At 38.5% G+C, this 72,089-nt stretch overlaps 1 protein-coding gene across 1 annotated transcript; it reads right to left on the reverse strand.

The window, feature by feature from the left end:
- Positions 1 to 2,067: 2,067 nt before the first annotated feature.
- On the reverse strand, positions 2,068 to 43,698 carry DYRK4 (dual specificity tyrosine phosphorylation regulated kinase 4). Its single transcript, XM_027856469.1, has 16 exons — positions 43,619 to 43,698; positions 43,291 to 43,384; positions 42,894 to 42,947; positions 40,615 to 40,698; positions 39,628 to 39,774; positions 36,355 to 36,481; positions 34,475 to 34,638; positions 31,480 to 31,616; positions 27,195 to 27,335; positions 23,536 to 23,674; positions 19,749 to 19,830; positions 13,813 to 13,985; positions 13,249 to 13,309; positions 8,311 to 8,440; positions 4,862 to 5,034; positions 2,068 to 2,336 (listed from the first exon to the last, which is right to left on the reverse strand). The coding sequence occupies exons 1-16, from the start codon at positions 43,696 to 43,698 to the stop codon at positions 2,068 to 2,070; spliced, it is 2,055 nt and encodes a 684-aa protein (XP_027712270.1).
- Between the last annotated feature and the right edge of the window lie 28,391 nt (positions 43,699 to 72,089).

A 72,089-nucleotide genomic window follows, 5' to 3' on the forward strand; every position in this document is an offset into this window, starting at 1 on the left:
GGGAATTTTTTATAATGAATGTCATGTAAAATAAAAAGTATCATATCAGTGGAATAAGTTAAGTATGCAAGACACAGTAGTCAATGACTATAGTAATCTATTATTTGATAAACTCAAAGACCCCAGCTTTTGGGATAAGAACTCACTCTTTGACAAAAACTGCTGGGAAAACTGGAAAAGAGTACGGCAGAAACTAGGCATAGACCAAAATCTCACACCATATACCAAAATAAAGTCAAGGAATAGTTTACCTGTCAGATTTATGGAGAACAGAAGAATTCATGACCAAACAGGAGATGGAGAACATTATGAAATGCAAAATGGATAACTTTGATTACATTAAATTGAAAAGTTTTTGCACAAACAAAGCCAATGCAACCAAAATTAGAAGGAAAGTAGAAAATTAGGAAAGAATTTTTACAACCAGTCTTTCTGATAATGGCCTCATTTCTAAAATATATAGAGAATTAAGTCAAATTTATAAGAATACAAATCATTCCCCAATTGATAAATGATCAAAGGATATGAACAGGCAGATCTCAGATGAAGAAATTAAAGCCATCTATAATCATATGAAAAAATGCTCTAAATCACTATTGGTTAGAGAAATGCAAATCAAAACAACTCTGAGGTACCACATCATACCTAGCAGATTGGTCAACATGACAAAACAGGAAAATGATAAATGCTGGAGAAGATGTGGGAAAATTGGAACACTAATGCATTGCTGGTGGAGTTGTGAATTGATTCAACCATTTTGGAGAGCAAGTTGGAACTATGTCCAAAGGGCTATAAAAATGTGCACACCCTTTGACCCAGCAATAGCACTTCTAGGGCTGTAACCCAAAGATTGCATACAAATGGGAAAAGGGCCCACATGTACAAAAATATTTATAGCAGTTCTTTTTGTGGTGGCAAAGAATTGGAAATTGAGAGACTGCCTATCAATTGGGGAATGGCTGAACAAGTTGTGGTATATGAATGTAATGGAATACTATTGTGCTATAAGAAATGACGAACAGGCAGACTTCGGAAAAACCTGGGAAGACTTGTATGGTCTGATGCTGAGTGAAGTGAGCAGAACCAGGAGACTGTTGTACACAGAATCAGCCATGTTGTACGATGACTAATATTGATAGAATTAACCCTTCTCAGCAATACAAGGATCTAGAAGGCCTCATGATGGAAAAGGCTATTCACATCCAAAGAAAGAACCATGGAGTTTGAACACAGATCAAAGAATACTATTTGCTATTTTTGTTTCTTCTGTTGTGTTTTGTTTCCTCTTTCTGGTGGTTCCTCCTATTGGTTCTAATTCTTTCTTACAACATCACTAATGTGAAAATATGCTTAATAGGAATGTAGATGTATAGCCTATATTAGACTGTGCACCGTCTTGGGGAGGGAGGTGGGGAGGGAGGGGGAGAAAAATTTTAAACTCAAAAGCTTGTGGAAGTGACTGTTGATAAATCAACATAAATTAATTTTTAAAAAATTTTAAAAAATAAAATAAAAAGTATCAATAAAAATGGAGTTAATTTTTTTTTTCAAAAAAGGCGTGGAGGATATGAACACAGGCATTATAATACAGTAAGGATAATACAGTAAGGATGAAAGACCAAAAGAATCTCAGTGATTGATCCCTAATGTTGAATATTATCAAACTGCATTTCTAGAACCAGATCTAAACACTTCAAAGTATTCCAAACACATAATGTTCTCTCTCCACTTTTAAGAAATAACTTTAGTTGTGCTAAAAATGATTGGGATAGAGTCTAGGAAAATAATCCTGACACAGGTTGAAAAATACCTAGGCACAAATCCTTCTCTGGTTGTGTGCGTGTGCATGTGTGTGTGTGTGTGTGTGTGTGTGTGTGTGTGTGTATTTATGGGGGAGGGGAATCACACCCCCAGCAAGAGGAATCATGCCAGCTGGCTGTGTGAATGGACATTTTTTTAATGAACCTATATAAATTAAAAACAACAATCTGAAATATCGTACAATATAAGAGTTGTCTCTAATATAAATCACTGGTGGAAAGGAACAGAATCCATCCCCAGTGAAGGTCATACAATGGGAGGTAAGAAAGACGCAGGGTTCTTGGGAGATATCTCTTTGTTATGTTCTCCCTTGGAGCCTATACATGCCTTTAATTCCTCATTGCCTCCTGTGGCTTCTGTTAAAGGTGGCAACCAGACACTGGTTACCCCTGCGACTTCCATTTTGCCTTCACCCAAAGGTTGGGTGGAGATCTGCTGGTCACCAGAATGTTGATTATTGTCAGCAGCTCCATCTTTGGTTGTGTCTGTGTTCTCTGTCCCAGAGGCCTTTTCTGCTAAGAGAAAGATAAAAGGCAAATGAATAAAAAGTGTTGATATATGAGTATGCCCTTACTCACATACCTGGTGGTATGTCCCTGGGAAAATCATGGTGGAGATGATAATAATAGCTAACAAGAGTATAATCATTCTGTTATTACAGTTCAGTTTCTAGCTCAGGGATGGGGAAACAACTTAAGAATCAAATTTCTTCTACTCCTTAGAACAAGCTTAGAAAAAGCTTAGCTATATCTGTGCTCTGTGCTTTCAAAAATGCAACAAAGAGGGGCAGCTAGGTGGTGCAGTGGATAGAGCACCAGCCCTGGAGTCAAGAGGACCTGAGTTCAAATTCAGTCTCAGACCAGACACTTGATACTTAACTCCAACTGCCTCGCAAAACAAACAAACAAAAAAACCCCACACAAACAAATAAAAAAAAACACAATGCTTTAAGCGTTCTTAGCAGTAATAGTCTAAAAGGTTATTTGATAAGGATATGTCTTCTTTGTATCTATGTTTCTCTGTGACTGAGTTCCCTTTTATTATGTGTATATCTCTCTTTTCCCCTCTATGTTCCTCACTTTGTCTACCTTTTTCTCTTCCTACACCTCTCCATTTCCCTTCTATATATCCCTCCTTCCTCTGTCTCTCTCTACTGGTTATATTTAAGACAGAAAATGTTTTAAAATAATTTGTTGTTTTAACTGAAAAGCTCCATGTTTTGCATGATATGCAAAACACTTTCTATTTCTCTCATTCTAAAAGAAAAAAATTTAAATAAAATGGCTGTATACTTGATGGATTTTTGACAGGGGCCCTCCATACAAAAAAAAACAAAAACAAAAAACAAAAACCAACACAACTTTCTCCACTCTCGTTCTAGACATTAATCATATCACTAAGAGATTTTGGCATCAATAAAAATCTAGTCAATACAGATTCATTTGAATTTTAAAATAAAATAAGATTAAATAGCAACTTATGTCTATTTTCATTATAATTTTTAATCTTTAAAAGTGACAGCAGCAACTCATTTTCATAAGGCTATAGTACTTTATAATTTACAAAGCAGTAGTACTTTATAATTTATAGTATTTTATAATTTACAAAGCAGTTTCTCCTCTCCCTCCATTGGTAGGAAGAGTTTCCTCATCCAATAGCTCCCTATACCAATGAAATCACAGGTCTAGTCAGTCCCTAAAGCTTTCCTTAAAATTATCCTGAGAGGCAGTTTTCTGGAGAAGAAATCAAAGCTATCAACAGTCATATTAAAAAAATGGTCTAAATCACTAATAATTAGATAAATGAAAATTAAAATAACTCAGAAGTACCACCTCACACCCATCAAGCTGCCTAACATGACAAAAAAAAAAGGAAAATGACAAATGCTGGAGGGGGATGTGGAAAAATAAGGACACTAATGAACTGTTGGTGGAGGTGAACTGATCCAACCATTCTGGAGAACAATTTGGAACTATGCCCAAAGGGCTGTAAAATTGTGTACCCTTTGACCTAGCAATACTACTACTAGGTCTGTATTCCAAAGAGATCAAAGAAAAAGGAAAAGGACCTATATGTATGAAAATATTAATAGCAGAGCAGTTCTTTTTGTAGTAGTAAAGAATGGGAAATTGAGAGGCATGCCCATCAACCAGGGAATGGCTGAATAAGATTGTGATGAAATACTAGTGTGCTGTAAGAAATGATGAAGGGAATGACTTCAGAAAAACCTGGGAAGATTTATATAAGCTGATGCAAACTGAAGTGAGCAGAAGTAAGAGAACATTGTGCACAGTAACAGCAACATTATAACAATAATCATGAAAGACTTAGCTACCCCACAACACTTCCAAAGGACTCATGATGAAAAATACTATCTATCTCTAGAGAGAGAACTCTTGAATGCAGATTGAAGCATATTTTTTCACTTTATTGCTTTTTTAAATAATATGGCTAATGTATAAATATGTTTTGTATGGCTTCATATGTATAATGGATATCATATTTCTTGCCTTTTCAATGGATGGGAGAGGGGATGGAGAGAGGGAGAGAATTTGGAACTAAAAATAAAAAATATTTAAGAAAAAAAATTTAATTACCCTATGAGGTAAATGATAAATGAAGGAATCTTAGGCCAAAAAGATTAACTGATTTGACAGAGCCACTACAAGTGACTGTCTGTGCTGGGAGTATAATGCAGATCTCTCAGATGATCTCAGGCTGTTTCCATTCAACAAGGATTCAAACAGTTGAATATGGGTGGATGGGTGTGGATCATACAAAAAAAAAGAAATTGCTGAAGGGCAAAGGGTACAGAAATAGAAAACATGGGAGCTGTTAGGTGTGGGTGGGTGACAGCAACAGAACAGGAATGACCAAGAGACTAAAGAGACAATAGCAAAGGGCTGGCACTACTGAAATGGAACTCAGTGAACTTATTAGCCAAAGACTTAGTCCAGAGAACTCTATATCCAAAGACCTCTATAGGTGCCTGACTCTCTGGGCTCCTAGACTAAAGAACTAGGAAGTTGTAGGATTATACCTGTCTTTCCCAAGCAGGCTTGCTGCTGGGCTTTCTCCTTCTTTTCTGCAAGGAAGCAGAGACTGGCTTTCCTCATATTCTGGTTTTTGGACCGTCCTTTAAGATTCCTTGACTCCTGAATCCAGATATGCTTGAGAGCCTGGTCAGGAGTCATTCGAAGTGCAGGGTCCCATCTAGAAGCCAGCATAATCCCAAAAAGAATTAATTATTTTTCATTGGATTTTTTTTCCACTAAAATGTTTTTTTAAAAATAGCCTACATAAAAATACTTTTAATATAAGACAAGTTCAAAATCAAAAGTATCATTATAAAATGGAGATTACCATATCTGTTAGACTATAAGGCCACTCCGAATATAAACCATTCTCATGAGTCAATGTGTAGACATGCATGTGTACTGAAAAACATCATAGAATTATGTAAAATTCAGGTTTTACATAAATCATATGTTTGTGGGGATGGAAGGAAAGTGGATTCTAGACTTTGACCAATATGACAATAACTTCTAGTTACATAAACCAAATATTTATGAAACCTTTTAAGAAAAAATGGATCCCAGTTGTATGGGTTTCTTAAAGGTTCCTCTATATGTTATTTAAAAGAAATAGTAAAGAATATCTCTACCCATGAGAGCCTATACAATCAATCTAAAATATTTCATCCATTAAGCATCAGAGAGGATTAGATTAGATTTTTAAATCATAGCTCTGTATCTTGAGAAATGACACATATTAGTAATAATATATAGAAATGATCAATCAGCTTTACTGTTTCTCCAAAAGTTGTATACACAAAGTCTAGCTCTTTTATGAACTGTCTAAAAGTGAAAAGTTTTGAGACAGTAAATGAATAAGCAATTTCTGGGGGAAGGGTGGGCCATAGGGAAGGGAGAATATTGGCATTAGGATTATATCCAATATTTGTTATTCAGTTGTTTCAGTTATGTCCAAATCTTTGTGACTCCATTTGTGGTCTTCTTGGCAAAGATACTTGAGTTGATTTGCCATTTTCTTCTCTAGCTCATTGTTATAGATGAGGAAAGTGAGGCAAACAGGGGTAAGTGACTTGCCTAGGGTCACACAATTGTCTGAGGCCATATCTGAACTCACATCTTCCTGACTGCAAGCCCAGTGCTCTATCCACTGTACCGCCTTTAGCTGCTGCCCCTGCATCCAATAACAAGGACCTAATTTCATTCAGACAATCACTTTTTTCATTTCTTTGTTGCAGTCTATAAAAATTAGTTATATTGCATCAACCAGGTAATTTCAATCAGATTGACTATTCTGAGTGTTCTAAAGGCTTTTAAAACTTAAAACTACACTAAAATTTTGGGAAACCCTGAAGTTATAAAAGTACAATTTGACCCAAGCTAAGAGTATGGAGTCAAATCACTGAGCTAAGCTCCAAACTCAATAATAACTGGTAAGATTTCTCAAGTGCTAATATCCCAGGACAGTAAGTTTTCTACACTAAGTTTAGCAATGAATTGTGTATAGTAATGCATCATTTATCTGGATTTGTAAGACAATGAGGTATTCTCCCAATGTGAATTTTCTAGATAACTGAAAATTTCCCCTTTTGTCAAAAATTTTCAACTTTACCAACTTAACCAAAGCAGAATATATTTCCCCCACCTCCTTTAAGAGATGATAGTGAGTGTCATTTAATCTTTGATTAATGGTTCAAACTCATCTCTATGAATCTTTATCAGTTATTTTAGTATGGCTATAATGCAGGAATGCATTAGTAGTCTGGGGTCAACTTCCACTTTGATATATCTGATAGGTTTGGTCTAGAAAACTAGGTTTAAAAGTTTATTTTTAAAATAAATTAAGAGGGGGACAGCTAGGTGGCATAGTGGATAGAGCACTGGCCCTGAAGTCAGGAGAACCTGAGTTCAAATCCAGCCTCAGACCAAACACTTGACATTTACTAGCTGTGTGACCCTGGGCAAGTCACTTAACCCCAATTGCCTAAAATAAACAAACAAACAAACAAATAAATAAATGAATGAATGAATGAATGAATAAAGAGCAAATAGGCTAAGACTAAAGGTTGAAGGGTCTCTGATATAAATAAGTTGCATGAACTTTAGTTAATGAATTTCATAACATTTTTGTGATTGTCTATTTCTAAATTCTCAGTTCTTTGATCTTAGAGTTCTTAGAAGACCTCGAGAGATCTTCTAGAGTTACCTTAGTAACTCTAGCTGTCATCTAATTGAGAAGGTCCTTGGAGCTCATCTAATCCAAACCCCTCCTGTTACAGATAAGGAAAATGAGGCTCCGAGGTGAAGGCATTTGCTTGTAGAAGTTGTCAGACCTCCAGTGAAGATTGTAGCAAGTTCAATATAGCTTCCCCAAGAGGAATGTAGGAAGCAGGGCTACCTCTTTATTCTATACTTAGGGAAGATAAACTACATAGATGGGCAAACCACATAATTTTTTGTCTAGTCCATGATTAAGCCAGTAAGAGATCCCAGACATTCAAGTCACAGTTCAATAAGTAGATGAACCTACTGGCAAGAGGGATGGCATGAAAATCACATGATAAAATAAAAAATTAAGAGAGGCAGAGTGGTATTGTGGATAGAGAGCTGGGTTTTGAGCCAGGAAGATCTGATAGGTTCTGACACACACTAGCTATGTGACCAAGCAACTCTAAGATTGTAATTGCCAGGTGAGCTGCTAATCTCTTTCAGCAAAGGGAGTTTCTTTACTGGGAGTTCATCCCAATGAAGTCAAAGGTCCAGAAGAAAAATAAAAAGTGCACTAGACTCTGAGCCAGGTGACCTGAAGTTTAAATACCATCTCTAACATGTACTAGTTGTATGACTGTAGGCTAGTCACTGAATTTTACTCAACCTCATGTAATGCTTTACCATCCTTCACAAGGATATTTTAAGGAAAGCACTTTGTAAAGTTCAAAGCATTAAAGAATGTGACCTGTGGCTACTGCAGCTGCTGCTGCTCTCTTCTGAGTCTGTTTTCATGTCTCAGTGAAAATAAGACAAGGGAATTCGTCATTTCACTACGCGTAGTGAACTAGGCAGATCCTCATTTCTGAGATTCAAAATAAGAGACTTGATCCCTGTCATGTACAAACAATCACCATGGCTTTTCCAATAGCCATGAAGCACCAAATCCATGAGTCAGTCCTTACCCTTGAAAACACAGAGGGTAAGGAAGAAGGAAGCAGTGCAACTAACAAAGTAACCTAAAACTCTGTTGCCCCTGGGGAGTAGGCTAATGTGTACTGACGAACCTTACTTTAAATTCCACGGTCACCTGATTGAAGCAGAAGGGCCTTGATTTGAACCCCACTGCCAGGCAACATCAGGATGGGATATATATTTCCTAGCCCTCATTTTGCCCAGCTACGAAGGAGGGCAATGATGACAAAAATAATGAGGAAGAGCTGAGGGAAAGATGCCCTGAGCAACTCACATCAAGCACTTTTTCAGAAAATCCAGAAAGCTGGTATCACAGGTTTTCAGCACCGTGGTGAGATCCTTGGAGTCCGGATATCTTTTTTTCCCCCTGTTGTTGGTTATATTTTTAGGAAAACCTTTGGAATCTTTAGAGATACAACATTCATTTTTAGTTTCAGGTGCAAATATGCCTCACAATTAAAACATTCTCCCAACTTTTCTCTCAACTGGGTACCTGATCCTCTGTAGCCAGTCAGACACTAGTCAATTAAGCTCCACCCATCAGAGCTGGTTACTCAATTCATTCTAGGAAATCCCACTTCTGCCTCCCTGCTACCCATGCCTGGTGCAGGTACCTGAATTTGTAGGCGAGTACATAAGTACGCTCAAGAGCGTGCTCGCGCACACACACACACACAAAGAGTTAAAAGTGAGTTGTCCTCTAGGTACTTCGAATTTTGAGTAACAACTTTTTAGTGATAGCCAGCAAACTTCCCAGCCTCCCTTGCACCAACACTACCCCCCCTCCCCCTAGCAGATGCTATGTGTTCAAGGAATGTACTCCAAGCTTAATACTTAAATAAAACATGATTTTGAAGATAACTTCATTATCCATGACACTGCTCCTGATTATCAACACAGATAATTGAGCTGATGATATATACAAATTATGAATGTAAACTAATGTGATTATAGAGGAATTAAAATAAAACATATGCCAGAATGCTTTTCACCTCCCAGTAATGCAGATCACAACTCAACCATGCCCCCCCATTCTGAGCAACTCTTTTCTTTGTCCTACAAAATGTTTGCCACTGGGGCTCCCTCAAAATTCTTTACTTTCCCCTGACAAAATGAGAGTACCGCTGAAATATTTTGGCTGCCTATCTATTACAATTCATTCTTGACATATGACTAGGACATTTGCTCTTTCATTCATATATGAGTATGTAAATAATATGTGTGTATGTATGAAATATACATGTATAGATGTGTGTGAATACACATATTTGGGAGGCTAGAGATTGATTTATTGATGTTGACATTGCTCAGAACAAGTCTGGAATCCTCTTTAAGGAAAGCCTTCAGAACCCACCCAAAGACTAGTACATGGCTCATAGTCAGGTACTGAAAGTACTTTAGACAATCCTGTGCCATCAACCTCAACTTCATTATTACTGCTGATGAACCCTCTAACAATTTGGCCAAAACCTGAAAAGGTATTCTTTGTCCTTCTCAACTCCTACAACTAGGGGTGTGCTGGTAAATGTTGTAACAACTAGAATGCGAAGGAAAAATTACACAGGACACACCTTTAAGATTAATCCTCATTATTAACATTTTCTCCATCACTTTCTTAAGCCTAGACAAACAACAAACCAATAAATCAAACCTTTATTTGTAATATTTACCAACTCCCAAGGTATAAATGCTCACACTTAAACATTTAACAATCAATTCATGAGAGCCCCATGTGAGCTGCCTCCAGCACTCCCCTGCCTTCAATCTCCTACTTCCTTCCACTTTAGTCATACACCAGCATGATCACACCTTTGACCTAACCACCTCTTAGAGTTGCAACATCTATAAGACAAGAAATTTTGAAATTGCATTCTCTGACCACAACTAGTTCTAAAAGAACCTAGGGCACCAATGCTCTCCGTCCCTTAATTTAACAGTCTCTTGATAGTTGGATATATGTCCTCCTGGCAGGAGAACCAATGAAGATCAAGGAAGTGATATACACTCACTGGCTTGTGCAAAAGAACATATACTGAACTACAGTTAACTCTGAGGTGAGGGGTGGCAGCTGACTGATTGCCCTTCATTTCAGAAACTGTAAAGAGAAGAGTTGGAAATTCCATAGCTAGTAGGGGCCCCTAAGGTAGGATAAAGACCAGTATAATCCCAATATTATGGTCTTCAGTTTTATCAAAATGATAACTGTGACCTCATTAGCTCTTAATTATCATCTTTATCTAGTGAACTACATATACATATATACATAAACTATATACCATCTTTATGTATAAATTGTCATTCAACATGACTCCCAACTTTGTATTCCCTATAATTGGATAATGAGGCGCTCAGATTTCCAGAACTCTCACCTCTTTCCTGGGCTCCAGACATGTATCATTAACTGCCTGCTAGACATCTTCAAGTAAACATCCCACAAGCATCCCGAACTCATCCTATCTAAAGCAAACCTCATTTTCTTCCCCCGTCATCTATTCCTTTCACAAATCCCTCTATTTCTAGTCCCACTACCTTTCCAGTCACCTCGGCTTATAATTTCAGTTATCCTTGTCTTTCCTCTCCTTTACTCCACATATCCAGCCAGATGTCAAAATTTTTTTCCTCTACTACATCTATAAGACCTGTCCCCATTTCTGTACTCACAAGTTGGGAGTAATATAAAAAGCATATTACATAAGGAAACTCAGACCCAAAGAATCACAGGTTCTGAGTTCGAAGTAGAATAGCCAGCATTCGAACCCACATACTCTAATTCCAAATCCAACACCCTTTCCACTGACCTTTGCTGCAGGCTTATCCCTCATGCTTGGAATAAAGAATAAGGGGAGTGCCCCTTTATCACCAACACCTCTTAGAATCCTTTACTTCAAAAATCACCTCATGTGCCATTTCTGATGGCAATCCTTTCCTGAGCCTCCCAGCCGTTATTATTCTCTCTTTCATCAAATTGTGTCTATACTGATCTTTTTACATGCTGTATCCCCAGTAAAGGGGCAGCCAGGTGGTGCAGTGGATAGAATGTCAGGCCTGGATTCAGCAAGATTCATTCATGAGTTCAAATCTGGCCTCAGACATTAACTAGCTGTGTGACCCTGGGCAAATCACTTAACCCTGTTTACCTCAGTTTCCTTATTTGTAAAATGAGCTGGAGAAGGAAATAGCAAACCATTCCAGTATCTTTGCCAAGAAAACTTCAAATAGGACATGAAGAGTTGGACACAACTGAAACGAATGAATAACAAAATCCCCAGAAGAATGCAAGTTCCTTGAGGTCAGACACTTCATTTGTTTTTTATCCCTGGAACCTAGCACAATGTCTTGGACATAGCAGATACCTATTAATGCCCATTTTATTGGATTGGAATTGCCAGTCTCTCCTCTATGGGCATCTCTTCCCCTCATATTTTGACAAATATTTGGCTAATCTCAGTCCCCTCTGTTTTTTTTTTAATATATGTTTGTTACTTAAGGGTTTTGTTTCTTGGATTTAATTTCTAAGCTGAATTTGTCTTTTTGGCATAGATTTACAGAATCCAGTGCTAGAAGGTGCCTTAAATTCCAACCTCATCATTTTATAGATGAGAAAACTGGGGCCCAAATTGGCTAAGGAAAATAACTAGTAAACCTCAAAGTGTTATATTTATATATAAAAAGAGTGATTTATACAGGGTCACACAGGGACTAAAACAGCAAAGATGGAATTAAAACTCTTATTACCTAACTTCATATCCAGTCATGTTTTCACTATACCATACAGGCTTCTCAATTTCACACTTGAATCAACATCTCTTGTTGACTTCTTATGTCTTCAGATAAGTAGCGTTGACCTCATGCCACTGCTACCACTGCCATGTCCCCAGGGTCATAGGATTTAGAAGCAGAACAGACCCGAGAAATTATCAAATCCAAACCTTTCATTTTACAGTGAAGAAATTGAGGCTTTGTGTGGTGAAATTATTCGCCTGAGGGTACCCAGTAAATAGCAGAGCACAACAGAATTGTGTCTAGAGGTAGCAGTATGGGGCCCAGGCTAAAGTTAGCTCTTGAATACTTGGACTGATGGCAAAGCAGGCTGACCCTTTCCAGCTTCCTTCCAGCATGAAACTACTTCTGAATGCTTCTGGCATTAAAAGATTTTTCTGTATGGGAGGGTATGGCTTCAATCCTTTAGGAGTCTTGTCCCATGGTATTCTACCTTTCTTAAATGAGAAACTACTTTGAATTTTCCCTTAACCCTTTGGATTGTTGAGTGTTAGGGAATAGAGAGCCAGGAAAATACTACTCAGGTAGTTCTATAAGAACAAATTGTTGACAGCTTATAATAGGTAGGGGATGGCTATTGGCTACCCTTCCATCCCGACTAATGTTCCCTGAAAATAGCACCACTTTAAAACATACTCTCTTCATTCACACCCTTTGTATCTCTCACAATGGCTCACATAGTGGTGTGGGTGCATGTGTGTGTATGTATGTATAAATATGTATACACACATATGTACATATATATGTATGTGTGTGTGTGTGTATATATATATATATATATATATCTCTTTACATGTTTGGTCCAGATCTGTGATTTCCTAAGACTCCCTTAATCAATAACAGTGCTCTGTACCTTATAATTTTAACATTGCCTCATACATAGCACTATCACAGAGAGGAGTGATTAACTTCAATATTCACTATGCAAAATCTCAAGCTCTGCTTTATCTTTATCTACCAATTATAGGGGCCCCATCAAGTTCATCCCCCAATATGTCCTAGATTTGCCACAGCTCCACCTACATGGTAACCATTAAGTAAACTGGTCCTACTTTCTTTCTGACTTGAATCATTTCCAGAGGAAAATAGTCAATCTGGGTTTGCTCTGTTAGCATAGGAATCTAAAGGATCAGCTAAGCGTTACTAGAACTAGAACATATTCTAATAAGATCGTGAGCTCAAAGGCAGAAACTATGACTTATTATCTTTGTATCACCCCCAATGACTCACACAGTGGATTACACATTTTCTTTAGTGCATACCTGTGATTTCCTAAGATTCCCTCAACCAATGAAGATTTTCTGCAATTTGTAGTCTTAATGTTGCCTTATACATAGCAGGCACCTAATAAGCTTCTTTTGAATGAACAGTCCTTCACATCTTAACATCCCCATTAGATACCCTGAAATGCAGGGTGAGCATAAGTACTTACCAAAGAATGTCTGCCTCCTGGAGGCGGTCTGAATTAAGTAGAGCGGTGGTAGACCCAGCACCTTCAACAGACAATACAAAGGAGTTAATTCACCCTTACTGGGGTTACCAAGAATAAAGTCAAGTACACAAGAATCAGCACATATTGTTCTGAAGAAATGCTAAGCCCCAGCTCAAGAAAGACACGTGGAGATGGAGCAGCTTAAAGGATCATTTACCTGCATGTTTTTGTATGACTTGGATATACTTGAGTTCCTCAACCTGACATTCTCCATTGCCAAAGATGTCAGGAGAGGCTCAATGATTCAAATACCCCCAAGGAGTGACGACTAGGCTCTCTTATTTCAGGATTTGGGGGCTGATGGGTCAGCTCCAGGGCCAACAAAGCTTTAAAATGAACTTGATTTCTTGGTCCAGGTCCCATCCTGACCCACCTCCTCAAGACCCTGAGCAGAAGCGAATGTCCCAGCCCTTGATGCTGGGACAGAAGGTGCGTATCTGCTCAGTATGGATTTGGCTTTGTGCTGGGGATGGTAAGCCCCACCCCCTGGTTCTCATGCCTCACCTCCATAATGCAGGCCAGCTGTTCTACTTCATTCTCCCCAGCAAAAAGTGGGTAGCCAGTGTACAGCTCTGCCAGAATGCAGCCCAAGCTCCACATGTCAATAGCAGTGTCATAGGGATGGCCCAGAATCACCTCCGGGGAACGATAGAAACGACTCTGGATGTAAGTGTACACTACAGAGGGAAAGATATGAGCCTACTTGTGTTTCTGTCCTTGACCTTTCCCCACACCCTCTTTCAAGAAATCTTTCCTAGTGCAGTTGGTAGATTATAAGACTAATCTTCATCTCCAAAGGTTCTGTTGGTCAATTACTTCTATTCTAGAGAGGACATTTGAAATTCATCAAGCTTAAAGGGAAACAGGAAGGGGAAAGAGGGAAGGAAAAGAGGAGAGAGGAGGAAAAGGAAATAGATAAGATGGAAGAAATGAAGGAGGAAGATGACCATAGAATCATAGATTTAGAACTAGAAAGGATTGGAGAGGTCATCTAGTCCAACCCCCTTACTTTACATTTGAGAACAATTTTAGGTGGGATAGAATAGAATAATGCAAAATAAGCAAGCTTGAATAGGTTGAAATCTATATTGCAGACATCTTTAAATTATCTTCTACCTCCCCTCCCCTACAAAAAACTCCCACCCCTCTTCTGACCTTTCCTATTATAGCCAAAGGCACCATCATCCTTCCAGTCAACCAGGTTGACAACCTCAATGTCACCTTCAACTCTTCACTCTTGCATATCCCACATATCAGTTGCTAAATACTGCTTCTATCTCCACAGCATCTCTCACATCTGTCCCCTGCTCTCTAGTCACACAGTCACCATCCTAATTGTGGCCTATCACCTTTCTATTGCAGTAGCCTCCTAATTGGTCTTCCTGCCTAAATCTTTCCCCACTCCAATCCATCTTTCACAAAGCTGATAAAGTGATTTTCCACTGTTCTACCAATAAAGTTCAATGGCTCCCTATTGATTCTAGTGTCACATATTATTTCCTATTTATTTCATCCTTTAAAAATACCTATTTCTTGCCCTAGTTCTACAATATGCCTAATTATTAGTATATTGTATGTATTGTGAATAGATATATACATATTGGAGCTAGATGCCTAAAATACTTCACTGGTGTAGTATACCAGAGGTATTAAACTCAAACAGAAATTATCTTAGTTAGAAAACTACAAATTAACATTATCTATGTTGCATTGTATTTTTTAAAATTTTGTTAAACATTTCCCAATTACATTTTAATCTGGTGCCAGTGGCACTCAAGAGCTTTTTGGACTGCTTGCCACCAAAGCCCTAAGTGTGACATGTCTGGAATACACAACCAAAAATGTTGGGAGACCTCTAGGTAAGAGCACAAAAACTTGAAGTCTTCTCACAATCAAGGAGCCACAGCTTGCCTTGAATAGGAACCACCTGGAGTCATACTCCAAAACACCTTGATTATAACACAAAGCCTACAAAAAATTCATTTTGCAAATTCTCTATTGATTTAGTTCTGCCAAAAAAAGTTTCCCACAGCAATCTCCCTTCCATTCTCTTGGGTCTCCAATACTAGCTATCCTGTTTTATAGCCTCATTTGTCTAAAATTCAAGTAGCATGCACATAATATCTGCTTCTAAACCCTCACCCTTACTTCTCCCAGTTCTGCTCCAAAACTTATTTCACCCATTGCATATAGGCCATCTTGCTATGTCCTATGATGCTGTCTTCACTCACCCCCACCATGCTTATTATCCTTAGATCAAGTCAGAGTATGTACCTCTCTAACTTCTATTCATCATTACTAGTTCCTCACACTGGAGCCCATAGATCATAAAAGGTCTAAACCTTGTCCTTTTAAATACTTGAAAATTGTTATTATGTCTCCCTCCAATCTTCTCTTCTCCATCCTAAACATCCCCAATTCCTTTAGCTGAATGTGATATGGTATGTTCTTGAAACTCTTCACCATGCTGGTCTCTTCTACACACTCTCCGGATTATCAATGCCCTTCCTAAAAGGAGGTGCTCAGATGGCTATAATACCATGAATTTGCTTTTGACAGGTTTGTTACCTTCCTAGTCTATCACCCAGGAGAGGGCAGCATAGCCTGGAGGGAGGCAAAATGGGTAGCAGACAGAGGGCTGGAGTTAGAGTGAGAAAGACTTGGGTTCAAATCCCACCTCAGATACTTAATAGCTGTGGGACTGTGGGTAGGTTGATATTACTGTTTTTAGCTTAGTTTGTAAAATGAGGATAATAATAACTGTAGTATTTATCTCACAGTTGGGAGGCTGAAATGAAATACTATATATAAAAACACTTTATATGTCTTAATGTTAATTTTTAGTAGTACCAAATATCATGACTTTTGAAAAGTACTCTAAGATTGGATTTGCTTTTTAGGTGTCATATTTTATTACTGTGATACTATCAACATGAAAGCCACTAAAACCCCCAGATATTTTTAGATGAATTACTATGTAGCCATATATCCCTTATCTTGTAGTTGCAAAATTCATTTTTTGAACCCAAGGATAAGACTTCGTATTTATCTCTATTAAATTTCATTTTTTCATTTCATTATTTCATTAGATTTGGTCCAACATTCTCACCTGTCAAGACTATTTTAGATCCTGATTGTCATTCAACATCCCTCCCAGCTTTGTATTACCTACAATTTCATAAACATGTATATGTGCTTTACTCAAGCCATTGATTTAAAAAAAAAATGTTAACAGCACAGCATTGAGCACAGATCCCTTGGACACTCCATCTGAGACTTCCTTTCAGATCAAAAGCTGACATTTATCCTAAGTGACTCTTCTATGGATTCAGCAATTCAATCATACCTAAACTCATCTAATTGTACTATTGTTTAGTCATACCTCTCCATCTTTTACATAGGAATAGCAAAAGAGTCTCTGTTCAAATGCTTTGCCAAAATCTAGGTAAACTATACCTTACAGTTGTCCTTTGATCTACCAGCCTAGTAGTCCTGTCAAAAAAGGAAATGCGATTAGTCTGGTATGACCTGGTATGACCATAATGAAACCACGTTGGCTCTTTATGATCAGTGCTTCCTTTTTTTTTTTTAAGATATACATTTTATCGATGCCATTTATTTTTACATCATTATCATTTCCTACATGTGCAGATAGAACTCTCCTTGTCTGTGACAATGAAAAGCATCTGATACAAAAACCTTGTTTAATAATGTATACAACACTCTTTCATAGTAGTTTCCCAGGTCTCTGTCAGGACCAGATGGTAGGCTTCTTTATCCATTCTCTAGGATTTTCATTTGTTTTTCCATTATTCAGAGTTCAAGCCATCTTTTCACTTATATCATTATAGTCATTGTGTTGGGGCAGGGAGCAATGGGGAGCGGGGAGGAAGAAGCTGGCCAATAAGAGACCAGTCTTTGGAGCATGAATAATGTTCTATTGGTAATCTACATGGAGGCTTGGGTGAGTCTGCTTCCGAAAATGTGCAATGGAAAGGCTCTTTCCTTTTCTGATTCAGAGCATATACAGGTATTCAATCACCATCTCTCGTTGGCTTCCCACCAGCTTTCAGTGCAGTATTGAAAAGCTTTTGAACTGACTTTGAGCTAGAACTGAGCATACAAATGACCTGAACACATGAACTACCTTTTCTTTGGTGGTTTTTCAGTGAGAAGGAAGAAGGAATGCTATGAGCCTCTGGATAGAGAGGAGAGGTAGAAATAGTAGCAGTGGTAGATTCTGTTGTAACTGTCTCCCCGTCCAGGTTGCCATATGGCCGTAAACTAATGATGCCACAATTTCTGTCTCTGTTGTATTTTATTCTTTCCTGATCTTAGGTGAATGAATATCAGAGATGGAATAGGCCAAGTTATAGACCTGTAAGATTTAAAAGGTTGGAAGATCCACCAGAGGTTCAGCAACTGGAGTCTATATCAGAGTCTACTGGTAGACCCAGCAACCTAGTCTGCTGAGAAGCCAGCCCCAAGGAGCAATCTGCTTAAACTAGTACAGAAGCAAATCGAACCAGCAACTACAATACCATTCATGTCCCTCAAGCAAGGGAGCAACTCATTCATCAACTATGTTACATGCAGAAATTAACTTGGTGGATGGAATGCTTGGTAGTCATCATTTTGAGTCTGCTTTCCCCAAAGACTAAGTCAGTATGTAGAAAGGAGAGTGTTCTCCTGGTTTGGAGGGCTATTTTTTTTAATTATGTCCTTGCTATACCTTCTTAGTAAATATCACTTAGTAAAAGCTAATCAGTGTTAACTGGTTAATTGACAATGATGATATATTGGGGGAATATTAGCTGGTTGAATGATATTACTGAGATTAACTGATACTGAGACTGAGATTAATGATATTAGAATGAAACTCCCCCCTCCTTCTAGGTTTGCCCCTAGAACCCTGAGAGGAGAAATCGAAGCCAACTTAGGGTTAGACTTATAATGTCATTGATCACTGGTTATTTTGGAAGGAACAGTTTCATTTGAATGATGAGGTTGTGAGCCAGACTGCAGAAGGTTGAGGAGTGAGAGGAAAGGAGGTAAAGATAGCAAGTCTAGAGAGCTTTTTCAAGGAATTTGAGAAAGGGAGGAAAGATATAGGATGATAGCTTAAGAAGATGGTAGGGTCTAGTAGAAGGGTTTTTTTTTTTAAGATAGCGGAGACTTAAGACATGTTTGAAAAGAAATCAGTTGTTTGGAGAGGTTGAAGATTCAGAAGAAAAAGAATGATTGAGGATGCAATCTGGTAGAGAAGATGGGAGAGGATGGGACCCAAGTGCAGGTGTAGGTTGGCCTTGGCAAGAAGAAGGGCCACCTCTTTTGTCATACCTTAGGGAAAAGAAGGTGATAGCACCTGCATCACACAGACCATGGCTGACCCCAGACCCAGGCCTGGATAACCAGCACCCTCTACTGGACAGCACCATTGGCCACTGTGGGATCCCCACCCCCCAAACATACATACCTCTCCCCTTTCCTGGCCTTCATCAGTTAACTCAGAGGAAGAAGAGCATCATCTGTGCCCAGCAGGTCCTGTCCTGGGTCCACTGTCCACCCACCCCCACACAAACAGAAAAACCCAGTTTAAATCCTAAGGCATTTACTAGCTCTGTGCCTTTCTTTTGAAATCAAAGATGGTGGTGATAATACATGCACTATGTATATCACTGCATTGTTATGAGGAAAGGCACTTTGTAAATCATAAAGCTCAGTATAAATAAGTGGAGATAGCAATTAATACTTATGTCTTAAACACCAGTTTGGTAGGCATGTACCGTTCGTCCTAGGTTCCTCAAGTTCCTGGAGAAAAGCTTTCGCATTTATATAGCATTTAAAGGGTTAAAAAGTGCTTCATTCATGTTATCTCATCTGATCCTCATAACAATCATGTGAGATTGGTACTATTATTACCCTCATTTTACTGATGGGGAAACTAAGGCTGAGAGATTAATTAATTTGCCCAGGATCACACAGCTAGTAAGTGTCAAGTGTTTGGTCTGAGGCCAGATTTGAACTCAGGTCCTCCTGACTTCAAGGCCAGTGCTCTATACACTGTGCCACCTACCTGTCCCCTGTCTTACTCTTAAGCACCTTAAAAAAAAGTTGTTCTGGTAGATAGGACAGTCATGAGAACATTGCTGGTATATCCTCCAGCCTGAGAAAAGCGCAGGTCATTCAAAAGTGAGAGAGCTATATCCTGCTAAATGTTTCTATTTCACTTGGCCATATAGAGTCCAGCATAGTGGGCAGGATACAGATGCCCTTTAGTAAATCTGCTAAGAGGTCTGCTGCCCAGAGCTTGCAAAGAAGTACTACAGAGCCAATGACTTACATAGATATGTGATAAGACACAGGTCAAGGAAAGAAACATTTCAGTGAGAGAAAGAAAATGAAGGAATCTCAATGAGGAAACTAGTAAAGAATCTCACCTCTCTGATGTTCATAGCAACTTGACCCAAAGTCAATCACTTTAACTGATACATGACCCCTTTGGTATAGAACAATGTTCTCCTAGAGAAGAAACAAAAGATACACGCAATGTTTCAGTAATATTCTCCTCACTAGGAAAACCTTCCGTCTTATTTTCTGCATAGTCAAATCCTATTCTTTCAGAATAGCTCTCACATTCATCTTTCCATGGCTACTATAGACCACAGTGAGCTCTTCATTCTCTGAACACCTATCGCCTTCACTGTGCAGACCATTTATTTGGTCCTTAGTACCCACCACCTTAGGACAGCTATGTGGCAGAGTGGATAGAGTACAGGGCCTGAAGTCAGGAAGACTCATCTTCTCAGATGGGTCACAGAGTCAGACACAACTAAAAAGACTGAACAACAGCCCAGCAACTTATATTGTTACTTAACCGTGTTTTGTGAGTGTGTGTCCTGTCTCTATAACTAGATTGTAAGTTCCTAGACATTTTTTTTATTTTCTTTGTTCCTAGATATTTTTACTTCTGAATGCACATAGAAACCGTGTGTATGTGTGTGTGTGTGTAAGAATTCATGCAACATAGTATAATAGAAGAATTAACAGAGCTGGAGTCATAAGACTGTATTAGAATTCTACCTTTGCAACCTATGTGACCTTGGACAAGTTCTTTATTCCTCCTATTACAAAATAAAGGGGATTTATAAAATAATCTCCCTGGGTCTCTCAGAATTTTCAAATTCTTATTTTTCTCCCACTTTGCCATTTTATGAATGTGACAGTAGAGGGAGACAAAGGGCAATAATTGGAATGAATGTTAGCCTTCCTTTACAATAGACTATAGGAAAACCAACAATAAGTTTTGGGAAAAGTAAATGTTATCTCTAAGCTGCTGAGGGAGGAAAAGATAAAGAGAATCCTGGGCAGGGAGACAGGACCCTTGGATTCTCTTCCTAGTGGATGTGAAGGGATTTATTGGTAAGAGCTGAGATATGGCAGAGAAATCCCAGTCTCTAAGCTGTACAAGTTGGTAACCCCTTGAAGTCATCCTTGACTCTTCTCTCTCCCTATCTCAAATCCAATCAGTTGTCAAATCCTATTATTCAATAGGGTCTCTGCCACACTAGTTCAAGCCCTCACCACATCTCGTCTGGACTATTATAATAAGTTCCTAATTGGTCTCCCTGCCTCCAGTCTTACACTTTTCAATACATTCTCTACCCAGTTGTCAAAAGAATCTTCCTAAGGCACATATTTTGCCATGTCACTTCCCTGCTCAAGAATTGTCAGTGTTTTCCTATTGCTTCTTGAATAATATAGACTCTTCAGTCTGACTCGATAACTAGCATTTATATAGGACTTTGAGATTTGCAAAGCACTTTAAAGAGGCTATCTCATTGGATACAACAACCCTGAAAATTAATGTTTCTATTATCACCATTTTATAGACAAGGAACCTGAGATGTTAAATGACTTGCCTAGAGGTCACACAGAAAATAAAGGTTTGAGGATGCATTTGAACTCAAGTCTTCCTGACTCCAAGTCCAAGACTTGATTGGGTTCCAAGCTATTCAAGCTATCTTCCTAACCTTGTTTCACATTAATCATTCTCATGTACTCTACATTCCATATAGACTGGACTATTATTTGTCATTTCCTGTATTTGTCATCTCCTGACTGAATGCGCAGTCCCATGCCTGGAATACATACCTTCCTCATCTCTTCCTTTCAGAATTTTTATTTTTCCTCAGGGATTGGCTCAGGAAGCACTTCCTTCATGAGGCTTTCCATTGGTTTATAAAATATTAATAATATTTTTAAACTTTATATTATCTACATTTCTCAATATAGCTTTCTCTTCCCTCCTCCCAGATAATCATCTCTTGTGACAAAAAATTTTAAAAAGAAAAAAAAAGGCTACATCTGACATTATGTGCAAAGTTCCTTAATTGTAGTCCTCCACATTTGCAAAGAAGGTAGGGAGATATATTCTCATATCTCTTCTTGAAAATCAAGTTTGGTCATTATCATTTTCTAGCATTCAATTATGATTATTTTGTTGTTGTTCTTTTTCTTTACATTGTGCTTTCACCCTCATCAAATTAACTTATGCTTTATTTATCTATGTATAGATATACATATGTGTATTCAAATTTGAATGTAAGCTCCTTGAGAACAGAGACTGTTGAATTTTTGTCTTGGCATCCCCAGAACCTAGAACAATACCTTACAAATACTTATTGCTTTATAATATATATTCAATTGAAAAGAATTATACTTCCATGGTAATACCACTTGATTACTAATTAGAGTTCATATTTTGTATAGTGCTCCAAGGTTTGCAAAATACTTTCCTTAAAGAATCATTCTTTTTTACTTTAAATTTTATTCATTTATTCTGGTATAGCCAGATCTCCTGGTAGCTCTTCCATAGGCTGCTCCTGTCCCATAGACAAAATAAAAAACAGCTAAGAGTCCCAACTCTTCTTTTTCTGAAACCATATTACATATATTAAGACACAGAGTAGTTTCCTAAGATTCTTGTTCTCCCAAAAAGCCCCTAGTTGGTCTCTGTCCCTATCTGTCATATTATCTGTTTAGTTGTTTTTCTGTCATGTCCAACTCTTCGTGACCCCATTTGGGGTTTACTTGGCAAGGATACTAGAGTAGTTTGACATTTCCTTCTCTAGCTAATTTTACAAATGAGGGAACTGAGGCAGATAGGGTTAAGTGACTTGCCAAGGGGCACAGAGCTAGTAAGTGTCTGAGGCCAGATTTGAACTCAGGAAGAGGAGTCTTCCTGACCCCAGGACCTGTGCTCTATCCACTGCAGTACTTAGCTGCCATCATATTACCCACTAGTCCATTTGACTTTTTTCCCTAATAACAGCTCTGAAAATCTTAGCAGAGATTAATTGGAACTATAGTTGGCCTGGGAATATAGTTGACACTCTGAAAGACAATTTGCAGTCATGCAAGAAAAGGTGCTAAATTTTTCATACCCTCTGACTCAGAGATCTAACGAATAGGTTTATATCCCAAGGAGATCAGTGATAGCAAGAAAAGACCCATGTGAACATAAAGTTCAGAACAGCATTGTTTGCATTAACAAATTCATGCTCAATAATTTGGGAGTAGCTAAAGGAATATCAATGTACTGGAATACTATTGTGCCATCAAGAATGATGAAGATGAAGATGATTTCAAGGAAACTTGGGAAAACTTGCATGCAGCAATTCAGAGTGAAGAGAACAAAGCTAAATATGTATATGTGTGTATGTATATGTGTATATATGTGTGTATATGTATATATATATTATATTACATACAGCAATGTATTTTAAGTCAACACTGACAAAAATCAACAATAGAACAAAGACAATGGGAAATGTTGGTCCTCAATTATTAAAGTTTAAGCATTTATCCCTTCTTTCTGTGATCAGTAAGCTAGAAAATGGAACTATTCTCCTTCACTGTTCACCCACATTCACATGTCCATCCATTAGTGGAAAATAACATTTTAGCACAGTTAAAAACACACTGTTTGGCAGTTTTACTTAACTCTTTTGGTGTAGTATATTTCACAGGCAGTTTGTTTGAGGGTTTGGGTAGTTTTGTCATGTAAAAATAAAATATGTTAAGAAAAATATTAAAAGAAAAGAAAAAGAGGTGTTGGGTTCCAGCCTTAATTGCCAGCACAGTTACAAAGTCAGGTATCTATTCACAATTGGAGAAGAATGGTCAGAAAAAGGAAGAAAGGGTATGTGCAGAAGAAATACTCACTGGTTTGAGATCACAGTGAATGATTTTCTCTACATACAGCATTTGCAAACACTTTAGAACTGAAAGTGTAAAGCGTCGAATCACAGACAAGCTGAAACCCTGAAAACTATTATTCTTCATCAACTCATACAAATTGATCCTGGTGAAGAAAGGGAAAAAAAACTAGTTTAAATGAGGAAAGTACAGGGTGGATCTATTGGATTTTTAAAATTTTAGTAATGTAATTTGTTTTCATCTTACCTTAATTTCTAATTATATCCAATTATATCCCCAAAGAGTTATTCCTTATAATTGTCTTTTTAAGAGTAAGAGAGTGGTCCTTTAAAGACCAGGATCTAATCACAAAAAAAGGGGGCAGACAAGGAGGTGGTAAAACAATTGTGAAGGAGACAGTTATGACAACTGATTTCTTCATAAGATGCAAATTAAGCCCTTGAAGATCAGATCATGGTAGGTCATGTCTCAGAATGATCTTTAAAAGTCAGTTCATGTATATGTAAAGCCTATATCAGATTGTACGCCATCTTGGGGAGAGGAAGAAAATTTAAAACTCAAAAGCGTATGGAAGAGAATGTTGAAAACTAAACATTAATTAATTAATTAAGAATAAAATAGGCTAGACACCTGTAAGAAAATAAAAATGAAAAAAAAAATCAGTTCACTAAGTCCAGGAGGGACAGTCAAGGAGGAGCCCAGCTCTTGATGGGACTAGAAGAAGCACAGAGATAAGAAAGGGGTGCTGTGGGAAGTACATGGAGCTAGGAAAAGTGGAAGAGAAGCCAGAAGAGTTGCCACAAAGAAAGGGGCATGTTTCTTGGGCAGACAATATGTCAGAACTAAAGCTATGTTGCTCCTTCAATAAAGAACTCAGGAGGGTAATCCTGTTTCTCTTTTTCCGTCTAGAGCGCCTTCATAATACCCTAAAGACTTTTCCTCTAGACATGGGAGTTGGGAGGGTGGGGGAAGGAAAGGAGCTTGTTTACCTTTCCCTGTTTCACTTTGTCATTATAAACAGTAGTAACCACTAGCCATCTGGTTTTACTTATTAGAAATATAGTTAGGAGGGAGCAACTGAGATGGGGAAACCTCCTCAGAGAGGTGATAAAGATAGATCTAACACTGAGAGGTTTAGCCAGAAGTGTTGTCTCTGACTGGAAGCTCAAGAAAATAAAGAGAATAAAATAGATATAAAGAGAGATGTTACGAGGAAATTAGAAGAACATGGAACATATTATTTATCATACATGGATAGGGGAACAATTTATGAATAAACAAGAGATACAGCAAAGTTAGGAGTAAAATGGATAATTTTGATTACGTTAAACTAAAAAGGTTTTGCACAAATAAAACAAATGTAGCTAAGATCAGAAGGAAAGCAGAAAATTGGGGGGAAGAAATTTTTAGACAGTTTATCAGATAGAACTGTGTTAAATCTATAAGAATATGAGTCATTCCTCAACTGTTAAATGGTCAAATGATATGAATAGTCAGTTTTCTGATGAAGGAATCAAGACAATTTACAAAATATGAAAAAAGGTTCTAAATCCTTATTGATTAAAAAAATGCAAATTAAGACAACTTTATACCTACCAAATTGGCTAAAATGATTGAAGGGGAAAGCAAAAAATGTTAGAAAGGATGTGGAAAAATTGGGACACTTTGGAGGGTAATCTGGAATTATACCTGCTGGTTTCGAAAGAGGAAAGTGTCATGGTATGGATTCACTCTCTTCAATAATTCCGTCAGAATTTTCCTAACTTCCTCTTTCTGAGCAACTTGAGAGCAGAGAGTCATAGATGCCAAGAGGTAAAGACACCTCAGAAATCATCTCAACTCACCACCACAATAGCCTGATTCCTATCTACAGCATGACGCTGGTCTCTAGACTCCGCCTGAGTATTTCCAGGTATTATATTATTTCCATCCAGTTATTATTATATCTTATATGATATTATTATTATATTTCTAGTTATTCTATTTCCACTGTTGGATAGCATGAAAAATTCTGCCTTATATTGAACTAAAATTGACTAGGTAAAAGTTCAACAGAAGATTCTCTTCTTTCTGATCTTACTATTTGGTGACCAAACACCATTACTACTCTAACAAAGATCTAAGAAAGGTACTAGGTCAAATAGAGTGATCAGGAAATCTAAGGAAAAATACAGTGGGTCATCTATGCAGCCTGAGATCACAATTTGCTCCTTAGGCAAGTGACTAGGACAAGAACTGTGGAATGGGGTGGATTAGAATCACAGATTCAGGCCCCAGGAGCAGAACAGGTCTGTAGCACCGTCACTCTGATCAGAGAGGGAATAGGTACCTCATACTAAGCCCCTGGGTACAAGGGCCATAGTGCTGTACCTCTAACCCAGAGAAAGTAGTTCTGAATTGAACATCTAGGTGAAGAAAAGGGCCACAGCATTGTCACTCTGACCTCTCAGAAAAGAACTCAGTTTCAGCTGCAGGAATTCAAAACTATCTCTCTGACCCAGAGAGGGGATTGCAAATTCAGCCCCAGGAGTAGAATAGGACTATAGCACTGTTGTTTTGACTTGGGAGAGGATATCTCAGACCCAGCCTGGGACCAGAACAGGGTCTCAACACTATCTATCTCTCTGACCCGGAGAGGGGTATCAAAGACTCAAGCCCCACGCCAAGAATAGGGGTAAGCAAGCGGTGCTTGTTGCCCTGAATCTATAGACCCTTCATGCTATCTGAGAGTATGAGGGGCCAGCAATTCTCTACTGGATCTCCACTCAAAAGCAAGTCTACAGTTGCATTATCAAGAACCAAATCAAGATCTGGAATCTGGAAATTGCAGGAGGGCTATCACCTTGCCAAATGATTGCTATCACATCATGCCCTTGATTAGACCACTCAGAGTCTGGTAAAAGTGTGCAGTTCTCTGGCTTGAGCTGCCTTTGTGATCCTTGAAAAATATAGCACATAATACCTGGAGGAAGACAGCAGAAGGACACTAGAGAAGATAGACCAGGACCAAACAAGGTCATGGCAGTCCTATTAGAAGTGTGCAGATCCTGGTCCTAGCACAAAATCCCAATCCAGAAAGGCTGGAAGAATGAGGAGACAAAAAAGATAAAGTGCCAAGGATACCCAAGGCACAAACACAGAAAAGAATAATTCCAAAACTCCGACAAGCAAAGCCTCAAAGAAAGATATAGTTCACCACAAGATCAATTAGAATTTCCATTAAGAAATGAAACAAGAATTTTTAAATTAGAAATAGTTTAGAGAGTAATATTTTCAATGAAATACAAGTGCTAGAGTAAATAATTGGAAAAGAAATCATAGCTACGGAGAAGAGACTTAAAAAGAAATTTAACAGCCTAACACCAGAGGTACAAAATCTTATCCAAGAAACAGACTCCCTGAAAAGTACAGTGAACCATACAGAAGTTAATGACTCCATGAGACAACAAGAAATATTTAAAGCACGTTAAAAGATTAAAAAAAATAGAAGGAAAGTTAAGGAAGTTGTGTATCAAAAAATTTACTTTGAAAAGGGATCAAAACAAGATAATTTAATATAACCCAGAGAGTCCAGAAGGCCTTATAGAACTCTAACTTAAATCCTTCCTACTACAGGTTAAGCCCATCTTCAACCATGAAAGAAGAAAACAGAAAAGACAGTTTACCCTAAAAGTTCAAAGGTGATGCAGAGGTGATTCCGGAAGTAGAAGAAGTCCTTCATGTGTACCACATTGTATGTATTATCTTTATCTTTCTTTCTCAGGACTTCTAGGATCTTCAGCTCCACAAGAGCTTGATGGTGAAATCTGAGGTATAGGGAAAAAGGAAGATGAGAAAAACGTGAGTTGTGAGTCATGTTAGAAAAGCAGGCTTCACAAAATCTACCTAACCTAACCTAAGAGTGCTCCTCAGTCCCTTCCCACCAATCACAACTCTAATCTCTTGGGATGTGAGAAAGTGGTGGCAGCCTACTCTTCAAAGTCTTTCATGAGAGTTCCTTCACCTGCCTCAACCCCCTACCTGCTTCTTTCTCCCAGACAACTCCCTATGCATCTCAGGTAACCCTGCCTAAATGACTGAACATCTGCTCATTTTCTTCCCAAACACATCTTCAAATGTGTTTTGAATGATTTTTTTATTGCCAGCCTGCCAGCTTCTCTCTCTCTCCCCACTTTCAAAGAGTTCCTGAAATCCTGTCTCCTTCTCATAGTCTTCCCAGTTTGAATGGAAGAGGGTCAATGCCATCTCTTTGCCCCTCACCTCACCTTAGAATGTGAGTTCTACTACTACTGGAAAGAACACTGGACTGAGAGTCAGATGTAATGAGTTCTAACCCTGGCTCTATGGTGAATTTGTTGTATAACCTTGGACAAGTCATTTGCCCTCTCTGGGCCTTGATTTCCTTATCTGTAAAAAAGAAAAATGAGAGGTTAGACTAGATAATTCTAAGGTCCCTCTTAACTCTAACACACCATAATCCTAATTTCTCCAGTTTCTACTCTCATTATAATGACTTTCTTATGAAAAAAAAAATCTAGTGAAACTTTTTTCAATTCTTATCCATTTTGGCCTCTCTAGAACATTTGGCATTTTTGACACCTTTCTTCTTGAAACTTTCTGTTCTTTTGGCTTCCATGACACTTTGGTCTCATTCTCTTTTCCTATTTCCCCGTTTATTCCTTTTTGTGTCTCCCTAACTGGATACTCATCTTCCTCTTGACCTTTAAATAAGTATGTTGATCCTTGAGAGAGACTCTCTCTCTCTCTCTCTCTCTCTCTCTCTCTGTCTATATATATATATATATGTATATATGTATGTGTGTGTGTATACATACACACAAACCGCCTCCCTCCACACACACACACACACACACACACACACACACACACACACACACACATCCCTAGTACTCCAAATGCAAATTTCCAACTGCATTTTAGACATCATCATCTGGAAATGCTACCAAGACCTCATACTTACTGCATCTAAAATTCACCTCCTCATATTATCTCCTAAATTTATCCCTGCCCCTTCTGTGTTTCTGTTAATATGACCACTAGGCTTGGTCATCTAGGCTAGGAGAACCTCAGGGTTTTTTCCCCTCCACATCCAGTCAATTTTATCAAGTCAATCTTACCTCTAAAATTTCTTTCACTTCCATCCACTTTTTACTTTACATTCTACCTGCTATCATCCTGAATTCATACTTTCATCACCTCTTGCCTGACATGTTTTAAACAGCTTCCTAACTCATCTCCCTGCCTACAGTCTCTCCTCTTTCTAATCCATTCTCCACACTGATGCCCAGGAAACTTTCCTAATATGCCATTCTGATCATGATTATTTCTTAAGATGCCATTCTAAGCTTGATTGTCAAAAATCTCCCTACTGCCATATAATCTCCCTATACACTCTGGCATTCAAAAACTTTCATAATCTGGGTCCAACTATTATTTCCACCCTTCTTACACTATCCTCTTTTACACGTACTATATTATTCCAGACAAAATAGGCTACCATCTTCCTTCTGGTACAGTGGAAAGAACTTTTGATTTAGAGTCATAGGACCTGGGTTCAAATTCTAGCTTTACCATTTGCTGCCTATGTGACTTCATACGTTATTGGGCCTTGTTTTCTTTTCTTTAAAATGAGGTTAGACCAGATGATCTCCAAGTTTTCTTCTGGCTCTCTATGATCCATCCCTACTACGCACATGCTGCTACTCACCCACCCAATCTCCAATCTCCATTCTTTGAAATTTTTTCCTTCAAAGAATATTTCAGGTGCCACCTCTTCCATGAAGCCTCTCCTGATCCTTTGGGTGAAAGTGATCTTTCCTGCTTCAGGTTTCTTATACCACTTTGCCTGGATTTCTCCTTTAATCTCAATCACTCTTGTTTCAAACTCAATTGTTTTTCATGTCTTTCTCACTAATTAGACTATAAATTTCTTGACAGTAGGTATTGAGTTATATCTTCAGTATCTTGAGAGTAATAGGCACTTAATAAATTATTGTAGAAATCACATGGGAAGCATTTATACTATTTGTTGGTTTAAGAATAAAAGTGTAATTCAATTTAATAAATATGTATTAAGTGCCTACCATACCATACACTAAATATTGGGAGGTAAGACAAACTGTGTGTATTGGTATCGCATTCTGAATCTACTGTCTTGAGTTCTCATACAAGTTAGTCTATATTCTAATATAAATTACTAAAAGAAAAGGTCTGTGTCTACATAGTTCTTTTTGTAGAGTTTTTAGCACAGTGGGAAAAGGTAATGGGGAGAAGGGAAAGAAGGAAAACAGAATGAGATATAGGAACTAGGGAATGAGTCAGAGGGAGAAAAAGAAGACAGAAAGAGAACTAGATAATGCCCCATAGAAACAATGGGAGAAAAAATTTAAAAGAATTGTTAAGGGAGTAGAGAAATGGGAGAAGGCTAGAGATGGGGAAGAAGAAATAAAGAAGGGAGGAAAGGAAAGGGTGAGGAAGAGAGTAATAAAAATGAATAATATAGAGTAATAATATTAATAATAAAGAGTAACAAAAAATAACTTCCAAGTCATATCACTAACATGATAGAGGACTAGGTATTTTCTCTAGTACCCACTAACTCTCAAAAAATACCCTCCAGAAAGGATATGACAAAGATGGAGCAACTATAGCTATTTCCAATGGACAAGAAAGCAAGAAGCTCAACAAAGTTAACAATCTTATGAATTAATAGTGGGAAATGCTAATTCTTAACTCATTAACTTAGTTCCTCCTTGTCCTCCTCCACCAACCTCCATATTTTCACAGGGCATAAAAACTGACCCACAGTTTTATGCTTTAGAATTTACCTAGAGATTTCCCTCCAGCTGCAACCCCTGCCAAGAATCCCATCCCTACTCTTCCCCCAGGGTCCTGTTGCAACAAACATCAGAACTCAACTCTGTTCAACCACCAGGCAAGTACAGAGGTTGGAGAGAAGGGGGAAGAATAATAGAAAGAGAGTAAGCTTTTTTCCTCTCCAATGATCCCCATCAAAAACTCTACCTGGAACACCCACTCAAAAAAGCAATAGACGTTGTACAAAAAGCAATAGACATTGATTCAGCACAGACAGAGAAGTAAATAAAAGATGAAAAAAGAAGAGAAGCAAAAAGCAATAACAGTAAAAAAAATGATCTCAATACAAGCAAAACACACTGCTTTCAAAGACAAGAAATGTAGAGACAACTCAAAGATCACAGATCTAGAAAAACATGACAAGTCAAAAAACCTGAACATCATGATATATGATAATGAAATAATGATGAATAAATAAATAAATAAACTGCCCAAAACTTCTGAATATAGAAAATAAAGCAATAATTATAAGGATCCACAGATTGCCTCCAGAAAAAAAGCCCAATATATTTCTAATTCTAAGATACATAGTGGCTAGAGTTAAGAATTTCGATCACAAAAAAATTCTGTAAGTGACCAGGAGAGAGAACTTCAAACATAAAGGGAAGAAAATTAGAATAACACAAGACTATTCTTCACCAACTAAAATCCATAGAAGAGAATGGAATATTATAGTCCCAAAAGCAAAGGAGTTCAAGATACAACCTGAAATGATATACTCTGCAAAACTGAATCTAATCACCAATTTTAAAAAATGGACATTCAATAAAATAAAATCATTTAAGCATTCTTTTGAGAGAGAGAGAGAGAGAGAGAGTATGTAAGATGAGGGAAAGGAGAAAGCAGGTAGTAGAAGGAGGAAGAGGAGAACTTGGGAGAAAGTGCAAGGGGACTGGTGGATAAAAGAAAGAAAAAGGAAAAGGATAGAGAAGAAAAAAGAAAAAAGAAAAAAGAAAAAAGAGGGCAGGAGAGAAAAAGAAGAAGATGATCAAGACAGGTGACCAAAATGAGAAAGTCATGTCTCTGTGGTTAGGATGGTCTAGAGGGCAATACCTCTTCTTGTTCCTGATGATTTTCAGTGCCACCAACTCATTCTTTTTATGATCCAAACACTTGGCCACCTGTCCAAAGGATCCTTTGCCAATCATCTCCAGGACCTCATAGCGATAGGCAATGTGATCATGCAGGACCTGTTGAAGCCATACCATGGTTAAGGGTAAAGGATCAAGACTGATAAGCTTCCCCAGAGAAAGTCTTGCTTTGCAGCTATTCTGTGGAACTAGTAACTAAAACACTAAGCTCTGCTGTAGGCACCTATCATATTCTTCTTCTCCAGGACCAGAGAGGCACCCAAAGAGATCATCCTGGTTCTTCGGGTAATGAACAAAGCTAAGTAGCCTTGTTACCTCAACCTCACTAGTGTCAGAAAAAGTGGGAATACTCCACAAAGGACACAAGGTGATATCTAGGATCCTGAACAGTTTCCTGGTGTTGACTACTACTGCTATCTCTTTGTAAAAGCCTAAAAGGTATGGATTCTCCCACAGGCTACAAATGTTCTATCCTATCATGGAATTATCAAGTTCTGAGTATGCATAGGCCAGGAAAAATCCTAATGTTCTGACTATAGGAGGTTTGTGCTCTAGTCCCAGTTCTGCCACTAACAACAACCTGTGTGAGTCATTTTATTTCTCTGGCTATGATTTTCTTTATCTGTAAAATGAATGGATAGATTAGAGGATGTCCCTTCTAGAACTAGAATTCTATGCTACAGTGTTGTCAAGGGGACCAGGTAGTCTACTGTGGAAAAAACTGGAGGAGCAATGAGGAGGTAGGGGTAGAAATAATAGTTACTGGCATGGGAGAAGTCTTGACTCCTTCTAAGGCTTCTCCACCAGTTAGACATGCCTATGCTCTGCCTCATCTTTACATTAAGAATCTCCCTCCACATCTCTGCCTTGATCAGGTTTAATCTGAAAATGGAACTGAACAAAGAGACATGGACCACTGTCATACATCAGGTCAGAGGGATCTTCCAAGACACAGAGACAAACATTTTATTTGGTATAAACTCCTAAATCAGTGGCCAGTGTTTGGTCAAAACCACTGTGGGGTGTGGAGTATAAAATCATCAGGTCTGTATTCAGTAAAGTAAGTCACTTGACTTACCTTCTCTGGGCTTGTTTCTTCATCTGTAAAAATGAGGATTAAAGGATTCCTAAGGTCTCCCTCAGCTCTAATATTTTATGATTCTGTGATCCCTTCTCCTATGAATGCAATTGTGTTTAAAAAGTTTGTGGAATGCTTGCATATGATTGTTATAGATCTTTGTACATTTAACGGAATATGTCTAGGAGTATACATGTAATATTACATGCAAGTAGGCTTGTATGAATGAAGGAACTATCTAATTATTTATGTTCCAGTGTGTTGGAAGATGTGTAGTGTAGAGACATATATGTGTAATAGGATATACATTTGATGCGTTTGAGTACATGTTATACATGTCTTGACATGGGGATATACATAGAAATACACATGTATGAGTACCTTAGGGAGTTGTTGCTATCTCCCCAAAAGTAAAGATCTGAAAAGGGTCAGTTACCAAAGAAAATATCAGCATGGCACTCCAGCTGCTCCACAATGAGACACTGATCTTGGAGCTGTAGTTCCTCTAGGAACTAAGGACATGTCCCCAGTGAAGAAGGCATGACCATCATTAGTCTAGTTGCTTAAGCAAGAAAACATAGGCCTGGATGAAAGAGGAATGATAAAGTCTAAAAGCAGTGATTCTTAACCTGGAGTCTATAAATTGTTTCATATCTATCTATATGTACTTGCATAGATATATGTTTATATGTGGGTATATCTATTTATATATGTGTGTGTCTATATAAATAAGCTTTAAATGTAATAAATAATATTATTTATGTATTGTATATATGCCATATAATGTATATAGCATGTATTGTGACATAATATATGATTATATTATGTAACATAATGGATATGTATATTTAAATTTAATTAACAATATTATGTCTAAACAAGTATCAATGTATCAAATTTAATTAACAATATTATATCAAAACAAGTATCAATGTATCAATGTTCAGGGTGTCCTAAAAGCCTTGAGGGAGCATTAAAAGCTTAAATGCACAAAGACTTTTGGGACATTCTGTATATTTATAATTATATTACAATATAATTAGTTTCCTTTGTAATCTGGCATATTTTTATATTTTATTTTATGCACTTAAAAACCTTTTTGAGAAAGAGTCTATAAGTTTCACCAAAATACCAAAGGGACTCATAACACACTCAGAATTTTAAGAACTCCTGGCCTAGAGGGAAGGTGTTTTGTCCTAGGCATTTAGAATTCTGGGCAAAGCTAGGATCAGGTTGTGAATCACTAAATCCATAACATAATATTTCCTTTCTTGCCTCTCTAGTGTACTTATTTGTGTATATTTTAGTCCATTAAATGTTCTGAGTGTCTCATCAGATCTTAAAAGTCACTCTAGGGTTTCAAAGGACATACTAAGTCTTAGTACCACTGACAGATTACATTACATTAGAAAGGCTTCTAGTATGGGCCTATTGACAAGACGGATGTCTGTCATCTGAGATTGACATCAGGTTGTTTCTAAGGTGATAAATGTTACAGCCACAGCAATTCTCAAAGATCAACTTCCAAGCTGTGGAGGGGCCAAGGTCCATGTCAGTGGACAGAGTAGCCAAACCATCAAAAAAGATAGATCCTTGAATTATAGTAATTTGTGTCTTATCCTGCTACTAGACTCAAAACTCTAAAAGAGCAAAGAATATGTCTTCGCTAAATCTTTTATCTCCCTCAGTACCTAGCACAATAGTCTGCATACCACATACCACAGATAAATATTTGTTGAACTGAGATGATTTTTTTGAATGGATTTACTGTGTTTCACAAGAAATTGACCCATATTCCTGAAGGAACTTCAGTGCTGTTACCCCAAATACTCAGCTATAAGAAATAAAATGCATTCAGCATAGTAATTTACATATTCACCTTTATATAGGAGCCATGTTCATCATCAAAGATTGTCTTGCTGTGTTTTTCAGGAGGCACCTCTAACTTCTGGGCCTCAAGCCCTAGAAACCAGAGTTCTGTATAACTCAGAACTTCATTTCGTTCATACACAGTCAGTTGGTTCTTAAAATATTTTAGGGCTTCTATGTAAGAAACAAGGGCAAGAATTAACTTTGTACTTGACTCCAAGGAATGTTCCCACCAAAGTGACCATCAACTGAGTCCTGGTTAAAGTAGAATAAATTCTTAATATGTTCCAAATATATCACAAAACCCCCAAGGCAAATCCTGCTTTTGAAAATTCTTCCTGTCTCATTATCATCTCATATCCGGCTCTCAATATCATCTCATATTCAGCTTTGTTCATATGAATCATGCTATTTTATCATTTTATTCATACCCATGTGGTGACAATCTCCTTGCTGTTTTTTTTCTTCCATTATACGCTTTCCATTTCATCCTATATACCAACATTGGATGAATCATGAAGAACCCAGTACCATGTAGAGTCATGGAACCAGGTAGTCAGAAGATCATTTACGAGCTAGGTCACTTAATAACAAACATAATAGTAAATGAGGCAGCATATTTTAATGGAAAGTGTTGGATTTGGAGTCAGAGAACCTGATTTTAAAAATCTGCCATTTAACAATAAAAGTGATTAATAATAATAATAATAAAAGCTAGCATTTATGTAGCACTTTAAGATACTGCCTTACATTCCCTACCTGGAATGGAAAGCTGGGAGCTAGTAAGCATGGTGCAAAGTGGAGAAAGTAACTGTCCAGATTTACTAGACTCAGGTCTTGGAAGTATAGTTTCATTTACTTACTTGGAACTGAGAGCCATTCATGTTCACATGTAATTTTGTTTTTTAAATTTTGGACTAGATTTGTGATTTCATCAGTATAGGAAATTCGTGAGGAGGAAAAAATTCTCTCGAGCAGTGCAGATCAGAAGGCGCCCAGCAAGTTAGTCTTAGAAAATTACCAGAGAGTAATTAGATGTTAAAATGACTTGTCTGGGGGTCATAAAAGTAGTATATGTCAGCAGGATTTGAACCCAGATCCTTCTGACTCGTAATTACATGTAATAATAGCTTAAATTTATACATGCCTTATTATAATAAAGAGTTGTTTGTTATTTATCTTTTTGACCCTTACAACCATCTGATAAGATGGGCAGTAGAGAAGGGACTTGTGATTTCATTAGCATTGGGAATTCATGGAACAGGAAATTCCCTCTACCAATGCAAATCAGAACACGTTCATCAATATGTAGTCTTAGAGAAATTACCTGGGGGTTAAGTAATTAGGATTATAATAATTAGCATTTATATGATGCTTTAAAGTATCCAAAGTACTTTATGTGGTAGGTGTTATTATTATCCTCATTTGATGATGAGGAAACTGAGGCCTAAAAAACATGCCATAAGTGACTTGCCCATGGACACATAGGTAGTTAATGTCTGAGAGAAGATTTGAACTCTGGTCATCCCAAGCCCAAGTCCAACACTCTAGCCACTGTGCCACCTATATGAGAGTCATATGTATAGCTAGTATATATAGCTATGTATGTATAGTGTAGTATAATAGGACACGAATCCGGGTCATTCTCTCTCATGTAATAATAGCTTACATTTACACAATGTCTTATGGTAATAAAGAGCTCCATGTTCTTTATCTCACTTCATCCTTACAACCACCCTATAAGACTAGGAACCTTTCCTTTCCTTCTCACCCCCACACACCACACACACACACCCACACACAGCCACAGCCACACCCACACCCACACTCACACACGTGCACACACACACACACACACACACACACACACATCCTCCTGAGAGGCTCTACCTGAGGCTGTCAGAGGCAACTTGTAGGGTGTCATGCAGTCCTCTGCCTTGAAGGTTTGACTTTGGATGCTGAGGCTGGATGAAGTCTTGAGCTCAGAGGGTGGCATCTGGCTATAGCATTGATTATCCTGACCAGAGAGAAAGATTTTCTTTATAGGACCACCCAACCTTCTCCTCAGGGCCCACATCTAGACAGACTCCCCTCTTTGCCCTTGCCAAGAACACATTCAACTAACATTCATGTCACCTAGAATCTTTTCCTTTCTCTTTTCTGTCTTTGGACTAATTTTACTGTTCACTGCCTTTTAAAAAATGATTGATAAAGGAGAAAAATACATTTAACTTTCATTAATATTGTTGTGGATGATTTAGAGTAAATTTTTAACCCCAGGGAAATTTTAGCTTATCTACAAGTAGAATGAATATAGATCAGCTCTCCTCCTCCTTCTCAGAGGAAAGCCAGCTAAATATTATATGAAAGGCAATATGATGGAGTGAAAAAATACCAAATTGAAGGACAGAAAACATATTTGAGCCTTCCACCTGCTACTTAACTATCCATGTGACCTTAGGCAAATCACTTACATTTTTCAGGCCTCAGTTTCTTTATATGAAAAAAAAATCTTTAAGATTAAACTAGATGGTTTCTAAATGTCTAAGGATGGTTTTCCTTCCTGCTCCAAATTCTGTAATAATCAAAATATCATTAAGGAAAATATACTACCCAAAAAAAGTATCTACTGATAGCACGAGGGCATGCACTTAAGGTATTTTGTGTATCTGACTATTTAAAGCCATCAGTAGCCCTCAACAATGTGTTTTCTTTTTCTTTAGTCAGAGTACACAAAAAGTTCAAAACAAAGGCATTTAACCATATTATGTATTGGGGAAAAAGGCACAATAAAAACATTCCCTGATGAATCTAGGGCACACTCTCCCATTAATACCCATACCATCAGTGGGATGACTAGCTTCTGCATAGGGCACTGCCCCATCAAGGCTTAGGGGAACCTGTAGGAGTTGTGCTCCTATATCCTTGCCTGACCCCATGAAAAGGGTGATTAGGGGATCCTGTAGGAGTTGGTGCTCCCATTATCAGGAATCCATTGAGAAGAGTAAATTTATTATACTACCCCTCCAAAGCTATCCTTCTGGCTGCCCAGATCAAGAGTGAACCTGTTAGTGGCTGGAGTCCAAAAACTCCAGTGGCTCCTGTGTTACAGGCATACAAAGAACAAGTATAGCCAAATATGGAGGGTATTTCATTCTTCAAAGCTGTAAGACCATTCACATCTTCTGGTGATGTTATTATAGGTCTGTTCTCCCCCGGTGTGGCATTCTTGCTGGACACATGGCTACTTTGTTCCCTCTAATGACTACTGGACAAATAGTCTCAGCTTGATAAATAGACCAACAGAAACAAACAAACAAAAAATAGTTCCACTGATCTCTTGGAGGAGAGCCTTGTTTCCTACAACCAGCTTCTGGACCTAATTCTTCAGATACACTGCTCAACTCTTCTCAAGGAAAAGCCTACAGCTCATTGCTGCCACGCCCAGCTAACAAAAGCTAGGCAGATTCTTCCTAGCCTAAGCAGAAATCTATTCCTTTAGTCTTTATCTGGGTGGAGACCCTAGGTTTGCAAAGAAAATTATATAGCTAAGGGATAGATGCTCCCTGAAGGAAAGCTAAGGTAAAAAAGAAAAATCATTCTTCCCCACTCACCTATTCCATACCCGTCTTTGCCATGCAAATCTATCAGCAGCAAGCCTCACCAATATATTTCTAGGCTTTTGATGAATCACGGAACTTTAAGGCTGGAAAGGACCTCAGAGATCATTAATCCCAATCTCCTCATTTTATAGATAAGGAAATGGAGCGAGTGGAAGTAATTTTTCCAAGCTCAAACTAGCTTTGGCAAAACCCAGGCCTCCTAACTCCCAGTCCAAGTGCCATCTATTCTCATAGTGACTGTACCAACCTAGACTTCTATAGCTTGCTCCCCATAACAAAGCACTCTTTCCCCTGACATGGATTTGTTGTTCAGTATTCACTGTTTTCTTATATATTGATGTACTATAGTCATCTTGTCATATGTTTATCAGTAATTTATCCACATCAAGTCCTAGAGGTTAGGGTCACTTAAATAATTAAATAAATGATGCCATAAATAAATATTTAATGAATACACTGACGAGGATGATAACTTTTGACTGAACTATTATAACAGACTTTTAATTAGATGCCCAATTTCAGGGCTCTCCCTCTTCAATCCACCAACCACAAAACTGCCAAAATAATCTTCCTAAAACACAAGTCTAAAACACTTCCTAAAATACATTACCACTCCCCTGCTTAGAAACTGTTAGTGGCTCCCCATTTCCTTTCATGGGCAGTGCCATAATGTGGCGCCATAATGCATAGAGCACCGGGCCTGGAGTCAGAAAAACTCATCTTCCTGAGTTCAAATCTGGCCTCAGCCACTTACTAGCTGTGTGACCCTCCACAAGTCACATAATTCCATTTGCCTTGGTTTCCTTATCTGTAAAAGTAAACTCCTCAACTTGGTATTTAAAGCACTTCATAGTTTAATTTCAGATTTCCTTTCCAGGGTGACTGCATACTACTCTGCTTCATGAACTCCACTTTCCAGCCAAAGCAGCCTAATAGCTTATCCCCCAACTCAGCAATCTATCCCCTACTTCTCCAATGCCCCAATACATTCCTCCTTTAGCTCTACCTTTGGCAATCCCTCCTTTCCTTCAGTTCAACTCACTGTCATTTCCTAAGTGAAGTCTTTCCTAATCTCCCTACTAATTAGTGACCTCTCCTTCTTCCTCAAGTTAGTTGCAACCCCTTAATAGTATGCAAGGTGCTTCAAGGCAGGGACTTTTGTTTTGTTTTGTTTTGTCTTTGTATCCCTAGCACCTAACATAGATTTTTGCACATAGTAGGTGCTTGCCAAATGCTTATCGGGTTGGATTAGACTAGATTAGAGCCTCTGCTTCCTGGGAAGAGAATTATATGACTAACCTTTGGATGTACTTAATGCCTTCCCTTTCAAATGCAAACTGTTTTTCAAAGATAATCTCTCTCTGGCCATCACATCATTTCTGTGAGGCTTCAATTACACATCACCATAATTTGCATTCTAAGGAAATACAAGCACAGATGGGATACTGAGGCCTGGAAAATCTAAGTGACTTTCCCAACCAGATCCCACTTGTGCTAACTAAGGATTCTTCCATCCAAAAGTTGCTTGAGACCCATCAACCTGTGACACTGACAGTACCTTCAACATGATTTTGCTGTTGATGAGTGGGAGGTTATTGTCCTGAGGAGGGATCTTTGCCACATTGGACACATTCTTCCTCCCGTGATTGTCCAGACGAGGAAGTGAGGTAACATTGGTGTTTGTTTTCTATAAAAAGAGAAATCCCTTGAACCTTAACCAAGAAGTCATCTCTAGCACTCTCCACCCCAAGGCTATGATTGATCCAGCCCAAAGCCTACTCTTAAAACTCTCCAGAGGAAGGACATTCTATAGCTTCCCTCAGTGATTATCTTCTAGTATTTCGTAATCCAAAAAGGGGGAAATCCTTCCCAATACTTAGTGCAAATCCCTCTGTTTGTAACAGAAGCTTCCATTTCCTCTATACACTTGGTTTAGATTTACCCAATTGAATCAATTTATCAGTTGGTCAATTAATACTACTTAAGTCTAAAATCAGTTTCAGTTGTAAGGATGAACAACTGTGAAATACTTTGCTACTCTGATCAAGATAATGATCTAAGATAACTCCAAAGGATCCAGGACAAAAAGTGTTATCCACTTCCAGAGAGAGAACCGAAGAATTCTGAATGCAGATTGAAGTATACTTTTTTTACTTTCTTTATTTTTCTTGTGTGTGTTTTCTTTTGCAACGTGGCTAATATGGAAATATGTTTTGCATGACATCACATGTGCAATTAATATCATATTGCTTGCCTTCTCAGAGAGTAGAGGAGAAGTGGGAGGGAGAGAATTTGGAAATCACAATTTTAAAAAATGATTGTATATATGTAATTGGGAAATATTTAGTGAAATAAATAAAAATATATTAAAATCAGTATTAATTTAAGAAGTCTTGTGGGAAGAGGTCAAAAGAGAGGTGGTAGAGGAGCTAGAGAATTTCCAGTGTGTTGTGCCCAGATACCTGGAAAAGGCACACTTATCCTACTGTGCTGGAGAAAGAAGCAACCAAGCACCAGAACTCTCTACCTTATGCAGATAGCGGTTCAGCCTCAGGCTCTTGTGCTTGGAAGTTGGCTGTTGATGTTGAGCCTTACTGTCCATTTGGGATGGCTGCAAGAGAGAATTAGAAGAGTGCTTAGTGTTGCTTCATCCCTTGGGCCCCTGCTCAAAAACCTTTGATGGCTCATTGCCCACATGATCTAAACTCCTTTATCTGCTATTCAATTGTGGAAATATCAAACTTCCACAATTTGGCTCAAACCTTGCTTTCTAATTTTGGTCTAATCTACCTTGGAAAGCCACTGGAGCAGTAGATAGAGCATTGATGTTATGCCAAATGACCTGTATTCATAACCTGAGTGTTACTTATTACCCTCCCTTAATCCCACACACATTCCACCCACTAAAATCTTGGCCATCTGGTGGGGCAATTAGATGGCAAAGTGGATAGAGGACCAACCCTGGAGTCAGGAGAATCTGAGTTCAAATCCAGTCTCAGACACTTCCTAGCCATTATGACCCTGGGCAAGTCACTTAACCCCAATTGCCTCCCCCTTCAAAAAAAAACCAATCCTGCCCAGCACAACTTTAATCCCATATTTCTTTTCTCTTTCTTTCTTTCTTTCTTTTTTTTTTTTTTTTTGCAATTAAGTGACTTGCCCCAGATCACACAGCTAGTAAATGTCAAATGTGTGGTCTGAGGCCGGATTTGAACTCAGGTCCTCCTGTGCCACCTAGCTGCCCCCTTAATCCCATATTTCTATGAAGCCTTTCCCCAATTATCCTAAGAGTGTTCTCTCCATGCTCTGAAGTTCTATCTAGCACTTACTCTTTATTTCAATCTGTAAGATTTTTTTTTGCCACCTATATCCCCATCCAGATAGGAAGTTCCCTGACGTAGAAATCACATTTTATACAATTCTATATATCCTCTAACATCTAACATAGTGACTTGCCATCGTAGGATCGGGTCACTTTGCCTCACCCCACCCAATTTTGTCTTAGGCCCCTAGCAATAATAGGTCTTAGCTCACTAGGACATAATACTATGTCAGTGCCTCTAACCTAGTAAGTTAATTATTCAAATGTACCAAGGAATTTCCTTGAGGCCTATTCATGGCCCTTTTGAAAGTATGATTATAGTCATCTTCACAGTAGCACCCAGAAGGAGTAGGAAGTAGATCTTCCTTATTCAAAATAGGAAAAAAAAACTCATTCCTTAGAGCAAATACTAAATATATGACTCTGAGGTCCTTCAGTTGCTCATGATCACTATATGGAAGAAAGGTATATGTGTGAGATGATTCTAATGAATCCTCAAAATTCTGATGCAGACCTCAAAGGTCCCTATCTTGGCCCACTGCCCTCTCCCAGCCCCAGAGGCAGCAGCTTCACCTGGAGGCTGCAGCCTGGGGAGGTACTTCCTGGATATGAAATCACATCTCCACTTTGGGGACTTTGAGAAGACTAGTAAAAACCAAAGCCTCACAAGCACAGGGTATATTAGTATAGTGGAGGAGTGGGAGTTGAGCTAAAGAAAAATGGAAGTCATTAAGGACTTTTCATGAAACACAACAGGTATGATGGACAATTAGGTTTTGCTAGACTACAGAAGTGCCCCTGAAGTGTGTGAGAAATAATTATGCATCTCTTAAAGCTCCTCACACAGGGCCAGCTGTAAATAGACTTTGGCCAGAGATTGTGCTAGGCACTATGTAATATAACCCATGTCTTCTGACTCCTGGTCCTTTTCTTTATGTAGTTAAGTAGGAGGCATTTTTTCCATTGCATTATGCAACCAGCTATGCCATTTGCTTCCTTCCATTGGCTAAGCCAGTGGGTGCCACGCCTTTGTAGTTGGATCTCTGCTGTGAGCAGAAGCCTAGACCAAGGAGAGTTAGAGTTTAATGTTTTTAATCAAAAACCCATTACAAAAATTTCCCAGAACAAGATGCCACGATGCCTCCTTCCAAGTACGTTATAATGTTAAAAAAAAACTGAGTAAAACTTTATGGAACTTGAGCTGGAAAAATCCTTAGAGATGAGCTAGACCAACCCCCTCCATTTCATGGATGAAAAGACTAAGTAAGGCCCAGAGAGATGAAGGCCACTGTTCAAGTCCATACAGACTGTAAAGAATCAATCTAGAATTTGGACGCAAATGCTCTTTTAACAAAACCACACTGACTGAAACACATCACAATGTTATCATAACTGCTGTAAGTCAAGTTCTTCTTCTTCTGGCTTTTAAAGCAAACAGTACAAAAAGAGTCATAAACATGTCAACACAGACAGAAGTAACCTACCTGTTTTGGAATTGTTCTTGAATGCACACCAGACAAAATTACTCCAGGAAACTTCTGGTGTTGCTGCAGATACATAGGACAAAGTAAAAGGTAAAGTTAAAGCTCAAGAATTTCAGAAACACAGGCTCATAGGAAAAGGTGAGGAGGCTTGGGAGCTCTGAAAAATCCCAAATCAAGAAGTCAAAGCCCTCACTTCTGACCACTTCCTGTCTCAACTCCAGTGGTGAGCTTTACCACGTCAGGGCCAAAAGGAATAATGAAACAAAACCCACCATGGTAAACCCCTGCTCCAGCCCTGGTCCTTTTCATCCGTTCCCTCAAACACTCATTAAAACTTCTGGATTTATTACCAAGTGATCACTGTTTGGTCCAAGTGTTCCCCTCTCCCCTTTCTTACCCTTATAGAATTGAAGTTATGTTTCTTTCTTGATTTCAGAATGGGAAAGGTCATTGCACTTCGTTTTCCTAGCTTTTTAGCATTCATTTTTGTCCTGCAGGAAGTTGGGAGGGGTCAAGAGAAAGAATGAATTAAAAATATTACCAGTGAAAAAATAAGTCCTGGGCCAAATAATCCCCAGGATTCGGGGCTAATGCAAAGGAAACCAGGGGGACAGGGCTGAAAAGAAATGGAATGTGTTCTTTCTCTTCCTTCTGTTCCCTTTGGGTGGAAAGATAAAACGCCAGTGGAAGGAAGACTCTGAGAACCCTTAATGCAAAACACTGACCCTATTAAGAGAAAAATGAAAGGAAGAGGTATCAAGGAAGTAGCTAGAAGTTTGGGAAATTCAAGCCAAAAATATTCCATGTTCTTTTGTTCATTTAAAAATCAGCAGCTCTTGGAACCCTACCTCCCACTCCCACCTCTCCAGCCTCTGTATTCAGGAAAGAGCTATTTGGGCAGATGAAATGCCTGTAGATAGGCTGAACCTAGCCTCCAACTACTGCTTATTTTTCATTGGTCTTTGTCCGTTTCCCATAGACACCAGAATCCAGGAAGTTGATGGGGGGACTTCCTGTAAGTTCAGACATTTTAAAAAGTCAAATCACTTTATGGAGCTCTAAATGTCACTGACTTGGTATCAAAAGACCTAGGTTCAAATCCCTGCTCTGATACTTACTAGTTATATGGCCTTAAGCAAATTATTTAAGTTCTATGACATTCATAATGATCATCACATCTCCTAGCAAGTGTTACAGGTCTCCTGTTACAGAGGTGTAGGGTGTGTTCAGGGAAGACTAGGACCTCTAGTGTGAAGGCTGCTGAGCTATTTTCAAAGCTGCATTCCACCTTTGGTGTCTACCTGTTCCGCTAACTCTCACCTGTGGTTCCAAGAAGCTGTAGCTTGCACAGTGGCCACACCCCAGTAAACCATTTTGGTGGAAAGGTTAAACCAGGTCAAAGGTAACCAAGAAGTCTCAAAGCCATTGGTGAGTTGGGGGGGGGGGGGTCCTACCCTAAGCATGTGAAGATTTCCCCCTGTGGAATGGGTGGATGAGAACAATTGTTCCAATGGCCATGAAGGCAGCTGAAGCAGGCACCATGGAGCACTTAGAGCTTGGTTAGACATCGAAGATGCCAAAGTCATCCACTGCATCTTAAGCCATCACCAGTCATCTTGATTCTGTCTTGCCACTGGACTGTGATGACTCTGGAGGAGAGAGTGAGGCCAACAAGTTTGTGCAACTCTGCCTCACTTAAATCCAATTTACACATGAATCAAAGGACATCACCCATACCATTTTACCATTTTACCCATCTCAAAGTCCTGTGGCAACAGGCAAGTGACAAAGCAGCAGGCGTGGATACACCAGGAGATATAGTCACAACCCTGTACACAGGTGGCCCAGGCTAAAGGGTCGTCTTCTCACTGGAAGCAACAGTGGGGTTTGGTAGGCCCTGGGTGTCTGAGGAGCCTTTTAAGGACCACATTGCTCACCTCTCCTGGTGTGAGGAAGTGGCTAGAAAAAGTGTCCTAAAAATTGTCAGCTTATGCAACCTTGGCCTGTTTACCATGGCAGGTAGGGATCCCACCCTGCTGTCAAAACACAAAAAAGTGTACGAAAACTTCTGCAATGATGATTCTACTCACCATCAGCACATGGAATGTACACACATTTATAGACACCACAAAATCCAGTAGCCCTGAAAGATGAACAGCTCTTGTTGCAAGAGAACTCAGAAGGTTTTTCATCCAAAAAGCAGCTCTGGGTAAAACAAGGTTGAAGGCCAGCCTACTGAAGTCGGAGCTAGATACACATTTTTCTAAAGTGGCCTCAGTGAATGGGAGCACCGTGAAGCTGGTGTAGGTTTTGCAATCAAAACTAATCTAGTAATCAAGCTTGTATGCCTACAAAAAGGAGTGAATGACGGGCTCATGACAATGTGATTGCCATTTGCAGGAAAACACCACACCAGGATAATCAGTGCCTATGCTCCCACCATGGCAAACCCTGATGAAGTAAAAGAAAAAATGTTACGAACACCTGGAGACCCTTATGCCAATGTGCCAAAAGAGGACTAGCTTATAATTCTGGATGATTTTAATGCTAGAATAGGCTCAGACTTCTGCACATGGCAGGGAGTTCTAGGAAGGAATGGAGTTAAAAACAGCAACAGCAATGATCACTTACTACTGAGGACTTGTGTATCTCATGACGACCTCATCACTAACACTATCTTCTGCTTACCTAAATGCAATGAAACTTTGTGGATGCACCCTTGCAGCAAACATTAGCATTTAATAGACTATGTGATTGTAAGGAGAAGAGACAGACAGGATGTGGGAGTGACAAAGCGCAATGTATGGCTGGACTGATTATAGACTTAGCCTCTCCAAGCTAAATATTTGCATTCAACAAAAGCAGCATCCCTAAGGCAAAATGATTACCAGAAGAATTAATGTCAACAAAATTGGAGCTCTTCTCTGAGCAGGAACAGTTTGTTGCTAACTTGGAGGGAAAGTTGAGCCAACACACAGTTGGCAACAGTGGAGCAGAAAAGGAGTGGGCAGCTTTCACAGATTTGGTGTACAGCACTGAATTTGCTCATGTGGGTCGGAACATTCACAAACATCAAGACTGGTTTGATTAAAATGATGGGGAAATTCAGAAGCAGCTAAATGAAAAACAAGAACTCCACAGGGTTTACCAGCAGGATAGTTCATCCATCTCTAAGAAGGAAGCATTTAATTCCATCAAAAGTAAAGAACAAGCAAAGTTTAGAGAGATGCAGGATTTTGGGCTCAGTAAGAAGGCAGATGAATTCAGCTTTATGCTGATAGTAATAATCCAAAGCACTTTTATGATGCCCTGAAGGCTATTTGTGGGCCAAAGACCTACTCCGTGCTGATGGAGCCACATTGATTAGTGATAAGGACATAATCCTAGAAAGATAAGCTGAACACTTCCATAATGTTCTCAACAGACCATCATCAATCAATGCTGAAGGCACTGACCATTTACCTCAGGTTGAAATCAATCTCTCCCTAGCTGAAGTTCCAACTGAAGAGGTTTTGAATGACATTAGGCTCCTTTTATGTGGCAAAGCACGTGGTGCTGATTCTATTCCAGCTGAGATTTGCAAGGTAGGGGGTCCACTGATCACACAAAAGCTGACTGAAATTTTCCAGATTACATGGTAAGAGGAGGTTATCCCCCAGGAGTTCAAGGATGCCTCCATTGTCCATCTCTATAAAGGTGAAGAAATAGATTGTCCTGTGACAATCACAGGGGGATCTCTGTCTTAGTCACTGCTGGCAAGATTCTTGCCACAGTCCTCCTTAATAGGCTGATCCTTCAACTGGAAGATGGTCTTCTACCTGAGAGCCAGTGAGGCTTCAGAAAGGCCCAAGGAACGGTTGACATGGTGTTTGCTGCTCAACAACTCCAGGAGAAATGCCAGGAGCAGAACAGAGATCTGTGCATAATGATTGTAGATCTGACCAAGGCTTTTGATATTGCCAGTCATGAGATCTTATGGAAAATTATGTCAAGATTTGGTTGCCCAGAGAAGTTCATCAGCATTGTACGTCAATTTCATGACGTACTTGCCCAGGTTCTGGATAATGGACAATGGTCTCGTGCTTTTCCAGTCACTAATGGAGTGAAACAAGGCTGTGTGCTTGCTCCCATGCTTTTTAGCATGATTATTTCAGCCATGTTGTCAAATGCTTTCAATGAGGAAGAACATGGCATCAAGGTCAGCTACCACACTGATGCTAAATTCTTCAACTTGAAAAGACTACAAGCCAAGACCAAAGTGGAGGGAGTGCTAGTGCATGATTTTCTGTTTGCGGATGATTGTGCACTCAATGTAGCCTCTGAAGCTGAGATACAACAAAATATGGATCAATTCTCTGCTTCTTGGCTAATTTTGGCCTAACAATTAACACTAACAAAACACAGGTGCTCCATCAGCCATCACCATGACATCCATAAGTGGAACCATGGGTTACAGCAAATGGGGAAGTTTTGAATGTAGTGGATAAGTTCACTTATCTTGGTAGTGTACTTTCCAGGGATGGACACATTGATAATGAGGTTGATGCATGCATTGCCAGAGCCAGCTCAGTGTTTGGGAGGCTCTGAAGGAAAGTATGGGAGAGAAGAGGTATTAGACTGACTACCAAACTGAAGGACTACAGAGCCAGAGCTGTTGTGCTGACCTCATTGTTGTATGTCTTTGAAACCTGGACAGTTTAACAGCGCCATGTCAGGAAACTGGATTGCTTCCATTTGAATTGTCTTAGGAAGATTCTGAAGATCATCTGGCAGGATAAGATACCAGACACTGAGGTCCTTTCTTGAGCTAAACTACCAAGCAATCAAACTCTGCTTCAGTTTAAATGCAAAAGGTACGCTTGCCAAAAAGACTATTTTATGGAGAATTCACACAGAGCAAGTGTCCACATGGTGGTCAGAAGATGTGATACAAGGACACTCTCAAGGTCTCTCTTAAGAACTCTGGAATTGATTGTGTGACATGGGAGACACTGGCACAGGACCGCTCAGCATGGTATGCCCACATCAGAAAAGGTGCTGTGCTGTATGAGGAAAGCAGAATTGAAACAGCTCAAGAGAAATTCAAGATATGCAAACTTAGAGAATCCACTCCAAAAGTTCACGCGGACTATTTGTGCCCGACCTGTGGTAGGACATTCCGAGCTCGTATTGGTCTGATCAGCCACAGTCGGACACACTGAAACTTGACTCTAGCACAGTGATTTCACTTTGGTCCTCTTCAAAAAGGAAGGACAATAACCAACCAACCAACAGGCTTCCAGGTCAAATGCTAATGATGGGACAGGGAGATGAATCATTGCAAATGTGAGTGGGCTTAGTATCAATTCTAGCAGTTCTGATGATTATTCCAAGCATTAAGATTTTTAATCTTCCTGTATCTGTGGGCCATTGCAATAAGAACCTCCCTGGCTACCCCTAACAGGCATTAGTTTACTTGCTGAAAAAGTCAATGGCTTGTTTTTCTCCCATCATATAAATGGCGCAGGGGATTAGAGGTTCAGTATGCTCTTCATCCTTGAGAGGGGATGTCACTAAGAGTACATGATGCCCTAGGCTGAAAAGTCATACATAAAGCAAGTTCCATATCATATTACATATTACATTAACACATCCCTCTTGTGTCAATGGGGATATTAAAAACAGAAATAAGAGGAGAAAGGGAATGAAGGTAGAACCATGTTTTCTGCTTCAAAGTTAGAACTCACTGCTGCATCAAATAGAACAATGTGTAATACAAATGCATTTAACTGTGTTGAATTGGTTAACGTTGGAGGGAGGAGTACTAAAAACTTACCAAGAGCTGGGCTCAAAAAAATTCAGAGAAGGGGCCAATTCAGTTTCAGGGTGTAATGAGGGGACCCCTTAATGGAATTTGCAATGACTTTTCCAGTTTTGTTTTGGGAAATACATAGTTACAAATGTTCTCTATCAAAGATATAGGGCTCCCCTGTATGGGATCTCAAGGATCAATGGAAGTCCTTTTTTCTCGAAGAAGACATACGAGCTATATCAGATACCTGCAGGAAGGACACTACAGAAAGGGATAGCCACAAAGAGGACTACAGAATTTTGAAATCAATAGAAACTAAGATAAGTTAACAGAGATAAGTGAACAGAGGAAAAACTGATGCAATGATATGGAAAGGATGGTATCTTAGTGGACAACAAGAACTTCTAGTCTCACCCCAAGATATAACTTAGACTGGGAATTTGCAAAGGTATGAAAAGAGGTGAAACTTTGAGTGACATTTGAGAGATGAGGAGAAGCACTGTCTATGAATGCCATGATGGATGATAGGAGGTGAATGTGATAAGAAATGAGACTCAATTCCCCATAGGATACTAAATTTAGAGCTAGAATAAGCCACAGAGGTTATTAGGTCCAACCCCTTAATCTTACAAATGAGGAAACTGAGGCCCAGAGAGGTTAAGTGACTTACCCAGGGTCACAAAGCTAATAAGTGTCTGAGGTAGGATTTGAACACAGGTCTTCCTGGCTCCATATCCAACACTCTATCCACTATCCTATGTTCCCTTGTAGTTGTTAGCTAGAGCTATGCAGGTTTAGTAAAATACTTAGATAAAATCCAAAGTTCTTTCCACCCAGAAGGCCATGGTAGAGAGGAAAGAAGAACAGCAACATCTTGTCATAGTCGGCAGGTTACTTAATTATTAACACTTGTGTTTTCTGATAATTACGGTTTCTAGAGGCATACCTAATCACTACAGAAATGGAGCCCGTGAATGATTTATTTGGTGGTAGCAATAATCTATGCTGCTTTATTGAGAAGAAGCTTTGGAATCCTTGGGGATTCTTGAAAAGACTGCCCCTCCTCCCCTGAGAAGACCTGAGCGGGTAGGCAAGGGTCATTTGTAACACTAAGTTCTAGGGGGTAAGCAATAATCTCCTAAGCCTTGGTGGGAAGTGTGCAATTACTATGAAGGGAAACAGAAAAAGAATGATGCCCTGAGAGATATGGTAGACTAACACTGGGCATTTCCCATTCATTAAGGAGAATGGAATTTGCCATTCAAAAGACAGGGTGAGCTTGCTTTAGGAAGTGGCAGTGAAGCATGCCAGGAAAAAAAGAAAAAGAGAAGCTTTTGTACTTGGTGACCTGGTCTTGAGTTCAGACCAAGTGAAGCAGATGCTAGAGGAAATGTGGCTAGCCTAGAACCATGTTTGGCATACCTCTGGCAATGAAGTTTCATCAAAAAGTAAATGGAACACAAATGTGTAAATTAGGTCAGGAAGACAATTGAGCACGTTCGGAAGCCATCCTCATATATATAACTCTGCAGTAGTTGGAGAGCTGCTATAAATGCCTGGGCATATGCCCAGGTGTTTAGATTTTTTTCACTCAGTTGTTGATGAAGGGTGGAAAATCCCATGGAACATGGGATCTAATGAAGAAGATAAGAGTGAATTATGGAAGGTGGTGTTGGAGCCATTAGCAGTGGCTGTTCAGTTGGGGAAGGTGCATATCATGCTGCCGGGAAGGAAGTGATACCCATATTATTCCTCATCTATGACTCCCTGTGGAGCTGAGCTCAGCTTGGTCTCAGTAAGGATGAAAATCCCTGAGATGTGGGAGCCCTGAAGGAGACAGAATAATAATAATACTCAATATACTCAAATTGATCTGTGATCTCATCAATTCCACAATAACCTCCAACGATGCAGAATTATAACTGATCTTATATAGCTCTTCCCTCATATCAACCTGGTAACATAAATATTACAGTTATTATTATTCCCATCTACAGATGAGAAAACTGAATCTTAGGAATACTAAATGACTTGCCCATGGCCACACAATTAGTAAGCATCAAAGGCACAATTCAAACAAAAGTCTCTTCTGACTCCCAAACCAGGCTTTTCCCACTACCGCTGCTAGTTCAATAGAACAGGCATAACAACTACCTATATATAGCTAGATACAGGCTCAGGAGGCAGTACTATTCCCCATAAGGGAAGCAGTACACATGGAAGTGGTATAAAATGGGAGATTTAATGATTCGAATAACTTTAGATCTGCTGGAGGGTGAAGGGTTGGAGGACAGGGAACAGACATGAATTGTCTACAGAAAAATAACCTATAGAAAACACAGAAAAATTGACAATTTCCAAATTTAACCATCTCAGGGAGAGAGATAGATGGCTACTTCCTGGCCAGCATGCATATGGCCTTTCTCAGCCCCGTGGCTAATTGGTCAACCTAGGGGAGCTCTCCTCCCTAGACCTCCAGGTGACCAGTCTGTGGATGTCGGGATTAGACAGTCATTTCCTTTTTGATTGATATTGGATCATCAATCAACATATTTAAAATCTGTCCAAAAGGTAGTAAGGGAAATAAAGGTGATTGAATAGATTGATGCCAGAAGGAAATTAAATATAAGTAATATGGTGGAATCAAAGTATGGACTTACCAGAAGCATTCTGACAGACCTTGACAAGCAAATTCTGGCAATGTAGTTCCATTACAACTTAAATGGAACACAAATGTTAAAATAATGGACTTGATTAACAATATGTTGAAGGTTGAGGCTTCCCTTGACTTTCTGGATAAAGCTGTAACTTGCTAACACATTAAGACCAGTAATCCCAAGAGAATCCCTGAATGATGGAAACCACAGGTCATATGAGTAGTAGATGAATTGAGTGTGAAATTGGTAAAAAAGACAATGACAATCCCAATTCTAAGCTGGCCACTGACAGAGTAAGGCAATGCTTTTTAAACTGTGGGTCATGACCCCATATGGGGTTGTGAAAAATTTGGCAACAATAAAAGGTTTCCAAATGCCAATGACCAAAAATTAATTCAAAATCAAACACATAATCAATCCGAGGTGTTTCTGGCAACACTTGCTTTGTGCAACTTCACAGCAGCCTTGGTTCTGAACACAATGCACGTGCACTTTGCACTGCACGTGCCCTCAGGCCATGCAACACCAATGAATGGGGCATAAACATTAAAAGGGGTTGAGAGTAGAAAAAATTTAAGAAGCCCTGGAGTAAGGAACTGATTTATGAACTGATTCACCAAGAATATAAAGTTGCAAATTCCAGTTTAAAAACACCTAAACAGGAGGTAAAGACTTAGTACTGACTTCTGACCATTGAAAGGGTAACTCTCTACACCAGCGTTGCCAACTATGCAGAACTTCTGTGTGTCTTCCTGCCTGATTCAGGAAATCACTCGGGTCTAGACATTTCTAGTGTTTTTTGGAACATCCTGCTGACATTTGCTTCCTGGGATAAAACCATCTTCACATAGAAAGGTGAATAATTTATTTAATCATGACTACCTTTGGGCTTTCACAACTCACCAACACTCTTCCATCAGACTCCAAATAATTTTAAAGCTTTGTGTTGAGTTCACAGTGTATAACATGCATTGATGAACTTTTACTTGGTTACCAAGGAAGGGATGTGAGGGCCACACCTGGCCATACTCAACAGCTTGGATCACTAAAGATCTAAGGTAATTGGTGACAATACCCATCTATGCCTAAATCTGGTACCTTTTGGGGGAGGTAGCCATATCCTGAGGTAATTAGAAGATAGATTCATTTCTGGGTGAGACACCTGAACTGAGAGCCTCTACCTACCTTGGTGAAAGAGGTGCAATCATATTTTCTGAGGTTGACAGGTTTCAATTGGAAATCTACTGCCTCTGCTAGCAATCCATCAGGACCTCCTTCAGAGGAATCCTTTTCAGGACAGAGCAAGCATGCATTTCTTTGACCACACTAAAGAACAATCTGTCAGGAGCCCCAACTCTGTCTTAAGTCCAGAAAGGATTGCTAAGTACCATTTATGCCACTTGCCAAGGTCTGACCATGGCTACAATGGATAGGGTTCTAGTTGATCTCTATGGCATATGGATCATGGTTCCTTCACAGAAGTGAAAATTTGGAAATTGTCAATTAGACATTACAAAAATTGTAAAAATTTCTCTGGCTGGTCAGGACATTATTATGTAAAATCACCACAATCTTTGGGCTATGATACAGCACAGAGAATCACAAGCCTTAGGGATCACCTCCTCATGAAAAGCCAGTGACTTTGAGACTTCAAAGCACTGGGCAATAGATGCCTGAGTTATTAACAAAAGGGGCAATTTACCTCCCTTTTACCATCTATGATCCTATGATCAGATAGTCAAGGTGGTACAAGATTATCAACATCATCTGACACAGAGCTTTAACCTGGACTTCTCTCTTATGCTTCTTTGATGGGTTGCCAACTAAGGGAATGGAAGGTGCCTGGATTGTGGGGCCTGGGGTTCATACCAGTTACCATGACTCCTGAAAGTCTACACAGGAGGCCAAGTTAGTCAATTTGTTTTACACCATGCAAATACTAGTAAATCTCTACCAGTCAATAATAGTGGTCTCAGAATAAGAATATATATATTTCTGAGAGCTAACAAGAGTCTGCATTAATGAGACATACAGTTGGGTATAGACAATGATAGCCATCACATTGGTCCTTTCCTTATATTGGAAATCATTCATAATGAGGGCCAAAATGCAACCTGGATAAAAGATGATAAAGGTTAAAGTCTATCACACCATAGGGAACAGATGCCAGGTATTGAATATGATAGACTCTTTGCCCAAACCAGGAAGGATATAACATATCTTGGTTCCTCTAAACCCACCAATGAGGTCATTGGAACAACCACTCTAGAACAACAATGGGTTTTTGCCATGGGCTCTAAGAAATAAGGTAAGAGCAAAAAGTCTTTGGGGCTTCCAAGAAATCAAGGATTGGTTCCCATGAGGGGGAACTGCTATATTCCTATAGCTGGACCATATAAAAATGATCACACAAATCAATCACACATGGGTACTCCAAGGAGAAGGAGATGCTCTGCCTACTCGTGAACCTTGTGTGGTAATCTAGTATAAAACAAGAAATGGAGGAGGGTGAGGTGAGATGTTGGATTGTCTCTGAAACGACCCTAAGCTGGTCAGATATCAGAGACTAACAGGACAAGGGGGAGTAACTCAAGCTGATGGGAAGGAATTCAAATTAACTGATTGCATTTGCGCTCTTTCTAAAGGGGGCTAGTCATTGCTGACCAAGATCTGTCCCCAGGATCCAGATTTGGTGAGTACAGGGATGGAAATGCACTAGCTTTATGGGATATGCTTCACCCCTTGGAGACTTACTTTCTTCCCATGGTAAACACCATCCTGTACTTTGGGATCACAGAGATTGACAACTAAAAGAGACTTCGGAGGGTATCTAGTTATCTGTCCTCATTTTACAGATAAGGAAAATGAGCTATTAAGAGAAATGACTTCCTAAGGTCATAGAGGAAATAAATGGCAAAGCTGAGATTTGAACCCAAGTCTTGTAACTCCAAATCCAGCACTCATTTCATTGCACTATTCCACTTCAATATCATTGTCCTCTATTTCACCATAAAAGTGCAGCTGTTGCAGTCGGGTTACTGTTACCTCCGTGCAGCGTAGCTGTCACCCCTCTTCAGCATCCTTTTGGGTGTCTGATGGACACCTTTAGGATCCTATCATCCTTTCCCAGGCCACCAACCTCTGTGTGGTTGAGGGCTAAATTATTCAGTCTCCTGGCAGAACTATACCCTCTTCACTTCTTGCCCACTCCCAAACCTGTTCATTTGTTTTTGCGCCAGGTGGAAAAAAGCTAGTATGGGTCTATGGCTGGTTATTAACGGAATCTGTATGTAGTGCCTAGGGGTGCTCTTCTACCTACATTCTCCTAGCATTCACTAGGAGAGAATTACCCAAGGTTCAAAGTGTTCTGTGTATCTTTATCCCTTAAAAACATTGTTCATGAGTCCTCATTGTGTTTGTTTAATAGTTAGCAAGAAGACACAACTAATTCAAAGCAAAGGCATTTAATGAAATGGCATACTAACAAAAGTAGTAAAAAAATACTTCCCCCAGTAAACCTGGGCACATTTTCCAAAAAATACATACAGCATCAGTGAGAACAGTGGACATGTCTGAAGAACACACCTAGAAAGGCAAAGACCTAGGGAACACATATGTCCAGGTATGCACGTGGAAGGATGCACACGTAGGGAATATGTATAGCCAAGTCACACATGTGGTAGGTCAGCACCTATGTGAAGGTTCAGCTCATGATTCCAATACTGCAGGATTGTTGATACCTGTCTTCTCTGCTAGACATTACTCCACTGGAGCCACAGCCTTTGCTGCAAGAAGCTTCTCCAATGGACTCAATGTCTCTGGTAGCTCCTTTTCACCCTGCTGCACTAAGCTGCACTAAGCCTTTGCTACTGGGTACTGCTTTTGAATAATAGTCTATCTCTACTGCTGGCTGTTGATGCAGGGCGGTCTCTAATGCCTCCAGTTTCTGACTCAGGTAAATTCTTGGCTATCTCTTCCTTGAGGACAGGCACATGCTGCCATGTTTTCTTAGCCTAAACAGAGGTTTTTCCCCAGCACTTTTAGAAAAGGCGATCACAGCATAATGGATAGAGAACTGGCTTTGGAGCCAAGAAGTTCTGGATTTGAGTCCCCCTCTGACACTTATTAGCTGAAACAGTCACTTGAGATGCTGACTTGAATTAATGAAGGTAGTTTCCTCATCTAGGAGTTCTCTATATTGTTGTTCACCCTCCTTTTTGAAGAGGACCAATGGTATCATGGGGTGATGTCTTGACTTGCACATGAATTGGATTTAAGTGAGGCAGAGTTGTACAAAGTCATCAGCCTTACTCTCTTCCAGAGTCCTCAAAGTCCAGAGGCAGGACAAAAGTCCCAACCTGGGATGTGGCAGATGACCTTAGCATCTTTGATGTCTGACTAAGCTCCAAACGTTCCACCGTGCCTGCTTCAGCTGCCTTCATGGCCACTGGAACAAATTGTTCTCATTCACCCATTCTATCAGAGGAAATCTTCACATGCTTGGGGTAGACATTCTCCTACCTCACCAATGGGTTTGAGGCCTGTTAGTTACCCTCAACCTAGTTGAGCCAGTCTGCTGAGACAATTTTACCAGTGTGTGGCCACTACCACATGCTACAGCTTCTTGGAACCACAGGTGAGAGCTGAGGGCCAGGTGGACACCAAAGATGGATAAGCAGCCCTGAAAAGGGCTCAGAAAGTCCTCACATTATAAGAGCTAGTCCTCCCTGAATACCCTATACAGAGGAGTTCCCAAACTTCTAAAATCATAGTTCCAGTCCCAATCTCTCTCTCTCTCTCTCTCTCTCTCTCTCTCTCTCTCTCTCTCTCTTTTTTGTGAGGCAATTAGGGCTAAGTGACTTGCCCAGAGTTCCACAGCTAGTGAGTATTGTGTCTGAGGCCAGTTTTGAACTCAGGTCTTCCTGACGTCAGGGCCAGTACTCTATCCACTGTGCCACCTAGCTGCCCTTAGTCCCCATCTCTTAGAAAAGCCAGAAGAACCCTTGACCTAGCAGAAAGCTTCTCCAACCTTGTTCTCTCAGAGTCTTAGGGAGCCTAACATCTTCCTAGCAGATAATCCTAAACCTTGGGTGCCACTCTCTTTACATCAAAATATTTCCAGGCTACCTAGTGATATTAGACCTAATCTTTTCTTTGGACTCTTTTTCCTGGTGAAGTGATTAATTCTCTTGGTCAGAGACCTCACAGTTTATAGCAGGTATTCCATGCACTCAACATTTTTCAATTTTTGAAGGTTAGGCTATTATAAGTCAAGTAATAATTGTTTTGTCTAATAATTACCAAAAAGCTCTGGAATTTGGGTTCTCCCAGTTTTCAAATCCTAACTCTCTTCTATGTTTTCATCCCAACAGTGAATGGAGAAAATAGATAAAGAAGTAAGCTAAGCAAGGGCTTACTTGCTTAGTAAGTAAGTAAGGGCCAAGGGCCTTATCTCTGGTATCTGTCTAAAACCATTCCTGAGCTTTTCATATGTAGATGCAACTCTGAGGAATTTGGGGCACCCCTTTACATGTAAGTAATAGATGAAGTTGAGTCTGATAGCCTCTTGGAAGAGACTACTTTCCAGAATCTCACTGAATAGTTTTGCTACTAGAAGGAAAAGGGAGGTGAAAGGAAGGGAATAAGTATTTATATAGCTAGACACTGTGCTAAACACTTTTCAAATATATAATTTGATCTTCATAATAACCTTGCAAGGCTGGTACTGTTGTTATTTCCATTTTACAGCTGAGGAAACTGAGGGAAAGAGAGGTTAAGTGACTTGCCTAGAGTCACACAGTTAGGATATCAACAGTTTCCAGGGGTGGGGAACCTGTAGCCTCAAGGCCATATGTGGCCTTCTAGGTCCTCAAGTGTGGCCTTTTGACCGAGTCCACATTTTACAGAACAAATCCTTTTATTAAGGAGAGTTGTTCTGTGAAGTTTGGGTTCAGTCAAAGGGCCACACTTGAGAACCTAAAGAGTCACATGTGACCTCGAGGCTGCAGGTTCCCCACCCCTGGTTTAAACCATAAGCTTATTTGTAAAATCTTATGGACAAAAATTGAGGAAGATTTTGAGCTATTATATAATAAAATATCTAAAGCAGTGGAAGTAAAACACATTTGAAGAAAGTTTGAGGAGTTCTTATCAAGATGGCTGTAAGAAAGGGTACAGAGAAGCCCAGCTCTCCTATATATAGGAGCAGGGCCAGGCAACAGAAGATGTACAAGAATGCAGGACACTTCTGTGAAAAATAGAGTGAGGAATTCTAAAGCATAGACTGGGTTGAAGCAAGTGAGGTAAACTAAGGACAACCAAAGGGATTTTGGTTTTGGTTTTGTTGTTGTTCTCCAAAGAACAAAAAAGGAGCAAGGAAAGGATAAGAAGTTTGCTTGAGGTGGATGGGACAGTGACAACTGACAGCATAGATAAGGCGGAGTTGTTCAAGTCTTGTTTTGTTTCTGTTTTCTCTGCAAAGGAGAATAATAATCTTTACATTGAAAAATGACTAACAGGAAGCTGATATCCAAGATAAATTAGGACACAGGAAGAAAACATCTATTTGCCCTTAATGAATTCAAGTTACGTGGCCCAGTTGAACTACACCCTCAGATCCTGAAAGGACTGGCAGATGGGATTGCTAAGCCATTATCATTATCTGAAAGATTATGGAAAACAGGAGAGGTACACCAAAAAACTGAAGAAGGACAAATATTCCAAAATTCAAAAGGGGGGGGGGGAGAACAGAGCCTACTAACCATAGGCCAGTGAACTTGACTTCAATTCCTGGGGAAATTATAAAACACATCATTAAAGAAATGGAATCAGTATTTGGCTTCAATAAAAATGGGTTCTGCCAGAATAAACTCATTTCTCTTTTTGACCAAATTACTAAACTAGGAGATGAGGGAATGCTATGGATATAGTTTACCTAGGTTTTTAGCAAAGCTTCTCATCAAGTATTTCATACTATTCTTGTGAAGAACATGGACAGATATGGATTAGACAATAATTCAATCAGACAAATTCAGTACTGCTTGACTTAGTACAATTAGTTGTTATTGATTCACTGTCAACATGTCAGGAGGTCTCCAGTGTAGTATACTAGGGATCCATGTTTGACCCTATACAATTTAACAGTTTTATCAATTATTTAGATAAAGGTTTTAATAACAAATTTGCAGATGAATGGCAAAGTCTGTATCCAAAAGGACTTTCAGAGACTTGAACATTGAGCTGAATATAAAACACTTAAATTCAATAGGAATAAATGTAAAATTTTGTAGTTTTATAAAAAAAAAACAAAAAACAAAAGACCAATGTCCACAAGTATAAAATGGAAGCATGATTACTCAGTAATTCTGGAAAAGATCTGGGGATTTTAGTAGACTGTTATAAGTCTGCATGTGATGAATGTAGCAGCCAGTGATAGTTACTCCGTCAGACCTCATTTGAAGTAACATGTTGAGTTCTGGGTGCCACAGTTTAAGAAAGACATAGATAAAATGAAGAGTATCCAGAGAAGAGCAACAAGAATGGTGAATGCACTGGGCATGTTTAGACTGGAGAAAAGTAGACTCAGAGACCATGGTAGTTGTCCTCAAGTAGAGGAAGGATTGTTATATCAAGGAAGAGTTAGACTTGTTCTTTTTGGCCCCAGAGGGCTGAACCCAAAGCTTCCCTCCTTAGAAGTCTTCAAGCAGAAGCTAGAGAAGAATTTGTTGGTTATTTTATACTGTGGATTCCTTTTGTGCATAGGTTGGACCAGCTCTCAAATTCTGATACTGTGATATTCTAGCAATGATTTACAAAGGATACCTCATCAAAAAATGATCAAGAAATTCAGATAAATATTAGTAAGTTCCTTAACTAACCTTAGACAAAAAGTCACAAGAGATATAAGAGGAATCTCACATGAAATCCAACACTCAGAGAAACCATAGCAGCCCATAACAGTGATTTGAGTAGAAAAGTCTATTCCATGTCTGCAGCTGTGACCATATCAGTGATCCAGAGGGAGGACAGAAGCATCCTGAGTAGGGATAGTACAGCTAATGATAATGATCTGATGAGGGACACTGAAGGTGTTAGCACTCTAAGGCCAAAGGTACCAGAAGTGAGAGTCAGCATTAGGGGTCAAGATCAAGGTCAGAACATCTAACTACTCCACTGAAGAGGCATGTGGGAGAAATTATAGCCATGACACAAGTCTCAAATTATCCAGAGTTATGAATCAACAAATGAAAAAGCTGACCACCATGAACAGATATTATGGATGGAGAGATGTCCAAGAAGTAGATACAGGTTAAGAGAATAACTTCATAGCAAGTACAAGCAGCATCTTAGAGGTGAAATGGTTGGCTATAAAAACTAAGAGTACCTGGAAGAAATTAAGCAAGATATAAGTAAATGAGAGCCTAAGGGGGGGGGGGGGGGAAGGAATGGAAAGAGATTTAAACAGAAGAGACTTAAAACAGAAGGTGGAAAATCTCACCCAAATAGTGGACTACAAAATTAGAATAGAACTCAATGACTATGAGATAACAAAAAATTGTGAGGACATGAAAAGACTAAAAATGGAAGAAAAAAAAGGTACATATACTATCTAAAAAACTGACCTGGGAAGTAGGTAAAGGAGAAATAATTTAAGACTCATCAGATTACCTTAATAGCATGATTTAAAAAAAAAAAACAAAAAACACCCAAACACCATATTTCACAAAATCCACTCAAATTTACTAGAACCATAGGGTAAAGTAAAAATAGAACACACTGGTGACTTTCTGAAAGGAAGCACAAAATTAAAATTCCCAGTAATATTTTAGCCAAAATTCAGAGCTTTCCAGTTAGAGAAAAAAAAATTGCAAGCAGTCAGAAAGAGTTCAAGTATAAAGGAGCCACAGCCACAAGACTTAGCAGTAACAACTATAAAAGATAGAAAATTATGTAATATAATACTCTACAAGGATAAACATAAACAATTAAGAATAACTTACCCTATAGGACTGATCACCTTGTAGGGGGAAAGGTACTTTTAATGGAATGCAGGCTCAAGCATTCCTGATGAAAAGGCCACATCTGAATAGAAATTCCAAAATGCAAACAGAGGAATCAAGAGGAAACTGGAAAGGTAAATACATTTGAGCAATTGAAAGGGCCAGAACTAGGATGAAGTATGTACATTCCGATGGGGAAAAAAAGGCAAGAGTCTTTTAAAAATCCTAATGTCTTTAAACATCACAAAGGGAAGACAGAGTTCCTGGGGATTTTTTTTTTCTATTTCTGATGGTCCTGAGAGGACAGAAAAGGGAGTGGGGAGGAGGTGGAATGAATACTCTAGGGGAGAAATGAGCAAGAAGATGATGTAACTTACTATGTTTCACAATAGGGGAACAATACAAGCATATACAAACATGGAGAAAGGCAGTGGAAGGAGCAGGTATCATGTAACCTTCACTCCAAATGAGATAAACAAGGGCTGATCACACACGAAAGGAATAGTCATAGGCAAAATAAGCTCCAGTGTCTGAGAAAGGAGCAAAGAGAGATTAAAAAAAAGAAGGAAAGAATAAAAATTAAAGATCAGGCAAGGGGAAGAGAAGAGTTACAAAAACATTGAAACAAGCCATCTCACTTACAGATCTCGTGTCAGGCAAACTATCTCTTTTACCTTTTTATTTACACAGGGAACATTTGGAGATGGGAACAGGAGCAAAGAAAGGAAAATGTACAAGAGGACTGATTAGAGGAAAATACAAAATTAACAATTATAACTGTGAATGTGAATGGAATAAACTCACCAATAAAATGTTGGCAGAATGTATTAGAAAATAGAATCCAATACATTGTTTACAAGAAACATAACTGATACATAAAGATTCAAAAAGAGATAAAATGAAGGGCTGGAGCAAAATGTATTATGTTTCAGTTGAACTCAGAAAAGAAGGAGTAACAATTATTATTTCAGGGAAGGCTACAATTGATAGAGACATAATAAAGAGATAAGCAAAGAAATTATATTATGCTTAAAGGCACCACAGATAACAAACCAATATCAACAGTTAATATATACTCACCAAACAGTATAGCATTCAATTGGGAAAATTTTTTTAAAACTAAAAGTAAAAATTAATTTTTAGAGAGAGAAATAGTAGAACTCTAATAGCGGAATGCCTTAGTATATCACTTTCAGACCTAGACAAATCTAACCAAAAGATAAAAAAGGAAGAAATTAAAGACCCAATTAGAACTTCAGAAAAACTAGAAATGATAGATCTCTGGAAATTGCTGAATTGAAATAGAAAGGAATATACATTTGTAGCAAGTTTCTCTGTTAAAGGGCTCATAGTCAAAATATATTGAGAACTCAATCAAATTTATAAGATTAATAGCCACTCCCCAGTAGAAAAAGAGTCCAAGTATATGAACAGGCAGTGGTCAAGGGAAGGCATCCAATTTAGTAACTATATAAAAAAAAAGCTCCAACTTACTAACAGTTAAGTACAGATTAAAGCAACTCTGAGGTTCCACCTCACACCTATCAGACTGGCAAAGATGACAAAAGAGAAAAATGCCAAATCTTGGAGGGCTTGTGGGAAAACAAGAACACTGTGGATGGAGCTGTGAACTGGTACAGACATACTGGAAAGCAATGGAAAACTCTCCCCAAAATTTACTAAATTTCATATACTCTTTGACCAAGTTATACTCACTACTACAACTATCCCTCAAAGAGAACAAAGAAAGAGGGGAAAGACAGGAATATTGATAGTAGCTCTTTTTCTGCAGTAGCTAAAAATTGGAAACTAAAGGAATGCCCACCTATTTGGGAATGGCTAAAAAAAAATTCTAGGTAGCACAGTGGATAGAGCACTGGGCCTGGAGTCAGGAAGACTCATCTTCCTGAGTTCAAATCTGGCCTCAGACACTTACTAGCTTACTGACCCCAGGCAAGTCACTTAATCCTGTTTGTCTCAGTTTCCTCATCTATAAAATTAGTTGGAGAAGAAAATGACAAACCACTCTAACATCTTTGTCAAGAAAACCCGTAAAAGAGGTCACAAAGAGTCAGATATGACTTAACAACAACAACAAATTCTGGTATGTGAATGTGATAGAATATTAATGTACTATAAGAAATAATAAAATGAATGGTTTCAGAGAAAATTCATAAAATTTCTATAAATAGATAAAGAATAAAGTGAGCAGCATGAGAACAATTTATACAATGACAACAGCATTATAAAGAAAAACAATTTTGAAAGACTTTAGAACTCTGATCAATGTAATGATAAATCTGGTGGAAGTTCAGTGGAATTATAGTGAAGCACACCACCTACCTCTTGCTAGAGAGGTAATGGATTTAAAATATAGAATGAGACATATGTTTTTGGACATGGCCGATGTGAAAATTTGTTTTGCTAGAATAGGTTTTTATTGTGAGGGTTATATTTTTCATTTTTTAATTGTTCAATGGAGAGGAATATTAAGAGGAGAAAACAATAAATGTTTGTAAAAATAAACTTTAAAAAACTTATGGGCTACAATCATGACTGGACATGGAAAACTGGACTGTTTATTATATATGCAACATGATAAAATTGTGATTTATAATGTAGAATTAAAGACTATTATCAAAAAACAAAATATAAAAGGAAAATAGATAAAGATAGGTCAAAGGTAGAAATGTTTAAGAGAAACGGTAGAGTTGTGGGAAGAATCATAAACAAAAAACCTTCGGCTTCATAAAAAAAGTGTAAAAACTAATGGTCGGGATCTGGGCAAGGGAGAGCAGATACAGTAGATTTGAAGCAAATTGCTTCAATTATATATCATTAGTGATAATCACATTCCTTCACTTTCACATTTCTTTATGTAATGAGAGAAGAAAAAATCAAAGAAGAGGGGAAAGTATGAGGATATGATGGAACGACATAATAATCATAACTATAAATGTGAATGAAATGTACTTATCTATATAATGAAAGAAGATAGCAGAATGGATTAGAAAGTAGAATGTAACAACATGTTGTATTCAAGAAACATCTCTTCTTGAAACATTTCACACAGAGTAAAAATACAAGCACAGAGTAAAACTTATACCTCAGATGTACAAAAAGGTGGATAGCAATGAATAGCTCAAATAAGGCAACAATAGTAGCTAAGTACTTAAAGGAAAAGTTAATTGAGTTACAGCAAGGAAAAAAAATAAAATTATAATAGTTACAGATTTTAGTATAACCACCTCAGTCCTAAATAAACTTAACAAAAAAGCAGAGGAAAAATGATAAACCCATGCATAGATTTTTTTAAAAGTTAGATATAATAGCTCTCTTGTACTTATTTAATGGCAATAGAAAGGATTTTACATATTCACAGGTGTATATGGTACCGTTATAAAACTGACCTTGTATTAGAGCATAAAAACCTCATAAATAAATGAAGAAAAATAGAAATATTAAGCATATAAATTGCTGTTCACAACACAATGAAAATTCAGTAGAGAAAATAATTCAATGCCGAAGAAATGATATATCAAAAAAAAAATTCAAAGAATCAATAGAAAATTTCATCAAAAAAGACAACAAAAGGGGCAGCTAGTTGGCACAGTGGATAGAGTACCAGCCCTGGAGTCAGGAGGACCTGAGTTCAAAGCCAATCTCAGACACATAACACTCATTAGCTGTGTGACTCTGGGTAAGTCACTAAATCCCAATTGCCTCACCCCACCTAAAAAAAAATGACAACAAAAGGACAAAACACCAAAACTTTTGGCATGCAAACAAAGCAGTTAGGTGAAAAATTATAACATTAAACACTTTAACAAAAGAGAAAAAAATTTCAATAAATCTTGTAGAAACTAAAAAACTGGCAAAGTAACATATTATAAAACCCAACTAAACAAAAAATGCTGAAAATAAAGATTAACAAAATTGGCATGAAAAATTGGACTGATAACAAAACATAGATCTGTTTTTAAATCAATTAATAAACTGTTAGGTGATTTGATTTTTTTAAAAAGGAAAACCTATTTATCAAAATAAGAGAAAAGGAGAATTCATAACAAATAAAGGTGAAATAATGGAAACAGTAAAAAAATTATTTTGTCCAACTACATGCTCACAAAATCAATAACTTAGATGAATATGTTTGAAATATGTGGCTCTATTTTGTTTGACTATGCTCTCTTCCTACATGAGAGGTTTAAATTTGGGGAGGTTTAAATTGGTGCTGGGGAGAGAGGCAAAGAGAGGGAGAACAGAAAAATTAAGGGGAACAAGGAAGGAAGGAAAGGAGGGAGGGAAGAAAAAAGCAAAGAAGGAAGGAAGGAAGGAAAGAAAAAATGAATGAAGGGAGGAAGGAATGAAAGGAGGAAGGAAGGGAAGGAGGTGAAAGGTGAGATGAGGGAAAGGGAGAACGGAAAAGGAAAAGGAGCATCAATGAAACATAATGGAGAACAAAAGGAGGTTCAGAGGGAAACAGACAACCTGGACAGCTTTTGAAACTAACATACTGAATTTATTATATACTTTTAAAATAAAAAAAGAATAATTTGTGTATAGAAAAAAATCTTGGTTATTTCATAATTTAGAATAACAAAAAAATTTTTTTAAGTTTTGTGAGAGAAATACTATCTCTGATACTTATTGTGTTGACCTGGGACAAACAATCACTTAACTTCCCTGGTTCTTTGTTTCCTCATTTGTAAAATAAGGTAATTTCTGTGATCCGTTTTAGTCCCAGATCTTTCATCTTATGATCATATGAACCCAACTAAGTTACTTATCAAAACATATGACATACTTGCCAAATACAGAGAGATAGTAACCAAAAGCAACACTAGTTTAGAATATAAAAGTGTTTTTAAATTTTTATGGAGAAAGATGGTTAACAGAAAATAACAAGCAGTATTGCCTCATCAAACAAAAGGAAGCGGTAAAATTTAGACCAAGTCAGTTTGAAGAAAGCTAGATGAGAAGCCCAGCTAAGCAAAGTCATTCTGAGAGCGCAAGGATAAAACTGGAAGGAGGGCAACAAACACAGGAAAGGTAGAAAAGATCTATAAAGATCTGTATATCAAATTTTTTTTTAACCTCCAGGCACAATAGAGACATAACATTTGGACTATAACATTCCAATCTCAGTTATACTTCCTGTGGAAGTGAAAATAGCAATGAAGAAAAAGAATGGAAAATTATTTGGGGTTAGACTAAGTATTTCCAGAGGAGGCTCATGATGGCAACACAATTTTATGGCTATTGAGACATCAGTCTGACAGAAGGGGAAGGTACCAATGGCTTGAAAAACTCTCAAATTTTATAACACCTCCTCCTCCCACCTCAAAAAGAAAGAAACCAAGAGAACATTAATACCTACTGACCTAAAACTACTTTCTCATTTACATATAAATTTCATGAAGATAATCCACACATAAGCATCTTTAATGAGGGTATTAGAAGACATACTACACAGTAGCTACAACATTACCATAATTTGTTGTTGCTCAATTGTGTCTGACTCTTCATAACTCCATGAATCATGTTGTCCATGAGGTTTTCTTGGCAAAGATACTGGAGTGGTTTGCCATTTCCTTCTCCAATGCATTATGGCAAATAGGTTAAGTGACTTGCCCAGAGTCACACAACTAGTAAGTGTCTGAGGCCAGGTTTTAATTCAGGTCTTCCTGACTCCAGGCCCAGCATTCTATCTACTGAGCTATCTAGCTGCCTCATAGAGTTGACTAAAAGATTTAGAGACTACAAGATCCTATATTGCTTATTATTTGTTTTGCTAGGGAAAAAAAACCCACATTTCATTCAGCAAAAAAAAAATTTTTTAATCACCTTTAAGTCTCTCCTTCAGTAAACTGTCCCTCATACATATGTCAAAATTATGGAAAATTCTCAAAAGGTAAAGCAGAGATAACTTTGTTCAATGACTCTGGCAAAAGAGAGAGAGAAACAGAGACAGAGAGAGACAGACAGACATAGAGAGAGGTGGTGACCAAAAAAAAGATAACTGCCACCATCACAGAGGAGATTTGGCACAAAACTCAAATTTAACAGGGATTACCTAGTAAGGTCTCTGACACTTCTAAATGTAGATGAAATTGTGCTAATTACATTAAGCACCACTTAATGTTCAAGTAGAACGCCTCAGAGCCTCCAAAATGATATCCACAAACATTTAAAAGTTTGACCTAGTTATCTACACTGGAAAAACTAAGTGGTTAAAGAATGCCTACTGTCCAGATTATGGCATACAATTGGATAGATAATCTATAAAGGTCATCTGACTTTCTCTCTCTCTCTCTCTCTCTCTCTCTCTCTCTCTCTCTCTCTCTCTGTCAGTCTGTCTCTCTCTCTCTCTCTCTCTATATATATATACATACACTATATATATACATATATATACATATGTGTGTGTGTGTGTGTGTGTGTGTGTCTTTGATAGACACTACAAATGGAAAGTAAATTAAGGCCAGAATGGAACAGGTACTGAATTGGCTTTGGGAAATTATGAAATTGCAAAATTCTTTTAATGATGCCACGTTTCGTCTTTTCTAACACCAAAGTTCTTCCAGTAATGTTGTACAGCTGGTGGCAAGTCATGGAACATTATATCTCAATTAAAATTGACAATCAAAGGCACCATGGTCAAATCAATAAAGATGCAAATAGTGAGTATAAGCAAGCTGCAGTACAGTGTTATTGTTATTAATTTCACATTTTCAAAGCACTTTAGGGTTGAGAAACACTTTTTACATTTCATTTGATCCTTTGAGGTAGGTGCTATAACTATCCCTATTTTACAGAAGAGGAAAACTGACACTGAGAAAGGTTAGGCAATTTGCCCAAGGTCACTGCAGTACTATTCAAGCCGGAAGCTCAGGCATCCCTGACTCCAAGTCCAAAACTGTGCCATGCTGTCTCAACCAGGAATACACATTATGCACAAAGAATTATATAGAAGTGGTGTCAAGGATGCCATCAAAGATGGGTTGGTTACTTAGTGACAACAAAGGATAACCAATAGATAGTTAAAGAGCTCCACTGGAGTCTTCTAAATAACAAAAGAATTTGAGAAAGGCCCCCAGCATGTTGGATTTAGACCCTACGGTGCAGTTTTGGATAATCATTCAGTATAGGCAACCATGAGTGAGCTGAGCCCTGCATTATGTAAAGGTCACATCAGTGAGGTCACAGATCCAAGTGGAGTATTGAGATGCCCAAGTCTAAAGGTGTCCCACCACCCTTCAGTATTGTGTTCATTCTGGCAACAAATTTTAGGAAGTCTATTTATAAGCTGGAAAGCATCCAGAAAAGGGCAGCAAGGATGGTGGAAAGGTCCCAAGATTGTGCCACATGAGAATCATCTGAGGGATCCAGGGAACTTCTTACTCTAGAGAAGAGAAGACTTGGAGGGGAACATGATAGCTGTCTTCATGTGTTTGAAAATCTATCATTTGAAAGAGATATTGGCTTTATTCCACTTGTCCCCTGAGAGCAGAAGTAGCATTAGTGGAAGAAAGTTTCAGAGAAGCTGTTTTAGCTTTTAGTAAGGCAATTTGGTAAGGAAAATTTCTTAATAGATATTCAAAACTGGTATAAGCTGCCTTTTGGAGGTAACATCAACACTGTATAGCACTAAATAAATAAATAGGGTTAAAGAATAGAGACTCTCTCTCTCTCTCTCTGTATCTCTCTCCCTCTCTATCTATCTATCTGTGTGTGTGTGTGTGTGTGTGTGTGTGTGTTTTAACTGGGAACTTCTAGATTAGGAAACTCCTTTTACTAGTTCAGGTTGTCCACAATTCATAAAGCAGACACCCTCAAAGCCGGTATCTGCAGAGCTCTTAAAGGTCTTCTCCCTTGGCTTGGCTCTGAGGCAATAGATGGTATTTCAGAGAGAGGAAAAGGCAAGCCTGTCTCCCTCTACTCAGCTCCTCCAAGCAACAGATAGCAAGGCAAGCTCCAAGGCCTCTTCCCAGACTTGACCAAAGAGCTCCCTTGAGATTAGTTCTGAGCTCTAAGTTCTTCTGTGAACACTACACTGTATTCAACTCTGCTGTACCTTGCTCTACTCATCTAAAACAGTCTCTTTAGTGAAATAACTTGCCTCTTTTTTATGATAAGATAAAATCCTTATTTCTGCCATCTACACCATAACTAGGCAATAGACATTTATCCCATGGTCACTTCTAGGAATGCTTCCTAGCTATTAACTTGAAAGTCCTCATGTCAGTCACATGTAAATTAGATGCTAGGAAACAAAATAATTCATCTTTACCCCGAGCTTGTATTTTTTCTTTGAGCGACTTGTTTTTTCAATGTTTCTCTCATAAATGTCCTTGATTCTGCCTCTTTCCCATAGTAAAGTTGTCCACATCTGAAAAGGCATCCCTTTACATGAACAAGAGATTGGACTGGATGCCTATAAAGTTCCTTGTAGAACTATATCTATGATCCTTCCAAGTCTGAGCTGCTGACTCTGAGATTCTGATACCTGTGTGGTAGGTTCCCATTCAGCATAAATATAAAGAATATTCTAAGCCTCTTTTTCTTGTCAGAGAACAGACCTTCTTGAACAAGTTTGGGACCAGACTAGGATGTAATGGGAAAAACAATCCTGGGTCACATGTACTGTGAAAATTTTAGAGAGGAATTAGACAGTAGACTGAGTGTAGACTAAATGTCCAAGTATATGGATACTAGTATTCTGTGCCTTGAATTACTGGAAGGGGAAGATGGGAATTAGAGATACAAAAAGAATAGATGTAGCCCATAACATACAAATCTGAGTTCAAATCTGGCCTCAGACACTTACTAGCTGTATGATCCTGGGCAAGTCTTTTGACCCTATCTGCCTCAGTTTTCTCATCTGTAAAATAAGCTAGAAAAGGAAATGGTAAACCACTCCAGATCTTTGCCAAGAAACCCCAAATGGGGTTATGAAAAGTCAGACACACCTAAAACAACTGAACAACATAACATACAAATAATTTAGACCTAGGGCTTTCCAACATGTGGCAACAGGTTAGAAATGAATTCTCAACATGCCACAATGCCCACCAGAGCAAGTATTGGCCCAACTAGTATGAAGTACCCTTAAGGAGGTAACCCATACATTAATCTGCAGGGAATGGGTACTGCCAACCCATAAATAACCTGGTTCAGTTCTAGCCAGCTTAGCTAAAAAGGCTTGGAATGTTAGCTGGGACAATACATATTAGGAAAGGGGTACTATTTTGCAAAGCTGTTTTGGAGACTAGTGTTGATAAATAATCACCTTGTCTTCTTACAAGGGAATTTATTTGGGTCACAATGTATCCCCTAGTGGCTGATATGCTGTCTACTTGGGGTAAAATTCATTAAGATTTTATCATCTTTACCATAATTTTTACTTTTACCATCTCAGTGCTCAGGAACTACATCAGGATTTAGGTTAACCTTCATTGACCAATATGCTAGAGAGACAGTGGAGAAGTTATTATTACAGTTTGCCTACAACACCTGGGTAGGGCAATATATTGCATAGATCACATGTCTCAGAAGTTTCTAATATATGCATGGTGGAGCCCTAATTGTTGGTTCACTTCCTCTAGTATTGGACTTTAATTTCTCATTTGGATTTTGTTTGAATTTAGAGTGTTGCTTCTATTCCTTCTTACTATATAGGTCTGATATCAATATATTAAAAAATGGAAAAAATACTAGAGAACAGATAGGATGAGGAGATGGTGGGGTTTATTCTAGTCAGACACCATTTCAAGACTACAGACCAAGTAAAAAGTTTTATAACTATTCTGCATTTTCCATATCTATTACAGTAAAAGGGAGAGAAGTATTATAGTGACTAAGGGGGGGGTGTTAAAAATTGGTCAAGATCTGGCTAGGATGAGAAAAGCTCCACAATCGAATTTCCAATAACCTTTCCAATCTCCCATTGATAACTCTTTAGTACAGTAAGCATGCTCTCTTAAAGATACAAAGGGAAATGGAATGGAGCTGAGAAATGGGGATCCTTTATCCTTAAAGCTGAAACATAAGCTGTACTAGATGCCTCACCACAGGGAAATATGGTCACAAGAATGTCTATAAGAATGTAATCAGGACCTAGGATATGACAACTAGAGGTGAACAGACAATGCATCAGGGCAGTGACAAACATAAATACAGAAGTATAGTGTCCAATAGAATTTCTATTCCAACCCCACCAAATAAAGCTTGGACTGAGCATGTGCAAGGCAACATAAATGGGGGTGGGGGAAAAGCAACAATAGAAGTAGGACATCCAAGGTGGATGCTTGAGTGACATTAGTAGAGGAATGAGTAAGGAACAAACCTGATACAGAAAAGAGCAGAATGGGAAATTGTTTAATGAATAAAACAAGGTTCTTTTTTTCCAGAGGAAATATTGGACTTGAGCTATGCCTGTACAACCAGCTCATTCTCTGTAGCTTTTGGTTGTAGTTATTCACGCTTAATTAAATGCTTACACAAACCCAGGTTTCCTTTACATAATTCCTAAAACTAGAAGGCCATAGATGAGGGTTGGGTTAGGGACCTATTGAATTTGGTGTCAGAAAATCTAGGTTCCAACCCTGCCACATTGGGCAAGTCATATAACTTCTCTGGGTCTTAATTACCCCTCATTTATTAAATCAGGATATGAATACTTGGCACTATGTCAAAGGGTTGTTGTGAATCAAATGAGATAATAGATGTGAAAATGATTTCTAAATTGTTATACATATTACATATGCATACATATATGTATATATAAACTATTATACTAATATAACATAAACATCATCTCTCCAGTTTCTCCATTGATAAAATGGAACTGACAGTGCTGCCTCTGCCTATCTCACAGAGAAAGGGTGAAACTATTAAAGAAAATAATAATTTGAAAGACCTCTGAGTGCTTGCTTCTTTTATCAGCATTTATAGTTTGGAAGGTAAAATGAATAAGCAGACACTGAAGAAAAAGCTGTGGTGGAAAAAGCCCTGAATTGGAAGCTGAGAAATAAGAATTCTAGTTCTACCACTACTACTAGCTAGCTTTGTGACCAGAACATTCTATGATTCTGATTCTATGAAAAGATCATCAAGCTACAAAGAGGTATTATTGAGCCCCATTCTACCTAACCATCCACATTCTGAATAATTTAGTCAGCATAAAATGAATATAAACAACGTCCTTTTTTTCCAGGGGAAAAATCTTTCATCTTATTTATTCCCTCATGGTATTGTTTTTCGTAATAACTCTTAACTACTTGCAGACGTTGCTTTTTGTATTTAGTTAATTTCAAGGAATCTTTATTAAATGTCTACCACTTTCAAGACATCCTGCTAGAGCTGCAAAGATGAACAAGACACAAATCTTTCCTTTAATGACACAATAATAGAAGAGAGTGGGGATAAGACGTGTACACAAATAATTATGATACAAGGCAGAATTCTACTAAGTACAAAGCAGAAGTCATGGAAGTAGATTTTGAGAAATAAGAAAGGAAGACTGATAGCTTTCAAATGAGAGGATCAGAAAAGACTTCACTGGTGCCTATGAAGAAAGAAGATGGAGTGATGGCAGAAGGGAAAGTGCATTCTAGGCAAAAGGGAGGATATATACAAAGGAATGACATGGGAGAGCACAAAACAAAAAGGGGGGTAAGTGAGCATTTAGTTTTGTTTAACTTCAAAGTATCTTGTGAAATACATAGCAAAAAGAAAGTTTAATTAA

The sequence above is a fragment of the Vombatus ursinus genome, unplaced genomic scaffold (assembly GCF_900497805.2).
Source record: "Vombatus ursinus unplaced genomic scaffold, bare-nosed wombat genome assembly UNPS02011431.1, whole genome shotgun sequence".
Lineage (NCBI taxonomy): Eukaryota > Metazoa > Chordata > Mammalia > Diprotodontia > Vombatidae > Vombatus > Vombatus ursinus.

Bases quoted from the DNA above. Each gene is read 5' to 3' on its own strand.
- DYRK4 (XM_027856469.1), bottom strand. From the start codon at position 43,698: ATGGAATATTTTTGGCTTGAATTTCCCAAACTTCTAGCTACTTCCTTG. The intron at 43,385-43,618 runs GTCAGTGTTTTG...AACTTCCTGCAG, and splicing joins TTCATTTTTCTCTTAATAGG to GACAAAAATGAATGCTAAAA. The intron at 8,441-13,248 runs GTAAGTACTTAT...GTATCTCTAAAG, and splicing joins CAGGAGGCAGACATTCTTTG to ATTCCAAAGGTTTTCCTAAA.